The sequence below is a fragment of the Ranitomeya variabilis genome, chromosome 2 (assembly GCF_051348905.1).
Source record: "Ranitomeya variabilis isolate aRanVar5 chromosome 2, aRanVar5.hap1, whole genome shotgun sequence".
NCBI classification, from domain to species: Eukaryota; Metazoa; Chordata; class Amphibia; order Anura; family Dendrobatidae; genus Ranitomeya; species Ranitomeya variabilis.
Window position 1 is genome coordinate 714,147,242 of NC_135233.1, and position 72,089 is coordinate 714,219,330.

General features: G+C 46.9%; 1 protein-coding gene across 1 annotated transcript; it reads left to right on the plus strand.

Moving 5' to 3' along the window:
• The first annotated feature begins 21,062 nt into the window (after window positions 1–21,062).
• Window positions 21,063–52,352, plus strand: LOC143809853 (uncharacterized). The gene is made up of 4 exons (XM_077292837.1): window positions 21,063–21,100; window positions 51,204–51,614; window positions 51,717–51,748; window positions 52,026–52,352. Exons 2-4 carry the CDS (start codon window positions 51,204–51,206, stop codon window positions 52,087–52,089), a joined length of 507 nt encoding a protein of 168 aa, XP_077148952.1. The 5' UTR covers window positions 21,063–21,100; the 3' UTR covers window positions 52,090–52,352.
• The last annotated feature ends 19,737 nt before the right edge of the window (window positions 52,353–72,089 follow it).

The window sequence follows — 72,089 nt, forward strand, 5'->3', positions numbered from 1 at the left end:
GCCAAAACCTTATTGATTTCCCGTAGGTCGTGCACCATGCGATATTTCACCATAGTTTCTTTGGAGGAAACTTTCTTTTTAACAGGATATAAGGGTGTATTGGCGGGTGACCTGATTTCTACCAAAACACCTTGTAACACATAATCCTGAATTTGTTGAGAAATCGCCAGTTCTTGCTGGGCGCTGATGGGGTATTGCCTAAGCTGAGGTAAAATGGTTCCCGGGGCAGTTTCTAACAGTATAGGAGCTACTGATAAGAATCCTACATCAGTGTCTCCTTTTGCCCATAGGCTGTCAGGAACCCGAGACAAGTCAATTTTTGCTTGTTGAGTGTAAATTTCGGGAAAATCCTCCATTGCCTGTATTCTAACATATTGTTCCAGAGTTTCTGCATCTTCAGGGATGGTCAGCATAACTGTGCCATTTTCTCTAAAATGGATGTTTGCGTGCATTTTACTTAAGACATCAGTACCCAGCAAGCAGGTAGGTGCACCTTTAGCAAATAAAAATTTGGATACAAAGGTTTTAGGGCCAAAGCTCACATTTAAAGGTTTTGTAAAGGGCAACGCCTGAATTTTACCATCATACCCTTCTGCATATGTTACCTTTGAGGATATATTGTCAGGATATGGTAAAAAGTCTTGATTTAAAATGGAGGATGTTGCTCCCGTATCTATCAGAAAAGGTACATTTTTACCCTCAACCTCAACTTGTATTATTGATCTTCTAGAAGGAAGAGAGACCTGCATAACCTTCAGTCATTCTGAGCTGTCTGTTTGATCAGGCGCTGGGTTATTTATCCTATTTTTGGGTACAAAGGTTCCTGAATCTATATCTGTTTTTCTCTTCCTACATTCCCTTTGGAAATGTCCTGGCTTCTTACAGTAATGACAAGTAAACTTTTGATTAGCAGAGCCAGTATTAGCCTGTGCAATTCTTACTGGCTTAGAATTTTCTCTTAAGTCCATTTCTATCCCTACAGCTTTCTGTCTAGCCAGGTGTGGGTCTTCCAAGGTTCTCCAATCAGGGGTTGCGGCCTTAAGCTTTTCCTTCACTTTTGGAGACAATCCATCTATAAAGCTTTTTGTAACTAACCTCATCATTCCTGAAGCGGTTAGATCCATGCCTTCATCTCTGAAATTATTTTCTACACTTAGATAATATTCGTCTACTGATTGTCCAGATTTCTGAGCCACCACTCCCGTTGTTCCTCTCTGCCTCTGTTTTTCCCTCATGAAAACCATTAAGTGATCTACAAATTGCGTACCTGATTCTATCGTTTGTAAGGCACCATCTCCTGCCTGGGGCCTATGTACCTTTAGATTTGCTAATAGCTCCTGGAAGAGTCCAGGAGTCATTTTCATTCTTCATAATTCTTCTCCATCTGCCCAAACTCCAGCATGAGTCTGCATAATTTGCTGTATATATTGTGCAAATCTAACTGGACACTGGGTGGGATCTGGTGCGTTATGCAAGAGAGACATGCCTTCAGCGGGGGACCAAGGGAAATATTGTCGAGTTTGGTGATATCTAGTTCCCATTACTCCGTCAGCACCAGGTTCCCTAAAGGGTCTTGGTACTACCCTAACAGGGGCAAGTACAGCGCCATGTCTAGGTGTACCACAGGCTAGGCAATCATTTCTCCAGTCTGGATTTTGTTGTCCACAGTGCGGACATACCCATCCTCCTGGTCCGGCTAAACTTTGAGGTGGTGTTTGGAGAAAAGATGGGGCATGTGGGTTAAGGTATGGGGGTGGGGTGTTCTTATATTCCACATTTTGTTTTTCTCCATAGCCTGCGGGTCTAATACACCACTTTTTATTCTGTTGATTATATGTCCATCCCTCTTTTTCTGCTACCCTAGAGACATCAATCAACGCTTGGATCTGATCTATCCATTTCTTGTCTCTGATTATGCCTTTTTTTTTTCCTGAATTCCTTCCCATTTTTTTCTACTAAAGGCTTCTGCCTTAGTAACTCCAAACTTACTAAAAATCTTTCTCAGCCCCTTAGTGGCATCTTCACCACTTCTCTCCTTTATGATAGTATAGATATCTAATTCTTCTGGTTCCGACTTTGTTTGCTTATTCCCCATTTTCTTATCCTGAGCTTTTTTCTTTTCTTGCCCTAGGTGGCGTTTGGGTATGAGAATACCTCGTTACCTTCTTCCTAAGGAGCTAGGATGTTTAACGGCTTCTGCGTACCGTGTTGATGTAAGAAAATCCTGATTCCTACACCTATAGCAAACAACACAAATGCAACCAGACAGAGGATCAAAATACAACGTATCTTGTCCCAGGCTAATTTATCTGTCCTGGGCTCATACTATCATACACTTATCCGTCACCAGGTTTTCGTCAAAGACAGGATCAGAGATTGAACATAGGCGCGGAGGTCTCCCCGAAAGTACGCAACCACGTTGCCCAGTGGGACAGTCACTTCTTCTGTTTCAACACCCTGGGCGGCTTATAGGGCTATTCCCAACTTCCACACACCTTCTATTCACATTCACTCTCATTCAATGCCGTACTCCGTGAGGTGGTCAATTCCTAAGTAGTTCAAGAACCCGAGCTATAGGTATCCTCCTCTACTAGAACTACCCGCTAAAGGACACGACACAGAAAATCTTACGGACAGTGCAGGGCAGATATAAGAGATCTAACAGTGTCTCTTACCTGGCCAGGTTTTTATTCATCTGCCGTCCATTATCCCAGATTCTCTTTTCGTTCGTATTCTGCCGGTGTTCTTGAAGGAGTACACAGACCTCGGGTCCCTGTTCAGGCGCCAGGAAATGTCGGGACCACACTCAGTCGGAGCAGCCTTTGGAAGTGGGGAATCACCAGAAATAATACACAAGACACGTCTCGTATAGTATATCACTGGGAAGCCTTTGAAGCACGCCTGCCTTCAAGGTGCTATCCCCTCTTTATATAGTTGTACAGGTAGTTTCAGTGGTTATACAAGTTTTGCTTGTTTAAACAAAGAGAGAAAAGAGAAGACAAAAAAAACAGTTTCGGCTATGTGATAGTTTCACAACAAACAAAACAGTACAGTTTCGCCTAAGTGGCAGTTTCACAAACAAAAAATAGGATTTCATACTATAGCTAAAATGTCCTTGAATGGACAGGTCAATATTGATCACAAATTCTTTTTGGTTCATTGAGATAACCATTTTTGTTCCGCTCTTCACAGTTGCAACTTGGAAAGTTCTAACCCAACAGAGGAGTTAAAGGGTAAATCTCCGGGAGCTCCTAAGTCTCTGCTAAATGGAGTGGCAAATTTAAAGTTTTACTCTAAAAGTCTGTTTTTAGCTGATAGTTTCATTACACTTAGTTTTTAAGATTTACAGATAGGTGCTGTTAGTAAAGTGAAACACCTCATCAGTTACTCGCCTGCTCCAGCCATGCATTTCTGCCACTGCTTCTGTCTTATGACAAACTGGAGAGGTAACATCATGACTATAGTGCACATGACTACAGCAGTCAATCACTGAGCTCAGTGGCTCATACCATCTACATCATCAAAGCCTCTGAGCCCAGTGATTGCCTGCTGTGATCACAGGTGCTGTAGTACTAACGTCACTGCTGAAACCTATCATCAAAGACAGGATTATCTTCAGAAAGAAATTGTGGGAGCTGAAGGACCTAATAAAATATTACTAGAGAACTGGTTTAAGGACTATAAAGGAAGTATATCTGGTGATAATGAGGAAAATGAATCTATGGATATCCTCAATCGGAATGATTCATGTCAATAGACTAATATGAAGGATATGAGTGATGTATTGTATAGAGTTGAGCAACTTTTGCTTTTTTAGGATCGAGTCGGGTTTCGCGAAACCCGACTTTGGCAAAAGTCGGGTCGGATGAAATCGTCCGATTATTGTGAAAAGTCGGGGATCCGACTGAAACACGAAACCCAATGCAAGTCAATGGGGAATCAAAGTCGGCAGTGAGTGGAGGACAGGAAAACACCTACAGTGCCCATTTTAATGCCAAAAACATCAATTCTTGTTACTGAAGCTTGTCAATCTTAATTTACCTTATAACAATAGTTAGGGATTGGAAATTGGGGGTCATTTGGCTAAGTTTTTCGTGGGCCCAGGAAACGCGGACTACATCACGGCGGTGGAGCAGGGAGAGGTAAGTATTTCAACATTGCAAGTGCTGTGATCCTGATCAAGCAGGGGGGGCCCACTCGTTCGCATTGGCACTGGCACAGGGCCCCTCAAAGTACGGCGGTGTGTTTGCAGGGCGGGGGCGCCTCCCACCGGCAGAGACACTTTTGCGTACTCTGAGGGGCCCTGTGCCAGTGACGTCGCCAACGAGTATGCCCCCCCACCTGATGAAGGAACCAGCACTTTCATCTGCACCTTCCTCTTTGTCACCGTGTAAGGTGGTATAGTATGCGGGAAGGGGAACCTGACTTTCAGCAGGGTCAGATTGTGGCTGTGTAGCGTGCAAGGGGAATGTAGTGGTCTAGGTCAATGTACCACAAGACTCAACTAGCACTTACTGGGCAATGGGCAGGATGAGGAGGAAACACAGATATAGGCCCAAATAATAAAGTGGGCTAAATGCAGTTCAAAATTGGTAACAGGACTAACCAGGCGGCATTGCTTTGTTCAGTGGAGTAGAAAACCCAGGAGCGGCAGACACCGTTTTAAGGGCCCAACCACACTACTAGGCCCAATGCAGTTTAATATTAAAAATATAGGCTGAAAGCCCGAAGATTGAAGCTCAAGAAAAAAAACCTGGAGAACACCAAGGAGCGGCAGACACCGTTAGTAGGCCCAACCCAAGTAGTAGCCCCAATGCAGTTTTCAAATTCCTATAGCCTGAAAACCTGACAATTGAAGCTCAGCTTTTTTCTGAGGACAGCTGTATTGAGTGGTGCAGACAGACACAGGTAGTAGGTCTTAAACCAAAAAGTTGTCTCAATGCAGTTTAAAAAAGGTTAGAGGGGTACACAGGCAGCATTGGTGTGGTGAGCGGAGGACGATTGGAAGGAGTGGCGCAGACTTACTAGGCCTGAAATAAAAAAGCAGGCTCTATGCAGGTTTAAATAGGTTACAGGGGTACACAGGCAGCATTGGTGTGGTCAGCGGAGGACGATTGGAAGGAGTGGCGCAGACTTACTAGGCCTAAAATAAAAAAAGTAGGCTCTATGCAGTTTTAAATAGGTTACAGGGGTACACAGGCAGCATTGGTGTGGTCAGCGGAGGACGATTGCAAGGAGGGACCGCAGACAGACTTACTAGGCCTAAAATAAAAAAGCAGGCTCTATGCAGGTTTAAATAGGTTACAGGGGTACACAGGCAGCATTGGTGTGGTCAGCGGAGGACGATTGCACCGAGGGGCAGCCACAGTTAGTAGGGCCAAAAAAGTAATAGGCAAAATGCAGTTAAAAATAGGTTACAGGAGTACGCAGGCGGTCTAGCTTTGTTAAGTGGAGGACAACTGTAAGGAGTGTCTGACACAGTTAGTAGGCCAAAATAATAAAGTGAGGTTAATGTCTTGCAAAAAAAATTTTCACAAATAAACAGGTGGCATACCTAGGTACAGGGGTGGGCTCCTCTGCTGACATGCAGACAGTGGTAGTTGGCGCAAAGTATTAACTGGTGTAAATGTAGGACAGGGCCCCTGAATATTTTTACTAGCAACAATCATGTCAACAAATTGGTATTGGCAGTGCCATTGAAGGATTTAACAGCACAGACTAAACAGTGGTGTAGCATTGAGAGGTAATTTTGCAAGTGGTAGAGCACTGTTTGAGCTGGGGGGAACACTCTCTCGTGGGCGGTGGTACTGGCCCAGGGCCCCTCATGTTACGACGGTGTGTCTGACATTGGGTGTGCACCATCACCGCCAGAGACACGTCATTGTACTATGAGGGACCCTGTGCCAGTGCCGTCACCCAAAAGTGGGCACACCCACCTGTCCAGGCAAACGGCACTCGCACGGGTGCTTGCGCAAAGTGGTGACCACGGCCCCGTGGGGGGAGTCAGGCCATTTAGGGAGGTAAAAAAATGGCCTATGATGGACATACTGCAGCTGCAAATGGAGGAATTGGATCAGTCGCTAACAGGAGTCCAAAAGCAAAACCTTTTTACAGGAAAGCTACGTGTCAGCAGGGGAAGGTGGGGCAAAATAATTAGAAATCCATGATTGGTTCATTTTAATGAAGGTTAGATCATCAACATTTTGGGTAGCCAGACGAGTCCTTTTTTCTGTCAGTATTGAACCAGCAGCACTGAATACTCTTTCTGATAGCACACTAGCAGCTGGGCAAGCGAGCTCCTGTAATGCATATTCTGCCAATTCAGGCCAGGTGTCTATTTTAGATGCCCAGTAATCAAAGGGGACTGACGTGTGAGGGAGAATATCGATAAGGGAGGAAAAATAGTTAGTAACCATACTGGACAAATGTTGTCTCCTGTCACTTTGAATCGATGCAGCAGTACCTGTCGTGTCTGCGGTCATTGCGAAATCACTCCACAACCTGGTCATAAAACCCCTCTGTCCAACACCACTTCTGATTTGTGCCCCTCTAACACCTCTTGCATGTTGCCCCCTGTAACTCGTGTGAGAACCATCACTGCCGCTGTGTGCTGGGAATGCCTGAACCAAACGGTCTACAAGAGTTGCTTGTTTGGTAGCCAATACTTGCTCAAGGTTCTCATGTGGCATGATATTTTGCAATTTCCCTTTATAGCGTGGATCCAGGAGGCAGGCCAACCAGTAATCGTCATCGGTCATCATTTTGATAATGCGGGGGTCCCTTTTTAGGATACGCAAGGCATAATCAGCCATGTGGGCCAATGTTCCAGGTGTTAAATCAATGCTTGTGCTGGGTTGAGGAGCACTTTCTGCCAAATCCACATCACTTGTCTCTTGCAAAAAACCTGCACCTGACCTTGCACCGCCAACAGTTTCTATTCCCCCTTGAGAAGCTTCTTCCTCCCATAAATAATCATCCCCATCTTCCTCCTCCTCCTCTTCCTCCGCAACCTCGTCCCCGAGACTTCCCTGAGCAGACAATGGCTGACTGTCATCAAGGCTTCCCTCCTCCTCGGCTGCAGATGCCTGCTCCTTAATGTGCATCAAACTTTGCATCAGCAGACGCATTAGAGGGATGCTCATGCTTATGATGGCGTCGTCCGCACTGACCAGCCGTGTGCATTCCTCAAAACACTGAAGGACTTGACACAGGTCTTGGAGCTTCGACCACTGCACACCAGACAACTCCATGTCTGCCATCCAACTGTCTGCCCATGTATGTGTATCTGCCCACAAATACATGACAGCACGCCTCTGTTCACACAGCCTGTGAAGCATGTGCAGTGTAGAGTTCCATCTTGTTGCAACGTCAATTATTAGGTGGTGCTGGGGAAGCTTCAACGATCGCTGATGGTTCTACATACGGCTGGAGTGTACAGGCGAACGTGAGAGCAAAGTCATCACACCTTGAGGAGCAGGGTTGGTAACCCCGGATAACTTTTCAGGAAGCACTGCACCACCAGGTTCAAGATGTGAGCCAGGCAAGGTATGTGTTTCAGTTCTGAAAGGGCTATGGCAGCCATAAAATTCCTCCCGTTATCACTGACTACCTTGCCTGCCTCAAGATGTACACTACCCAGCCATGACTGAGTTTCTTGCTGCAAGAACCCGGCCAGAACTTCCACGGTGTGTCTGTTGTTGCCCAAGCACTTCATTTCCAACACAGCCTGCTGACGCTTACCACTAGCCGTTCCATAATGGGACACCTCGTGTGCAACACTGGCAGCTGCGGATGGAGTGGTCGGCAGCTGCGGATGGAGTGGTCGTGGGACTGCGCTCTGTGGATGAGCTTACGCTTCGGCTGGAAGAGGAGGAGGAGGATAAGGAGTGGCGAACGCCTATAGCCAACTGTTTCCTAGACCGTGAGCTAGGCAGAACTGTACCACTGTGGCTGTCCCCTGTGGACCCTGCATCCACCACATTAACCCAGTGTGCCGTGATGGACACGTAACGTCCCTGACCATGCCTACTGGTCCATGCATCAGTTGTGAGGTGCACCTTTCTACTGACTGATTGCCTCAGTGCATGGAGAATGCGGTCTTTGACATGCTGATGGAGGGCTGGGATGGCTTTTCTCGAAAAGAAGTGTCGACTGGGTAGCTCATAGCGTGGTACTGCGTAGGCCATCAAGGCTTTGAAAGCTTCGCTTTCAACCAACAGGTAGGGCATCATCTCTAACGATATAAGTCTAGCAATGTGGGCATTCAAACCCTGTGTACGCGGATGAGAGGGTGAGTCCTTTCTTTTCCTAATGAGAGTCTCTTGGAGGGTGAGCTGGACTGGCGAGGTGCATATGGTGGGACTTGCGGTGGTGGTGTTGGTGGACATGGTGGATTGAGAGAGGGTTGGTGATGGTATTCTCAATGTAGGCCTACATGCTGTGTTTCCTACCAATAAACTTGTGATTCCTTGACTGCTTTGCCCTAGCGACGACACCTCCACATTTGCTGCTGTTGTTGTTCTAACCGGTGGGCTTACAGTGGGGGAAGCGATGTAGCGTTGCTGACTACCTGGATTCTGAGCAGGTGCACCAACGGTAGGGGACGTTTGGGAGTTATTCCAGGCTTGCAAGTGCATGCTGGTTACATGTCTGAGCATGCACGTTGTATTTAAATTGTGGGAATTCTTCCCTCTGCTAAATGTTTTTGAGCATTTCTTACAGATAACTTTGCACTCATCATTCGGATCTTGGGTAAAAAAATGCCACACTAGACTCTTCCTACTATGGAATACCTTTTCAGGCATTGCACGCTGTGTTACTTTCACCGGATGGCCACGCTGTCCTAAAACTGGTTTTGCCAAACTTTTTTGGCCAGAGACGGGCCTGCCAGATGAAAGCAAATGTGATATAGATGGCTGCTGCTGATCCTCCTCCTCCGCTTCTGAGCTACTGCCAGCGGCACCCTCTTCCCCCAATGGCTGCCAATCTGGGTCAACAACTGGGTCATCTATCACCTCCTGTTCAATCTCATGTTCAGCTATCTCTGTGTCACCGTGTAAGGTGCTGTAACGTTCGGGAATGGGCACCATCGTCTCATCAGGGTTAGTTTCTGGCTCAGAATACTGCGAGGGCAATGTAGTGATGTGAACAGCATGACAATCTAGCTGTTGCTGTACATCAGTGCACTCCATGTCCGAATCATCTTCTAGTGGGCTGTTAAATATTTCCCTTTCTAACCCAAGCACGGTATGTGTAAAGAGCTCAATGGAGTAACCTGTTGTGTCGCCTGATGCATTCTTCACTGCTGTTTTGGGGGAAGGACACAAGGAATCAACTTGTTCCTGACCGGGAGCATCCACCAACGACTGGCTACTTTTCAATTTTGAACTATCCAAAGAGGAGGCGAAAGAGCTAGAGGCAGAGTCAGCAAGGAAAGCCAAAACTTGTTCCTGCTGCTCTGGCTTTAACAGCGGTTTCCCTACTCCCAGAAAAGGTAGCGTTCGAGGCCTTGTGTAGCCGGACGATGACACTGGCTCAACAACTCGAGACTTAGGTGCTATTTTGATTTTCCCTCTACCACCCGATGCTCCACCAGCACCACCACCACCACCACCATCAGCATTACCAGATGGCAATGACAGCCCACGGCCACGACCTCTTCCACCAGCCTTCCTCATTCTTGGAAAAATGTAACCAAACTAACAACCGTTATATGGTACTGAAAAACAAGTAGAAGGTGAGTGCTGAATAAATCTGGCCCACTGTATTACAGTATAGTTTCTGTGGCAAAAAATGACTGACTGAGATACCACAGACAGGACTGGCACAGATGCACAGATTTGGCAATATTAATCTCCCTTTTTTTTGTTTTTGGGAGACTAGTGAATAAATCTGGCCCACTGTATTACAGTATAGTTTCTGTGGCAGAAAATGACTGACAGAGATACCACAGACAAGACTGGCACAGAAGCACAGATTTGGCAATATCAATCTCCCTTTTTTTTGGGGGGGAGAGTAGTGAATAAATCAGGCCCACTGTATTACAGTATAGTTTCTGTGGCAGAAAATGACAGACTGAGATACCACAGACAGGACTGGCACAGATGCACAGATTTGGCAATATCAATCTCCCTTTTTTTTGGGAGACTAGTGAATAAATCAGGCCCACTGTATTACAGTATAGTTTCTATGTCAGAAAATGACTGACAGAGATACCACAGACAGGACTGGTGCAGATGCACTGATTGGCAATATTAATCTCCCTTTTTATGTGTGGGAGACTAGTGAATAAATCAGGCCCACTGTATTACAGTATAGTTTCTGTGGCAGAAAATGACAGACTGAGATACCACAGACAGGACTGGCACAGATGCACAGATTTGGCAATATTAATCTCCCTTTTTTTTGTTTTTGGGAGACTAGTGAATAAATCAGGCCCACTGTATTACAGTATAGTTTCTGTGGCAGAAAATGACAGACTGAGATACCACAGACAGGACTGGCACAGATGCACAGATTTGGCAATATTAATCTCCCTTTTTTTTGTTTTTGGGAAACTAGTGAATAAATCTGGCCCACTGTATTACAGTATAGTTTCTGTGGCAGAAAATGACTGACAGAGATACCACAGACAGGTCTGGCACAGATGCACAGATTTGGCAATAATAAACTCCCTTTTTTTTTGGGGGGAGACTATTGAATAAATCAGGCCCACTGTAAAACAGTATAGTTTCTGTGGCAGAAAATGACTGACAGAGATACCACAGACAGGACTGGCGCAGATGCACAGATTTGGCAATAATAAACTCCCTTTTTTGTTTTTGGGAAACTAGTGAATAAATATGGCCCACTGGATTACAGTATAGTTTCTGTGGCAGAAATGACTGACAGAGATACCACAGACAGGACTGGCGCAGATGCGCTGATTGGCAATATAAATCTCCCTTTTTAGGTGTGGGACAGTGCAGAAAAATACAGGCCCACTGGTTTGCACTACACAGTTTCAGGGGCAGAAAGTGGCTGGAAGATATATATTTAAAAAAAAAGGGACTGTACTACAATTACTATCTCCCTACAATAATCTCAGAAAAGTATGGCAGGCAGCAATAAAAAGGACTGCTGCACACAAAAGTGTGGACAAACAAACAAGATAGCTGTGCAGAAAGGAAGGAGCAACAGGATTTGTGCTTTTAAAAAAGCAGTTGGTTTGCACAGCGGCGTACAAACAGCAATGCAGCTATCAGGGAGCCTTCTAGGGCAGCCCAATAAGCTACAGAGCTGATGAAGAAAAATCTAGCCTCCACTGTCCCTGCAAAGAAAAGGTGGTGTTGGACAGTGGGAATCGCTACAGCACAAGCGGTTTGGGGGTTAATGTACCCTGCCTAACGCTATCCCTGCTTCTGACGAAGCGGCAGCAACCTCTCCCTATGCTCAGATCGGCAGCAGTAAGATGGCGGTCAGCGGGAACACCCCTTTATAGCCCCTGTGATGCCGCAGAAAGCAAGCCAATCACTGCCATGCCCTTCTCTAAGATGGTGGGGACCGAGACCTATGTCATCACGCTGCCCACACTCTGCGTCCACCTTCATTGGCTGAGAAAAGGCGCTGAAAGCATCATACGAAACGCGACTTTGGCGCGAAGATCACCGACCGCGTGGCCGACCCCACACTAGGATCGGGTCGGGTTTCACGAAACCTGACTTTGCCAAAAGTCGGCGATTTATGAAAATGACCGATCCGTTTTGCTCAACCCTAGAATTGTAGTCTCAACATATTTGACCTTAAACATTACTCAATGTGGGTTTTATGTACTCTGGCCATGAATAGGGTGACCTCGTTATCTGCTGTGAATATTTTAACCTACTTTTAAAGGATCAGTGAAAACAATGAAATAGAGTAATGGAAAAAAAAAAGTTAATAAATTCGTAATCTTGTACAAGTGATGTGATAACTAAAAAGGAGGTATACGAATAGTGCATGTGCACTACAATGCTTTGCTCTCCCCTTGGCAGGACAGAGAAGTGTGCCTGTGCAGGAGCCTAATGTCGAGGGCACTGCATGGATGACTAAGAATGCGTCATCCACACAAAGCAAGAAGAGAGGAGAAGCCGGATCAAAAACAGCGATGCACATTGGACTAGATTGCCCACTAGGTGAGTATAATAAAAGCTACTTTTTTTTATTGAGAGCACACTGGAGACATTCTAGAATGCTCTCCCTTAGGGCTTCCAGGTGCTGGTCCTGCCTTATAGGGGAAATGCCTGGTGACAGGTTCCCTGTAATTGCAAATTTATGAAGAAATGGGACTCTTAAAGTTGAATTCCGAAAGAAGTCCAAATAATTTTTACACTCTTTTTTTTAATTTTTAACATTTATAAATACACTGAGTCACTTCTGTCTAGAGATGGATATAGATATTAGTGCATGTTTTTAATGTCTTTTTAATCTTTTTTATATGATTCATTTACACATTCAAATAGTTTTATAGTATCCATTTGTCTGTTGTGTGAGGTACTTGTACTGATCAATCTTTTTATTTCCAATTCAATGCATCCAATAAGGAATACGAAATGCATTACACAGGCAGTTGTCTAAATAGTTTAATATGCTTAATTCAGTTATGGGGCCTGTTATCTGTAGTTGACCTGGTAATACAACATCAATGATTTATGCCACCAACATTTACTCATCCCAAGGGCAATCTCAGTAAAGCATCATTATTTCTTTATTAAATAGTACTTTTGCCTTCTTGCACTTGACAAACAAATCTAATGGCATGAAAGAATTCAATTTCAGAGCCGAATGATAATTTGTCAGGCATTGTTAAATTGCATAATTCAAAGTTAATTATTTTGGAGATATTAGGCTGTACTTTGGTTTAATTCAACAGTAGATTCTAAACAATTTAACATTCCTGATAATGACAACAAGATACGTTTGTTAGCATAGCCAAGCATGTAAGTGGAATAAAAAACATACTCAGTTGTGACAAAGTCACTAGTAATGTAATAGAGAGGAGATATATGTCACTGCGCTTAATGGCATCAGTGATATGAAACCAGAGTATTTTCCTCCAGCCCCCTACGTGTTGTGAGGGTTAAGTTAAAGAAGTAATGGGCTGGTTTCATATGGACATTCATAGAGCGGGTGGTTGAGTTTCCACTTTATCTCCACCTGCAGAGCTGACAGGAGCTGACAGGAGCGGTGTGATGTCATAATCATGTGGTCAGTCACATGATGGAGAGAGTCACATGGTCTTAGGGTTTAAATAACTGGGCTCTAGAGGCAGTCTGTGTTCAGCAAGACTGGAGAGATGATTCTCCAGTGGTTTGTGTCTTGTGGATGAAAGACTGAACCTTTGTTGCTCCAGAGTGGGGTGCCACCTAGTGTTGAGCGATACAACGCCGGAACATAATTTTAAAATCCTGAAGGACCTGAAATTATGTCACGGCTTGCTGTGATTGGTTGCGTCCCGGCCACATGGGCGGCGCGCGACCAATCACAAGCCGGGACTTCGCGTAAGGAAGTTAAAGCGCGAATTTTAAGCAAACAACGCTGCCGGTTCCCTCGGTAAGGTGCAGGCTGCGTCGGAGAGGTGAGTATAGCAATATTTTTTATTTTAATTCTTTATTTTACACATTAATGTTGTTTCGATACCGATACCCGATACCACAAAAGTATCGGATCTCGGTATCGGAATTCCGATACAGCAAATATCGGCCGATACCCGATACTTGCGGTATCGGAATGCTCAACACTAGTGCCACCCGCAATGCATTGACTCTGTTACAGCATTTTATTTTCTCTGTTGCTTTACTGATTTTGCCCCATGGGCTTTGTTTACTTTTCACTTCTAGTTGGTTTATGCTGCAATATAATAAACCAACTGAAGACTTAAAGAGACAGTGTTCCTGTTTTCCCTACCTCCATGTACTGCCAAGTGAGTTGACTTACCACACAGTACTTAAAGTGAACCTGTCAGCAGGATTGTGCTGAGTAACCTATAGACAGTGTCAGGTTGGTGCCATTATATTGATTAACCCCTTTCTGCCATTGGACGGAATAGTACGTCCTATGGCGGCACCCCTCCGCTTTGATGGGGGCTCCGGTGGTGAGCCCGCATCAAAGCAAGGATATGTCAGCTGTTTTGAACAGCTGTCATGTGCCCTCAATAGGCACAAACTCTTAACAAGTGCTTCCAGCCATCCAGCCGGAAATGCTCGCATCGTGATCCCCATCACGTGATTGGGGGTCATCGGTGCGTCGGCATGACAACCAGAGGTCTCCTTGAGACCTCTATGGTTGTTAATGCCGGATTGTTGTGAGCACCACCCTGTGGTCGGCGCTCATAGCAATGCAGTAATTCTACTACATAGAGGTGATCTGAGCATCGCTCCTATATAGCAGAGCCAATCAAGTTGTAGCAGCTTGTAGCCTCTAATGGAGACTATTGAAGCAAGCCAAAATTAAAAAAATGTGTTAAAAAATATGAAAAAAATTTAAAAAAATATAAAAGTTTAAATCACTTCCCCTTCGCCCCATTCAAAATGAAACAAAAAAACCTAGACATATTTGGTATCACCGGGTTCAGAATTGCCCGATCAATTAATAAAAACAAGGGTTAACCTGATCTCTAAACGGCATAGTGATAAAAAAGTAAAAACGCCAGAATTATGGGGTTTTTTGTCACTGCGACATTGTATTAAAATCAAAAGATTGTATCTGCACCAAAATGGTATAATTAAAAGCATCAGATCGGCGCGCAAAAAATAACCTCACCCAAACCCAAATCACGAAAAATGGAGACGCTCTTTTCTTTTTTTTTTAGCAAAGTTTGGAATTTTTTTTCACCACTTAGATAAAAAAGAACCTAGACATGTTTGATGTCTATGAACTTGTAATGACATGGAGAATCATAATCACTGGTCAAAAAAGCCAAGTGAAAAACAAGTGTGTGATTGCACTTTTTTTTGCAATTTCGTCGCACTTGGAATTTTTTCCCCATTTTCTAGTACACGACATGCTAAAACCAATGGTGTAGTTCAAAGGTACAACTCATTCCGCAAAAAAAAAAGCCATCACATGACCATATTGACAGAAAAATAAAAAAGTTATGGCTCTGGGAAGGAGGGGAGTGAAAAACAAAAACGTAAAAACCGGAAAAAGCTCCGGGGGTTAAGGGGTTAAAATGCTACATTGGTTAATTAAATCTGTCTTGTGATTGTTGTTTAATCTTTATTTGTAGCTTTCAGTTAATGATATTCTCGTGCTCCGGGGCGGCCTGTGGGGAGAGCTTTATATGGTGCTCTGCATGCATCTGTATGGCTTATGACAGGTCACTGATCCTTCAATGACTTGCCCCTATTTTACATACTGAATATAACATTGTGGAGCTACAAAAAAAATATTACATTCATCAAAATGGAGCCAGCGGCGATGCTTGCACAGTATCATATATTGCAAAATGCCTATAATATCGACGGGTTAAAAAAAAAAAAAAATTAAAATGGCTACGGCTCATGCATGATATCATCTATCGCTGACCAATAGATGATACTGCACATGCGCCGCTGCCATTTTGGAGAAGTGATAGATGCTACCGCGCATGCACCGCCACCATTTTGATTAAGTTAATTTTTTTATTAACCAAACAATATTATATGCATTTTGTAATACATGATAGCACAGGCGCTGTCTGATTAATAATCCCATCAGTGACAGCAGGCGTAGGCAGATAGGAGTAGTAATCTCTCATCACCGACGCCTGCAACCGGTGGTACATTTTTCACTGCGGTCACAGCTGCTGGCTCACGATGTCATCTGATAATAATAATCTTACCGCCGAACAGAGCCTGTGTTTGTGGCAAACAATAGATGTTCGGGTCCACCATTCATCTGAATGAGGTACGGATTCAGGTACCGTTTGGGTAACCGAACCAAAATTTTCTTTAGATGTTCGGCCAAACCCACCAGACCCGAACACGTGTTCCCCCATCACTAAATATAACCCTTAGGGTGTGCTCACACCAACGTATGTTCTCTGTTGCGAGATAATCGGGCTGGTTATGCCACTGACATTCGGCTCAAACTCTGTCACATGAGAGAATTGCAGCACAGGTGCAGAGAAGATGGAAAACTTAATTTCTCCATCTTCTCCATTGACTCTGTGTAAGTACATTGGAGTGCAGTCTGATGCTTCACATGCGCCAAAGGCTTGTATGCATGCACGTAATCCGAATATTGGATGCACTCACAGCATGCTGCGATTGTTTTCTCAAGCTGAATTAGAATGAGATAATAATAGCTGATCTGCAGTGCCCCATAGGATGACATTGGGCCAAGTGCTATTCCATGAAGCATCATATAGCACTCGGCTGTGTTATACACTCATGTCAGTGAACCCTTAAATGCAGTGTAAAAGAAGCATTGTTATAGATAGGTGATTAGTATTCCAAAATAAGATCATGTATACATCAAACGATCCACCATAGTGAAAGGTATTCAAGCTGTTTAATAATGTGTTACTTTTATTTGGTTCTTGGCAAAAAATGGGGTATTTTTATAAAATGGAATAGTAAAACACTTTAGGACTTAAAAATAACTTCACAGCATGATTGAGTAATGTAAAGTCATGGTCATGTCGAGTAGGGGTTAAAGCCAGCCAGAGGCGTAGCTAAGGGTTCAGGCTAGGGGGGGCGAAAAACATCTGAGTGGGCCCCTTAACCTGAGTAACGTTTGTTTACATTATTAGGCTATGCGCACATGTTCAGGATTTCTTGCAGAAATTTCCTGAGCAAAACTGGACATTTTCTGCAAGAAATCCGCATGTGTTTTTTGCGCGTTTTTAGTGCTTTTTTTGTAGATTTTTCCGGAGGTTCCTAATGCAATAATATAGTGGGAAATCCGCAAAAAATCCACAAAATTAATGAACATGCGAAAAAAAAGCATCATGTGCACAAAAATTGCGGAATGCATTCTAAATGATGGGATGCATAATGTATGCGGTTTTTTTGCGTTTTTATAGTGCAAAAAAGGCGAAAAATCTGCAACGTGTGCACACAGCCTTATGGTGGTTTTAAACACTCTTGTGGGCATCTCAGTTACGTGTGTGCCGCACGTATTACACACACGGACATGGATATGTCTGGTACCGTTTTTTCTGGTATTGGAAGTAAACGGACGTGTGAAAGAGGCCTTATTGAGGCTGCACAGTTAGAACATGGCCAGGAGTAAGCAAATCGCATACTTGTCGATATGGGTAATGGCGAATCCTTAGTATGTGAGTTGTGAAGGGTCACAATTTTGCAGCCGCATAGGAGTACCTGCAAACTTGCAGCATGAGATCAGACAATCCCTTTAAATAAAGTGCAGCTAGAGCCATGGTTATTGTATGAGGGCTTGCTATACCAAGGCTGTGTTTCCATGGTCATGAAACCTTCCGGATTTGCTGCGGATTGGACGCTGTGTACAGCCGCAGCATCCAATCCACAGCGTCCAGATGTTACAGCGTAGTGGATGGGATTTTATGAAATCCCGTCTCCACTATGCGTACAAACACGCAGGTGGCGGACCTGCGTAACCGTACATGCAGCGCGTTTTTATAGACTGCAGCATGTCTGTTTATCTTGTGAAGACGCTCCATCTCCACAAGATGAATAACACAGCCTATGAATACGATGCGGTGATGCCGCCTGTGTTCAATGAACACAGGCGGAATCACCGCGCATACAACAGGGGGCAGCGCTTTTGGTGGAGCGGGGTATTGGCTGCATCCAAAGCGCAGGGAATCCTGAATGTGGAGACATAGCCTAACAGCTGTAAATATAATAAGCCTCCTACCTCCACCCAGACAACTATTAGATAATAATACTCCATGAAAAGAAATACAGCAGGCAGGCCCCTACAGCACCACCCACCCCCACTACCCTAACTCAACTCCCCCTCTCCCCCTAACATTTACCTCACTCCCACAGTAGCATTACTAACATCATGTGCAGTGTCATTTGTGCTTTCATTTATTTAAAAGAAGTCGAACATTGCACTGTTTCACAGTCAGCAGCCCTTACATTTATGAAAATGTCCGTCCTCATGACTCCTGCTTCTCTCTCCCGTCCGTCAGTTTGTCCAGTGTCCAGGTAGCCGGCCAGGCACTATCTTGGGCTCCTGGCACAATAAGAGATGCTGCTGAGTGCTGACTAGGACCTGAGAACAGCGGACCAATAGGAGCAGCAGACCTGGGGTGGAGGCGGAGCTATCTGCAGCGCTGCCAGCCTGTCAGATACTATCAGGTTAGCAGCGCTCCAGCTCCAGCCCGCACCGTGCGCTCGCAGTGAGACTCTGCTATTGGCTGCTGTGCAGCATGCAGAGTCTCCAGCTGAGCGGAGACCAGGCAGCAGTGCGTCGCCATGTCTGGCCTGCAGAGAGCCGCAGCCGCTTACACTGAAGCGGCCGCGGCTCTGGATGGATGGGTGGGCCCCAGCCCCTCCTGCATCATGTTACAAGGTACGGGGCCATGCCGCAGCCTGCGCTCCTGCCTCCTCCTGTACTCTGAAACATCAGAGAGCCGCGGCCGCTTATTGCTTAATGACTAAAGCGACCGCGGCTCTGAGTGGGCCCCTCCATGTGAAAGGGCCCGGGGCGATGGCCCCCTTTGCCCCCCCAGTAGCTACGCTACTGAAGCCAGCACACACACACCTTCACAGGATGAATGCAGTGAGGGAAATCTGCGTGTATACGTGAGGTAAGTATAGCGCTAGCGATAAGTTATGTTATCACTCCCGAAGGAGCATAATAACATCTAAGAGGGCCAACTAGTCTGGGGACACTAACGTCCCACCGACTAGTCATAGCCCTCATTTACATATCATAAACTCCCATAACCTGGAGGAAGTGATTTACATAAAGTGACAAAAGATGATTTGTCAACAACAAGGTATCAGATATGAGACACACAGGTAGGACTTTTTTCAGCTGTCAATAGCCTGTATGCCCATATTAATAGTTTAGATAGTTCAAATGTTCCCTTTAATACAAAAAAAATTGATTTTCACTATTTTTAAATCTTAGAAATCAAAGATTTACATACTGAGCATTTTTTTGTTTAACCCCTTCACGCCTACCCTATCATCGCTTTTCTAGCAGCGATGTAAGGCAACTTTTTAAAGCAACACTCCTGAAAAAGATTGCAAGAACTGTGCAGTCCAAATATTCAGATTGCTTATGACAGCCTTGGGCATTGACAATGAGCAGATACTAATAAAAATGGTCTCCAATAAACCTTCTACTATTGAGTCACCAGTTTTCAGCAGATCATCATTATAGCTATCTGTATTTGATTTTAGTTTTCATATTAGTTATTTTAGGTTTATTTTGTTCAAGGCTTTGGAGACAATTACTAGTTCGGTCTCAAGCTTACAATAATCTTCCCAAAACAAATTATTATTGCAACTTGAGGGCACACTGCATTTATTTCTTATATTATAGCCTACATAACAGAGCAATAAGCAAAGGTGTACACTGTGCACCAATGTTTTCAATTATTTTGGAATTTTAGTATATTATCTATATATATGAGGCATCGTGATTACTCGCTAATCCCGCCCCCTGTACAGTAGCTCCGCCACACCACATCACCACACATAATCCAGCCCCCACCCCATTACCACACACAATCCCGCCCAAACCACATTACCACACACAATCCGCACCACATCACCACACACAATCCCGCCCCTTCAACACATAACCACACATAATCCCGCCCCAACACATCACAACACATAATCCTGCCCCCCACACCATCACCACACAAAATCCTGCCCCCCACCACACCACCACACATAATCCCGCCACCCCACCACATTACTACACATAATGCTGCCCCCCACCACATTACCACAGATAATCCCGCCCCCCCACCACATCACCACACATAATCCCGCCCCCCACCCCATTACCACACATAATCCCGCCCCCCACCCAATTACCACACATAATCCCGCCCCCCACCCCATTACCACACATAATCCCGCTCCCCACCACATTACTACAGATAATCCTGCCCCCCACCACATTACCACACATAATCCCACCCCCCACCACATTACCACAGATAATCCCGCCCCTCCACCACATTACCACACATAATTGCGCCCCCCACCACATTACCACGCATAATCCCGCCCCCCCCACCACATCACCACACATAATCCCACCCCCCACCCCATCACCACACATAATCCTGCCCCCCCACCCCATCACCACACATAATCCTGCCCCCCACCACATCACCACACATAATTGCACCCCCACCACATTACCACACATAATCCCACCCCCCACCACATTACTACACATAATCCCACCCCCCACCACATCACCACACATAATCCCACCCCCCACCACATTACTACACATAATCCCACTTCCCACCACATCACCACACATAATCCCGCCCCCACCACATTACTACAGATAATCCCGCCCCCCACCCCATTACCACACATAATCGCGCCCCCATCACATCACCACACTATTGTTATTAACTTCATTTTAAGTTAATTTACCACCTGCGTAAGCGCTGTTGAATGTTGTCATTATTTACTTTAGTTTAATCCCCAGCAGCATTAATTAGATAGCAATGAGCGTGCCGAGCATTAGCTGGCTGGAAACATCTAGTCATACTATAATGGATAATAGATTGTGGTTATTCACTATTTTTGTTCTAGTAAATATAAGTAAGTCTGTACACTCTGCTGTGTTAATCTTGTAGTAATTTATAGTAAAGTATAATTTAAATTTTTTTTTAATATGCAGATCTGCCTTTCATTGATATTATATTGCTCTGAACCTGATATGAATTTAGACACATTGCCGTATTTTACTCGAGGTGAAGGAACTGATGAGACAAGCACATTTATGTATGTATGTTTTGTTCTATGTCAGCCTTTTCCAAAGCCTTTCCTCCATAACTCACATATCACATTTACTCAGCTCAGCACATAGCATGTTTTTTTCTCTACAACGCTTTGTTCACTACCATTGTGCTGACTGTCGCTCTTGTCTACCCGTTTCCTGCACACCTGATAGGAATCTCTGCCAGGTAACTTTGAGAAAAATGTGTGAATCAGCAAGCAGATGCTGTTTCTACCATTGTATCCTTCTGCTTAACCATTACATTGCCATAATTATCCTTACACCATGGTCTCCATTACTTTATAAAATAATATGTGATTTTGGACACATTGCTTAAACTTCATACTACAGTGTTTTATGTAAAAGATAAAGTCTGAATCCATACATGTAGTAACTTCCTTCCCTAAAAATGCTGTTTTACAGGTCTAGCTGCTAGGACATGCATTCACTGGGCAACTATATTTCTTTGGTTCTTTCAATGTTCACTTTTATTGCATGTATTAATTGCATGTTTTTATATATTTTAACTGTTTATTAGTGTTGAGCATTCCGATACCGCAAGTATCGGGTATCGGCCGATACTAGCGGTATCGGAATTCCGATACCGGGATTCCGATACTTGGCGCGTATCGGATACCGGAATCGGAAGTTCAATGATTCAAAATTCAGAAATTCAGCCAATGAGAAAGATTCCAAGTGTGGGCACATCCTGTTTAGCATGGAGGGCATGAAACTACTGGCAAGGCTGTGATTGGCTGCTGAAATGATGTCATGATGCAGTTTAACCCCTTAATCCCGTTTGACGTACTATCCCGTCAAGGTGACCTGGGACTTAATTCCGGGTGACGGGATAGTACGTCATACGCGATCGGCCGCGCTCACGGGGGGAGCGCGGCCGATCGCGGCCGGGTGTCAGCTGCCTATCGCAGCTGACATCCGGCACTATGTGCCAGGAGCGGTCACGGACCGCCCCCGGCACATTAACCCCCGGCACACCGCGATCAAACATGATCGCGATGTGCCGGCGGTGCAGGGAAGCATCGCGCAGGGAGGGGGCTCCCTGCGGGCTTCCCTGAGACCCCCGGAGCAACGCGATGTGATCGCGTTGCTGCGAGGGTCTCCTACCTCCTTCCTGGCTGCAGGTCCCGGATCCAAGATGGCCGCGGCATCCGGGTCCTGCAGGGAAGGAGGTGGCTTACCGAGTGTCTGCTCAGTGCAGGCACTTGGTAAGCCTGCAGCCCTGCACAGCAGATCGCAGATCTGGCAGAGTGCTGTGCACACTGCCAGATCAATGATCTGTGATGTCCCCCCCTGGGACAAAGTAAAAAAGTTAAAAAAAACATTTTCCACATGTGTAAAAAAAAAAGAAAAAAATTCCTAAATAAATAATAAAAAAAAAATATATATTATTCCCATAAATACATTTCTTTATCTAAATAAAAAAAACAAAACAATAAAAGTACACATATTTAGTATCGCCGTGTCCGTAACGACCCAACCTATAAAACTGCCCCACTAGTTAACCCCTTCAGTAAACACCGTAAGAAAAAAAAAAAAAAAAACGAGGCAAAAAACAACGCTTTATTACCATACCGGCGAACAAAAAGTGGAATAACACGCGATCAAAAAGACTGATATAAATATCCATGGTACCGCTGAAAACGTCATCTTGTCCCGCAAAAAACAAGCCGCCATACAGCATCATCAGCAAAAAAATAAAAAAGTTATAGTCCTGAGAATAAAGCGATACCAAAATAATTATTTTTTCTATAAAATAGTTTTTATCATATAAAAGCGCCAAAACATAAAAAAATGATATAAATGAGGTATCGCTGTAATCGTACTGACCCGTCGAATAAAACCGCTTTATCAATTTTACCAAACGCAGAACGGTATAAACGCCTCTCCCAAAAGAAATTCATGAATAGCAGGTTTTTGGTAATTCTGCCTCACAAAAATCGGAATAAAAAGCGATCAAAAGCGGTCACGTGTCCGAAAATGTTACCAATAAAAACGTCAACTCGTCCCGCAAAAAACAAGACCTCACATGACTCTGTGGAGCAAAATGTGGAAAAATTATAGGTCTCAAAATGTGGAGACGCAAAAACTTTTTTGCTATAAAAAGCGTCGCTGGTTTCACACTTGCGTTTGTCTGCAGCGTTTTTTGCACAAAAAAACGCATGCGTTTTTTCCCTATATTTAACATTGAAAACGCATGCGTTTTTTGTACGCGTTTGGTCGCGTTTTCAAACGCATGCGTTTTTTTTCTGCATGCGTTCATTTTCAGAAATACAACCTGCAGTATTTTCTTGCGTTTTTAAGCACATGCGTTTGTTTGCGTTAAAAACGCATGCATTTTTATCGAAAAAAAAAACAGAAAACACACTGAAAAGCCACCCACCACCATCAAGGTGATAAAGGGATCCAAACCCTAACCCTAACTCTACCCCTAACCGTTTAATGAACATTTTCTGACAGTCATAGTGCCACGTATTTAAGTGCCACGTATTTAAGTGCCACGTATTTCAGTACCACGTATTTCAGTGCCACGTATTTCAGTGCCACGTATTTCAGTGCCACGTATCACGTATTTCAGTGCCACGTGTTTCAGTGCCACGTATTTAAGTGCCACGTATCACGTATTTCAGTGCCACGTATCACGTATTTCAGTGCCACGTATCACGTATTTCAGTGTCACATATTTTAGTACCACGTATTTCAGTGCCACGTATTTCAGTGCCACGTATTTCAGTGCCACGTATCACGTATTTCAGTGCCACGTGTTTCAGTGCCACGTATTTAAGTGCCACGTATCACGTATTTAAGTGCCACGTATTTCAGTGCCACATATTTCAGTCACGTTTAGGGTTAGGGTTAGGGGTAGGGTTAGGGTTAGGGCTAGGGTTGGAGGTAAAGTTAGGGTTGGGGCTAAAGTTAGGGTTAGGGTTTGGATTACATTTACGGTTTGGATTAGGGTTGGGACTAGAATTATGGGTGTGTCAGGGCTAGGGGTGTGGTTAGGGTTACCGTTGGGATTAGGGTTAGGGGTGTGTTTGGGTTAGGGTTTCAGGTAGAATTGGGGAGTTTCCACTGTCCAGGCACATCAGGGGCTCTCCAAGCGCGACATGGCGTCCAATCTCAATTCCAGCCAATTCTGCGTTGAAAAAGTAAAACAGTGCTCCTTCCCTTCCGAGCTCTCCCGTGCGCCCAAAAAGGGGTTTACCCCAACATATGTGTTATCAGCGTACTCGGGACAAATTGAACAACAACTTCTGGGGTCCAAGTTCTCTTGTTATCCTTAGGAAAATAAAAATTTGGGGGGCTAAAAATCATTTTTGTGGGAAAAAAAAGATGTTTTATTTTCACGGCTCTGCGTTATAAACTGTAGTGAAACACTTGGGGGTTCAAAGTTCTCACAACACATCTAGATAAGTTCCTTGGGAGGTCTAGTTTCCAATATGGGGTCACTTGTGGGGGGTTTGTACTGTTTGGGTACATCAGGGGCTCTGCAAATGCAACGTGACGCCTGCAGACCAATCCATTTAAGGCTGCATTCCAAATGGCGCTCCTTCCCTTCCGAGCTCTGTCATGCACCCAAACAGTGGTTCCCCCCCACATATGGGGTATCAGCGTACTCAGGACAAATTGGACAACAACTTTTGGGGTCTAATTTATCCTGTTACCCTTGTGAAAATACAAAACTGGGGGCTAAAAAATCATTTTTGTGAAAAAAAAAAAGGAATTTTTATTTTCACGGCTTTGCGCTATAAACTTTAGTGAAACACTTGGGGGTTCAAAGTTCTCAAAACACATCTAGATAAGTTCCTTGGGAGGTCTAGTTTCCAATATGGGGTCACTTGTGGGGGGTTTGTACTGTTTGGGTACATCAGGGGCTCTGCAAATGCAACGTGACGGCTGCTGACCAATCCATTTAAGTCTGCATTCCAAATGGCGCTCCTTCCCTTCCGAGCTCTGTCATGCGCCCAAACAGTGGTTCCCCCCCACATATGGGGTATCAGCGTACTCAGGACAAATTGAAAAACAAATTTTGGGGTCCAATTTATTCTGTTACCCTTGTAAAAATACAAAGCTGGGGGCTAAAAAATCATTTTTGAGAAAAAAAAAAAAATTATTTTCACGGCTCTGCGTTATAATCTGTAGTGAAACACTTGGGGGTTCAAAGCTCTCAAAACACATCTAGATAAGTTCCTTAGGGGGTCTACTTTCCAAAATGGTGTCAATTGTGGGGGGTTTCAATGTTTAGGCACATCAGGGGCTCTCCAAACGCAACATGGCGTCCCATCTCAATTCCAGTCAATTTTGCATTGAAAAGTCAAATGGCGCTCCTTCCCTTCCAAGCTCTGCCATGCGCCCAAACAATGGTTTACACCCACATATGGGGTATCAGCGTACTCAGGACAAATTGCACAACATTTTTTGATGTCCAATTTCTTCTCTTACCCTTGGGAAAATAAAAAATTGGGGGCAAAAAGATCATTTTTGTGAAAAAATATGATTTTTTATTTTTACGGCTCTGCATTATAAACTTCTGTGAAGCACTTGGTGGGTCAAAGTGCTCACCACACATCTAGATAAGTTCCTTAGGGGGTCTACTTTCCAAAATGGTGTCACTTGTAGGGAGTTTCAATGTTTAGGCACATCAGGGGCTCTCCAAACGCAACATGGCGTCCCATCTCAATTCCAGTCAATTTTGCATTGAAAAGTCAAATGGCGCTCCTTCCCTTCCAAGCTCTGCCATGCGCCCAAACAATGGTTTACACCCACATATGGGGTATCAGCGTACTCAGGACAAATTGCACAACATTTTTTGTGGTCCAATTTCTTCTCTTACCCTTGAGAAAATAAAAAATTGGGGGCAAAAAGATCATTTTTGTGAAAAAATATGATTTTTTATTTTTACGGCTCTGCATTATAAACTTCTGTGAAGCACTTGGTGGGTCAAAGTGCTCACCACACATCAAGATAAGTTCCTTAGGGGGTCTACTTTCCAAAATGGTGTCACTTGTAGGGGGTTTCAGTGTTTAGGCACATCAGGGGCTCTCCAAACGCAACATGGCGTCCCATCTCAATTCCAGTCAATTTTGCATTGAAAAGTCAAATGGCGCTCCTTTCCTTCCGAGCTCTGCCATACGCCTAAACAGTGGTTTACCCCCACATATGGGGTATCAGCGTACTCAGGACAAATTGCACAACATTTTTTGCGGTCCAATTTCTTCTCTTACCCTTGGGAAAATAAAAAATTGGGGGCGAAAAGATCATTTTTGTGAAAAAATATGATTTTTTATTTTTACGGCTCTGCATTATAAACTTCTGTGAAGCACTTGGTGGGTCAAAGTGCTCACCACACATCAAGATAAGTTCCTTAGGGGGTCTACTTTCCAAAATGGTGTCACTTGTAGGGGGTTTCAGTGTTTAGGCACATCAGGGGCTCTCCAAACGCAACATGGCGTCCCATCTCAATTCCAGTCAATTTTGCATTGAAAAGTCAAATGGCGCTCCTTTCCTTCCGAGCTCTGCCATACGCCCAAACAGTGGTTTACCCCCACATATGGGGTATCAGCGTACTCAAGACAAATTGTACAACAACTTTGGGGGTCCATTTTCTCCTGTTACCCTTGGTAAAATAAAACAAATTGGAGCTGAAATAAATTTTGTGTGAAAAAAAGTTAAATGTTCATTTTTATTTAAACATTCCAAAAATTCCTGTGAAACACCTGAAGGGTTAATAAACTTCTTGAATGTGGTTTTGAGCACCTTGAGGGGTGCAGTTTTTAGAATGGTGTCACACTTGGGTATTTTCTATCATATAGACCCCTCAAAATGACTTCAAATAAGATGTGGTCCCTAAAAAAAAATGGGGTTGTAAAAATGAGAAATTGCTGGTCAACTTTTAACCCTTATAACTCCGTCACAAAAAAAAATTTTGGTTCCAAAATTGTACTGATGTAAAGTAGACATGTGGGAAATGTTACTTATTAAGTATTTTGCATGACATATGTCTGTGATTTAAGGGCATAAAAATTCAAAGTTGGAAAATTGCAAAATTTTCAAAATTTTCGCCAAATTTCCATTTTTTTCACAAATAAACGCAAGTTATATCGAATAAATTTTACGACTAACATGAAGTACAATATGTCACGAGAAAACAATGTCAGAATCGCCAAGATCCGTCAAAGCGTTCCAGAGTTATAGCCTCATAAAGGGACAGTGGTCAGAATTGTAAAACTTGGCCCGGTCATTAACGTGCAAACCACCCTCGGGGCTTAAGGGGTTAAAAGTCGCTGGCGCCATTTTGCGATCACTCTGCTGTGAATTCAGTTAGTGACAGGACGCTGTTTGCTGACTGAGGGACAGTTTAGAGATAGCGATTTGCTTCTTTGTGCTTTCCAAAGGCTAATTTAGCAACCGCTGTGTTCACCTACTATTCACCTTGCTTTTGCCTTGTAGCGCTGTTTTCACAGCGATCTGCAAGGTCTCTCTGTGTGTGTGTGTGAGTGCAGCCCACTCTCTAGTCTGAGTGCAGCCACATAGGCCATCCATAGCTGGTTGTATTCAGTTCAGGGAGGGTGGTTCATTGCCTCATACTGTCCTTTTTTTTTTTTTTTTTGAAGTAGTGCAGGCTGCTGCACATTTTTTCCAAAAATTCCTATTAGTGTCTTTCCACCCGTCTCCAGCTAATTTGTGGAAAAACACTACATAGGATAAAGTAGAGGAGGGTTTTTGGGCCTTGCAGCGCCGTTTACGGCTGTCTGCACGGTCTCCGTGTGACTGCAGCTCGCCCTGTAATCTGTGAGCAGCTATAGCCTGGTTGTCTCCAGCTCAGGGTTTTTCACTGCGTCATACCGCCAAATCAATTTTCTTTTTTTTCAAAGTAGTGTAGTCTGCTGCTAATTTATTTTAAAAAATCCTATTAGTGTCTTTCCACCCGTCTCCAGCTAATTTGTGGAAAAACACTACATAGGATAAAGTAGAGGAGGGTTTTTGGGCCTTGCAGCGCCGTTTACGGCTGTCTGCACGGTCTCCGTGTGACTGCAGCTCGCCCTGTAGTCTGTGAGCAGCCGTAGCCTGGTTGTCTGCAGCTCAGGGTTTTTCACTGCGTCATACCGCCAAATCAATTTTCTTTTTTTTCAAAGTAGTGTAGTCTGCTGCTAATTTATTTTAAAAAATCCTATTAGTGTCTTTCCACCCGTCTCCAGCTAATTTGTGGAAAAACACTACATAGGATAAAGTAGAGGAGGGTTTTTGGGCCTTGCAGCGCCGTTTACGGCTGTCTGCACGGTCTCCGTGTGATTGCAGCTCTATCCGTTGTCAGTTCAGCCCCAAAAAAATAAATAAATAATAAAGTTCACCAAACACACCAGTTACACACCACTTTACATTTGTGTAGGCCACATTAGCTCATATTCAAGTCTAGTCCACACTTTAGAAAATTAGTGTGTCTTATACCTGTTAGGAGGAGTTGCTCAGGAATAAGCACACAAAGCCGTTAGTACTTTTCTGCTTATCTTTATCAGTCAACCAAGATGAAGAAGGCAGTGAGTAAGGCACGTGGGCGTGGGCGTGGGCGCGGAGCAGGGAGGGGACGTGGGGATTCTGTGCCTGCTGCGGGCACCGGTGAGTCATCAGCACCCACTTTCACAAGGGAACAGTCGTTCATGCGCAGCTTTGTCGCCGAGCGCCATACACCGCTGCTGCGTGAAGACCAAATTGAAGCCGTTGTGGGATGGATGGCAGCTAATGCATCAACTTCCATTAGTGCCACATCCTCTCAGACACAGAGCACTGGAGAGCAGCCATCTGTCTCTTCACCACCTGCAAAATTGCCCAGGCAGACAGAGATCCCAGGACAGGAGCAGTCTCTACTTCTGTTCTCTGAATCATCTCTTGGCTTGGAAACAGGGGGCCAGCCAAGCAGCATTGGAGAAATGGAAGAAGAGGCAGGGTGCAGTGATGCCCAACAGCTTTTTCTGTCTTCCTCTGAAGAGGCGGGTGGGCCAGTGGCTCCGGTCACCACCTCGCAGGCCGCATCAGCTGATGATGACACTCAGGTGCCACTTACTGGTGCGTGCTCTGCTGCTGAGACTACCCAGGAGGAGCAGTTGGGGGCAGAGGGTAGTGTAGATGATGAGGTCCTTGACCCATCTTGGCGTCAGGGACAGGAAGGTGGTGGGAGCAGCTCTGAGGAAGAGATTCCCCGTACGGCCCAAAGAGGGAGAGGGAGGGGGAAGACTGCGGATCCTGCAGCCTCCGCTTTGGCACCCGTAAGGAGCATGTCTCTTCCAAAAGTCAAAAGGGGGGCTCCCAAGACTTGCAGTGCCTGGTCCTTTTTTGACACAGTTGCAGATGACATTTGCTATGTCAGATGCAAGGTGTGTCATCAAAAAATCAAAAGAGGTCAAAAAGTCGCCAACCTCAATACCTCCAACATGTGGAAACATGTGCGCAACAGGCACCCGGCGGAGTTAGACAAACACACTGAAGAGCTAGGCCAACCAACAGCGGCAGCTACCACCTCTTCAGCTCGTGTTGCCTCTTCCTCTAGCTCACACGCAGCTGGTTCGGCTTCCTCCCAGGATCGCCGTGGAAGAACCTCTGGCCCTGTTGTCCAGAGACCCGCTGTCATTCCACCCGCAGCACCACTTTCCCAGTCAACCACACACTCCCAGCCCAGTCTACAGCCATCGGTAGTACAGGCATGGGAGAAAAGGCGGCCTTTCTCGTCAAACCACCCACGAGCACAGGCTCTGACTGCAGGCATTGCCAAACTTCTGTCACTGGAAATGCTGTCATTCAGGCTGGTGGAGACTGACAGCTTCCGTGACTTGATGTCATTGGCAGTCCCACAGTACAGTGTGCCCAGCCGCTTTTACTTCAGCAGGCAAGCCGTCCCTGCCCTGCACAAGCATGTGGAGGGACACATAAAACACGCGCTACTGAACGCCGTCAGTAGCAAGGTCCACCTCACCACCGATGCGTGGACCAGTCAACATGGACAGGGGCGATACCTTTCCCTCACTGCCCATTGGGTTAATGTCGTTGAGCCGGGTACAGACCGTGCGAGTGGCGCAGGACGTGTCCTGCCCACTCCAAGGATTGCAGGAATCCATTCTGTACGCATTGACTCCTCCTCTTACACCAGTTCCTCAGAATCATCGCTGCAGGAGCCGTCACAGTCCACCTCCACATGGACCCGTGATGAACGTGTACCTGTTACGACCGACATGAGCACAGCCGTGGCCAAACGTCAACAGGCCGTCTTGAAATTAATTTTTTTGGGGAATCGTAGCCACACAGCGCAGGAGCTCTGGAATGCCATCAAGCAGGAGAGCGATGTGTGGTTTGAGCCAGCGAATCTCCAGCCAGGCATGGTAGTGTGTGATAATGGCCGAAATCTGGTGGCAGCCCTGGGCCTCGGCAACCTCACTCACATCCCATGTCTGGCACATGTGCTCAATTTGGTCGTGCAGAGTTTTTTGAGGGACTATCCGGATCTTGATGCACTGCTGCACAAGGTCCGCCTAGAGTGTGCTCACTTGCGGCGTTCCAGCACGGCAAAAGCGCGCATTGCGGCTCTGCAGCGCCGACACCGCCTGCCGGAACATCGCATCATATGTGACCTACCTACCAGGTGGAATTCCACGTTACATATGTTGGAGCGGTTGTGTGAGCAGCAGCAAGCTGTAATGGAGTACCAGCTGTATCAGGCGCAAAAAAGTCACAGTCAGCGCCGTACAGACTTCACAACCACAGAGTGGGCCACTATGAAGGATGTCTGCCAGGTTTTGCGTCCCTTTGATTATTCCACGCGGATGGCGAGTGCAGATGATGCACTAGTCAGCATGACTGTCCCCCTTATCTGCCTGCTTGAAAAATCACTGCAAGCGCTAAGGGATGATGTTGTGGAAGAGGTGGAGGATGAGGATTCACCACTTCCATCATCTTCTGGACAGTCAGCGCCACGTGGTTCCTCACAAACGCGTAGGCAGGGGACAGTTTGTGAGGAGGATGAGGAGGAGTCAATGGAGGAGGAAGACATCCATCCAGAGGAGGGAGTTCCCGAATTGTCCAGTACTCAGTGTGTACAGCGAGGGTGGGGTGATGACGAGCGGGCAGAGATCACGCCTCCAGCTGGGGACAGCGTTTCTTGGGCAGTTGGCAGTCTGCAGCACATGGTGGATTACATGCTGCAGTGCCTGAGAAACGACCGCCGCATCGACCACATTCTCAACATGTCTGATTATTGGGTGTTCACCCTCCTCGATCCTCGCTACCGGGACAACGTAGAAAGCCTCATCACACCGTTGAACCGGGAGCGAAAAATGCGGGAGTACCAAGACACACTGGTCAGTTCCATCATCTTCTCCATTCCAACTGAGAGAAGTGCTGCTAGTGCATTCCAAAGCAGCTCAGTGCGTCCAGGCAGTGGTGGAGGCTCTGCACAAAGAGGGAGCAGAAGCAGTGCCTCTGCCCAAGGCAAGACCAGTATGGCCGAACTGTGGCACAGTTTTCTGTGCCCGCCACAAAAGTCTACACCATCACAGACGGCTCCAGTCAGCAGGAGGCAACGGTTCCGTCAGATGGTGACAGACTACATGTCTTGCCCTCTTGCTGTACTCCCAGACGGCTCTTCCCCTTTCAAGTTTTGGGTCTCAAAGCTGGATACATGGCCAGAGCTAAGCCAGTATGCATTGGAGGTGCTGTCTTGCCCTGCGGCCAGTGTATTATCGGAACGTGTCTTTAGTGCTGCAGGTGGTGTACTAACTGACCGTCGCATGCGACTATCCTCCGATAACGTTGACCGGCTTACTTTCCTGAAAATGAACAAGGCCTGGATCTCGCAGGAATTTGCCACTCCTCCTCCTGATTAAATAATTAGGTCACTGTATACGTTATCCAGGTCTCCTGTTGTGTTCATCTTTCTACCACCTGAACTTAAATTCCTGGGCTCCAACACCGCCAGTTGAGGCTCAGATGTGCCGTCTGCACAGTCAAAACATACGACCCAGTGTTATTGGGTTTCAGTAACGTCAGCTGATCCCCAGCTGTGTAGCCGGCAATGTGTCATGCGACCGCCACGCTGACACAACAACTGAAATGTAAGGGAATCTGTCCCCCCCCCCCCCAAGGCGTTTGTTACTGAAAGAGCCACCTTGTGCAGCAGTAATGCTGCACAAGGAAAAAGGTAGCTATTTTGGTTTTGCTCCTTGCACACGCAAAACTTAACACTTATAAAATGTGTCCACTGATACCGTAAAACCGTCCCGGAGGTGGGACTTTCCTTCGTAATATGACGCAGCACAGCCGTCATTCCTACCCCCCCGGCGCCGCGCCCCGGCTCCTCAGCGTTGTTTGATTCCGTCCCGGAGCCTGCGCTGTTATGTTATCCCGTGGCCAGGCACACTTAGCGCTGCCCGTCTTCTGGCATCATTTGGTGTCAGGCTGGCTGCGCCTGTGCGGCCACGCTGGCCGAGAGCCCGCCTCGCAGTGTCTTCTGATTTAATCCCACTGGGGGCCTGGGATCTATGGACATGCGCAGTGCATATCTGAACCTCCACCTCTCACTCATCTCCCTATGGCTTCTTCAGACTGTTCGGTGTCAGCTGGTCCCTAATAGCATGCCAGGGCCGTGACACCGCACAGTCTGAAAAAGAAGCCGTAGGGAGGGGAGTGAGAGGCGAGGATATGCACTGCGCATGGCCATGGATCCCAGGCCCCCAGTGGGATTACATCAGAAGACACTGCGAGGCGGGCTCTCGGCCAGCGCGGCCGCACAGGCGCAGCCAGCCTGACACCAAATGATGTCAGAAGATGGGCAGCGCTAAGTGTGCCTGGCCACGGGATAACATAACAGCGCAGGCTCCGGGACGGAATCAAACAACGCTGAGGAGCCGGGGCACGGCGGCGGGGGGGTAGTAATGATGGCTGTGCTGCGTCATATTACGAAGGAAAGTCCCACCTCCGGGACGGTTTCACGGCTTCAGGGGACACATTTTAAAAGTGTTTAGTTCTGTGTTTGCAAGGAGCATGATGAAAAGAGCCACCTTTTCCTTTTGCATCTTTTGTGCTGCACAAGCTGGCTCTTTCAGCTACAAACGCCTTGGGGGGGGGGGTTAAAGGTTCCCTTTCGACTTTCTCAGGCTTCGGCCTACATTGTGTTCCTCTGCTTTTCCACCTGCCCCTGGGCTCCAACACCGCTAGTTGCCGTCCAGAAGTGCTGTACGCACAGTCAACAGTCGCTCCTCTGTTATTGGGGTTCAGTAACGTCAGCTGTTCCCCTGCTGTGTGTGTGGCAATCCCTCCTACCTCCTACAACCTCCTCCAACCTCCTCCTCCTCCACCTGTCCCTGGGCTCCAACACCGCCAGTTGCCGTCCAGAAGTGCTGTACGCACAGTCAACAGTCCCTCCTCTGTTATTGGGGTTCAGTAACGTCAGCTGTTCCCCTGCTGTGTGTGTGGCAATCCCTCCTACCTCCTCCAACCTCCTCCTCCTCCACCTGTCCCTGGGCTCCAACACCGCCAGTTGCCGTCCAGAAGTGCTGTACGCACAGTCAACAGTCCCTCCTCTGTTATTGGGGTTCAGTAACGTCAGCTGTTCCCCTGCTGTGTGTGTGGCAATCCCTCCTACCTCCTCCTACCTCCTCCAACCTCCTCCTCCTCCACCTGTCCCTGGGCTCCAACACCGCCAGTTGCCGTCCAGAAGTGCTGTACGCACAGTCAACAGTCCCTCCTCTGTTATTGGGGTTCAGTAACGTCAGCTGTTCCCCTGCTGTGTGTGTGGCAATCCCTCCTACCTCCTCCAACCTCCTCAAACCTCCTCCTCCTCCACCTGTCCCTGGGCTCCAACACCGCCAGTTGCCGTCCAGAAGTGCTGTACGCACAGTCAACAGTCCCTCCTCTGTTATTGGGGTTCAGTAACGTCAGCTGTTCCCCTGCTGTGTGTGTGGCAATCCCTCCTACCTCCTCCTACCTCCTCCAACCTCCTCCTCCTCCACCTGTCCCTGGGCTCCAACACCGCCAGTTGCCGTCCAGAAGTGCTGTACGCACAGTCAACAGTCCCTCCTCTGTTATTGGGGTTCAGTAACGTCAGCTGTTCCCCTGCTGTGTGTGTGGCAATCCCTCCTACCTCCTCCAACCTCCTCCAACCTCCACCTGTCCCTGGGCTCCAACACCGCCAGTTGCCGTCCAGAAGTGCTGTACGCACAGTCAACAGTCCCTCCTCTGTTATTGGGGTTCAGTAACGTCAGCTGTTCCCCTGCTGTGTGTGTGGCAATCCCTCCTACCTCCTCCAACCTCCTCCAACCTCCTCCTCCTCCACCTGTCCCTGGGCTCCAACACCGCCAGTTGCCGTCCAGAAGTGCTGTACGCACAGTCAACAGTCCCTCCTCTGTTATTGGGGTTCAGTAACGTCAGCTGTTCCCCTGCTGTGTGTGTGGCAATCCCTCCTACCTCCTCCTACCTCCTCCAACCTCCTCCTCCTCCACCTGTCCCTGGGCTCCAACACCGCCAGTTGCCGTCCAGAAGTGCTGTACGCACAGTCAACAGTCCCTCCTCTGTTATTGGGGTTCAGTAACGTCAGCTGTTCCCCTGCTGTGTGTGTGGCAATCCCTCCTACCTCCTCCAACCTCCTCCAACCTCCTCCTCCTCCACCTGTCCCTGGGCTCCAACACCGCCAGTTGCCGTCCAGAAGTGCTGTACGCACAGTCAACAGTCCCTCCTCTGTTATTGGGGTTCAGTAACGTCAGCTGTTCCCCTGCTGTGTGTGTGGCAATCCCTCCTACCTCCTCCAACCTCCTCCAACCTCCACCTGTCCCTGGGCTCCAACACCGCCAGTTGCCGTCCAGAAGTGCTGTACGCACAGTCAACAGTCCCTCCTCTGTTATTGGGGTTCAGTAACGTCAGCTGTTCCCCTGCTGTGTGTGTGGCAATCCCTCCTACCTCCTCCAACCTCCTCCAACCTCCTCCTCCTCCACCTGTCCCTGGGCTCCAACACCGCCAGTTGCCGTCCAGAAGTGCTGTACGCACAGTCAACAGTCCCTCCTCTGTTATTGGGGTTCAGTAACGTCAGCTGTTCCCCTGCTGTGTGTGTGGCAATCCCTCCTACCTCCTCCTACCTCCTCCAACCTCCTCCTCCTCCACCTGTCCCTGGGCTCCAACACCGCCAGTTGCCGTCCAGAAGTGCTGTACGCACAGTCAACAGTCCCTCCTCTGTTATTGGGGTTCAGTAACGTCAGCTGTTCCCCTGCTGTGTGTGTGGCAATCCCTCCTACCTCCTCCTACCTCCTCCAACCTCCTCCTTCTCCACCTGTCCCTGGGCTCCAACACCGCCAGTTGCCGTCCAGAAGTGCTGTACGCACAGTCAACAGTCCCTCCTCTGTTATTGGGGTTCAGTAACGTCAGCTGTTCCCCTGCTGTGTGTGTGGCAATCCCTCCTACCTCCTCCTACCTCCTCCAACCTCCTCCTCCTCCACCTGTCCCTGGGCTCCAACACCGCCAGTTGCCGTCCAGAAGTGCTGTACGCACAGTCAACAGTCCCTCCTCTGTTATTGGGGTTCAGTAACGTCAGCTGTTCCCCTGCTGTGTGTGTGGCAATCCCTCCTACCTCCTCCTACCTCCTCCAACCTCCTCCTCCTCCACCTGTCCCTGGGCTCCAACACCGCCAGTTGCCGTCCAGAAGTGCTGTACGCACAGTCAACAGTCCCTCCTCTGTTATTGGGGTTCAGTAACGTCAGCTGTTCCCCTGCTGTGTGTGTGGCAATCCCTCCTACCTCCTCCTACCTCCTCCAACCTCCTCCTCCTCCACCTGTCCCTGGGCTCCAACACCGCCAGTTGCCGTCCAGAAGTGCTGTACGCACAGTCAACAGTCCCTCCTCTGTTATTGGGGTTCAGTAACGTCAGCTGTTCCCCTGCTGTGTGTGTGGCAATCCCTCCTACCTCCTCCAACCTCCTCCAACCTCCTCCTCCTCCACCTGTCCCTGGGCTCCAACACCGCCAGTTGCCGTCCAGAAGTGCTGTACGCACAGTCAACAGTCCCTCCTCTGTTATTGGGGTTCAGTAACGTCAGCTGTTCCCCTGCTGTGTGTGTGGCAATCCCTCCTACCTCCTCCAACCTCCTCCAACCTCCTCCTCCTCCACCTGTCCCTGGGCTCCAACACCGCTAGTTGCCGTCCAGAAGTGCTGTACGCACAGAGCCAAACACCTCGCCAATGTGTTAGTGGGGTTCAGCACCGCCAGCTGTTCCCCTGCTGTGTATACGGCAACGTGTACTGCGACCGCCACGCAGACACAACAAGTTAAATGTAAGGGAACCTGACCCCCCCCCCCCAGGCGTTTGTTACTGAAGGAGCCACCTTGTGCAGCAGTAATGATGCAAAGGGAAAAAGTGCCTCTTTTCGTGATGCTCCTTGCACATGCTGAACCAAACACTTATGAAATGTGTCCCCACACAGCGTTAAACTGTCCGGTAGGTGGAACTTTCCTTTGTCGTGTGACGCAGCACAGCCATCATTTTTACCCCCTTGGCGCCGTGCGCCCCCTCCTCAGCGTTGTTTGAATCTGTCCCGGAGCCTGCGCTGTTAGGTTAGCCCTTGGCCATGCACACATGTTGCGCTGCCCGTCTTCTGACCTCATTTGGTGTCAGGCTGGCTGCGCCTGTGCGGGTGCGCTGGCCGAGATCCCGCCTCGCAGTGTCGTCTAATGTAATCCCACCGCGGGCCTGTGATCCGTGCCCGTGCGCAGTGCATATCCTCTCCTCTCACTCCCCTCCCTACGGCTTCTTCAGACTGTGCGATGTCAGCTGGTCCCTAATAGCATGCCACGGCCGTGACACCGCACAGTCTGAAAAAGCCGTAGGGAGGGGAGTGAGAGGAGAGGATATGCACTGCGCACGGGCACGGATCACAGGCCCGCGGTGGGATTACATTAGACGACACTGCGAGGCGGGATCTCGGCCAGCGCACCCGCACAGGCGCAGCCAGCCTGACACCAAATGAGGTCAGAAGACGGGCAGCGCAACATGTGTGCATGGCCAAGGGCTATCCTAACAGCGCAGGCTCCGGGACAGATTCAAACAACGCTGAGGAGGCGGCGCACGGCGCCAAGGGGGTAAAAATGATGGCTGTGCTGCGTCACACGACAAAGGAAAGTTCCACCTACCGGACGGTTTAACGCTGTGAGGAGACACATTTCATAAATGTTAGGTTCCGCATGTACAAGGACCATAATTAAAAGAGCTAAGTTTACCTTTTCCAGCATTAGTGCTGTACACAATGGCTCTTTCAGCTACAAACGCCTGGGGGGGGGGGGGGTTAAAGGTTTCCTTTCAACTTGCTCGAGTGCAGGCTTCGGCCTACACTCCGCTCCCCCTGCTCCTCCTGCTGACCCTGGGCTCTAACACCGCCAGTTTTTGCACAGATGTGCTAGCTGCACAGAGAAAAACACCAGCCAATGTGTCAGTGGGGTTCAGCACCGCCAGCTGTTCCCCTGCTGTGTAGCCGGCAACGTGTCCTGCGACCGCCACGCAGACACAAGAACTGAAATTGAAGGGAACCTGTCCCCCCTCCCCCAGGTGTTTCTATGTTTTACAGCTACCTTGAACAGCAGTAATGCTGCATGTGTTCAAGGTGGCTCAGAAACTTATTCTCCTTGCCCATGTTGAAGTGAACACGTCTAAAATGTGTCCTCTGTGACCATTAAAACGTCCCTCAGGTGTGATTTGACTTTGTATTGACACACGCAACAAGCTCCTTGGTAACGCTGCCCGTCTTCTGGCATCATTGTTTGGCTGGCTGCGCCTCTGCGGCCGCCCTGACCCACACAACGCCCCTCGGTGTCTTATTTATTGGGACTGCGAGGGTGTGATTGATGGGCAGGATCAGTGCATCAGTTCGCCTGTCCCTCCTCTCCTTCCGCCTTCTTCGGACTGTGCGGCTTCATGGCCGTGGCATGCGATAAGGGATCAGATGACGCCGCACAGTCTGAAGCGGGTGTAAGGACCCGAGTGTGAGAGGCGAACATATGTGCTGCGCCAGGCCCTGAATCCCAGCCCCGCAGTGTTTTAACAATGTTAAGACACTGCGGGGCTGGGATTCATGGGCATCGCGAACCGCACCGGCCGACATTACATGATGCCAGAAGATGGGCAGCGCTAACGGCGCTAGGCCAGGGGATAACACGACAGCGCAGACTCCTGTACAGCAAATAACAACGCTCGGGAGGCTGCACCCAGCACCAAGGTGGGATTCTTGAAACCTGTGCTGCGTCTCATTACAAAGGGAACTCTCGCCTCCATTACACAGTTTGACTGTATAAAGGGCTAAATGTTATACGTGTTCCATTCAGCGTGTGCAAGGAGAAAAATTACAAGAGCAACCTTTGACTTGCGCAGCACTGCTGCTGCATAAGCTGTGGCTCTTCTACTTTGTAACCCCTGAGGGGGGGTTAAAGGTGACTTTTGAAATCGGTTCAATTAGGCTTCGGCCTACACTCTGCTCCACCTGCAGAGCCCGGGCTCCAACAACGCTAGTTGCTGTCCGGAAGTGCTGGCTGCACAGAGCCAAACACCTCGCCAATGTGTCAGTGGGGTCCAGCACCGCCAGCTGTTCCCCTGCTGTGTAGCCGGCAACGTGTCCTGCAAAAGCCACGCAGACACAACACACCCAAAGCTGCCGCCTGTGCAGGCTTCGGCCTACACTCCCCTCCCCCTGCTCCTCCTCCTCCTGCTCCTCCTCCTGCTGTCCCTGGGCTCTAACACACCGCCAGTTGGGGCCCAGATGTGCTAGCTGCACAGAGAAAAACACCAGCCAATGTGTCAGTGGGGTCCAGCACCGCCAGCTGTTCCCCTGCTGTGCAGCCGGCAACGTGTCCTGCAAAAGCCACGCAGACACAAGAACTGAAATTGAAGGGAACCTGTCCCCCCTCCCCCAGGCGTTTTTACGTTATCCAGCCACCTTGTACAGCGGTAATGCTGCATGTGTGCAAGGTGGCTCAGAAACGTATTCTCCTCGCACATGTGGAACTGAAAACACGTCTGAAATGTGTCCTCTGTGTGACCATTTAACCGTCCCGGTGGTGTGACTTTCCTTTGTAATGACACGCTGCAACCCCCTTGGTAGCGCTGCCCGTCTTCTGGCATCATTGTTTGGCTGGCTGCGCCTCTGCGGCCGCCCTGACCCACACAACGCCCCTCGGTGTCTTATTTATTGGGACTGCGAGGGTGTGATTCATGGGCAGGATCAGTGCATCAGTTCGCCTGTCCCTCCTCTCCTTCCGCCTTCTTCGGACTGTGCGGCTTCATGGCCGTGGCATGCGATAAGGGATCAGATGACGCCGCACAGTCTGAAGCGGGTGTAAGGACCCGAGTGTGAGAGGCGAACATATGTGCTGCGCCAGGCCCTGAATCCCAGCCCCGCAGTGTTTTAACAATGTTAAGACACTGCGGGGCTGGGATTCATGGGCATCGCGAACCGCACCGGCCGACATTACATGATGCCAGAAGATGGGCAGCGCTAACGGCGCTAGGCCAGGGGATAACACGACAGCGCAGACTCCTGTACAGCAAATAACAACGCTCGGGAGGCTGCACCCAGCACCAAGGTGGGATTCTTGACACCTGTGCTGCGTCTCATTACAAAGGGAACTCTCGCCTCCATTACACAGTTTGACTGTATAAAGGGCTAAATGTTATACGTGTTCCATTCAGCGTGTGCAAGGAGAAAAATTACAAGAGCAACCTTTGACTTGCGCAGCACTGCTGCTGCATAAGCTGTGGCTCTTCTACTTTGTAACCCCTGAGGGGGGGTTAAAGGTGACTTTTGAAATCGGTTCAATTAGGCTTCGGCCTACACTCTGCTCCACCTGCAGAGCCCGGGCTCCAACAACGCTAGTTGCTGTCCGGAAGTGCTGGCTGCACAGAGCCAAACACCTCGCCAATGTGTCAGTGGGGTCCAGCACCACCAGCTGTTCCCCTGCTGTGTAGCCGGCAACGTGTCCTGCAAAAGCCACGCAGACACAACACACCCAAAGCTGCCGCCTGTGCAGGCTTCGGCCTACACTCCCCTCCCCCTGCTCCTCCTCCTGCTGTCCCTGGGCTCTAACACACCGCCAGTTGGGGCCCTAGGAAGACAAGCTTGAATAGGTCCCCATCCGGGTTCCAGTACCGTCAGCTGGTTCTCGGCAGTGTCTTTTGCTCTTGTACCTTCTGCTCCCCATCCTGGTTCCAGTACCGTCAGCTGGTTCCGGGCAGAGCCTTTGGCTTAGGTGCCTCCCTCTGGGTATCCGAGTTCCACCAACGTCAGGTGGTCCTTGGTAGTGCTTTCAGGCACGGGTACCTCCTGCTTAGTAACCGGGTTCCAGTAACGTCAGCTGGTCCTCGGTAGTTCCATTGGCTCTTGGACCTTCGGCTACCCATCCGGGTTCCAGTACCGTCAGCTGGTTCTCGGCAGTGTCTTTTGCTCTTGTACCTTCTGCTCCCCATCCTGGTTCCAGTACCGTCAGCTGGTTCCGGGCAGAGCCTTTGGCTTAGGTGCCTCCCTCTGGGTATCCGAGTTCCACCAACGTCAGGTGGTCCTTGGTAGTGCTTTCAGGCACGGGTACCTCCTGCTTAGTAACCGGGTTCCAGTAACGTCAGCTGGTCCTCGGTAGTTCCATTGGCTCTTGGACCTTCGGGTAGCCATCCGAGTTCCAGTTCCATCAGCTGTTTCTCGGCATTTTCTCAGCCTTCTTGTACCTTCTGCTACATTTCCAAGTTCAAGACCCGAAAGACGATGACCCGGAAGACCACCCCTAAGATGATGACGACACCAGAGACGACAACCACCGAGATGACGACGACCCTGGAGACGATGACCCTGAAGACGACCCCGATGACGACGACCCCGATGACGACGACCCCGATGACGACGACCCTGGAGATGACGACCCTGGAGATGACGACGACAACCTGGAAGACCGAGAAGCAGAAGAACAAGAGGCTGCAGAACAAAGAGCAGAAGAACATTAAGCATAAGACTAAATATCAGAGCAAAAGATATTATCTAAATTATAAGCAGAAGAAGACTAAGCAGTGTATGGGGGTGAGTCCGTTCCTCCTCGTGGTGCCCCTGGATAAAGCCTGATGCTGCAGGCCAAACTGAACGCGGACAAATGTAACTGTTTTGTGACAGGCAGAACGGAAGGTGTAATCTTCAAACTTTTATAGATAACAACTACGGGAATGCCTGTCACAAATAAGAATATGATGAAGAAGTTGAATATAAAAAAGATAATAGTTAAATAAAAAGAATATGAACAATGTAAAAAAAATATATATATATATACGTAGAAAAGAAGAAGATGAATAAGGTGAAGAAGTTGATGTCACAGAAGCTGATGATGAGGATAATGAAGAAGAAAGTGTGGGAGAAGTAAAAAATAGGGTGAAGGGCGTGGAAGTAGTGAAACATCAATATCTGACAAAATAAATAAAAAATTAACATAGTCAAATTCTTTCTAACGCCGAACGTCATAAAAAAATTAAAAATACTGCTATTCTATTTGATTGGGATAAACCCCTGTGCCTTTAATGTCTCCGCCACCTCCCCCAATACATCCTACATTATTCTTAGTTGTTTTCCTTCATGTAGAATTAACCTACAAGGAAAGAAAGGGTTTATTTTAATTCCGATATTTTCGTCCCATTGACTTGCATTGGGATCGGGTATCGGTATCGGATTGGATTCCGATACTGTGACGGTATCGGCCGATACTTTCCGATACCGATACTTTCCGATATCGGAAAGTATCGCTCAACACTACTGTTTATAGATTAAACTAAAATTCTTAAGTTAGTGATTTGTAAACTGTACAGTATGAAGCTTTTACTGCATAGTGGTATATGAAGTTATAGCAAAATATTTCAAATTTTGTCTCATCAGTCCATAAGATTAAGTGCATAGTTGAGTTGCTTGGCCTTGTTTCAATTTCAAAAATATAGCTTTTTTGCTGCAATTCTTGCATTAAGACAACTTCTGGACAGACTTGTCCACACAGTTGATGAGTGTATATGAATCCCACTGGTTGGGGTTCCCATCATAAGATGATGAAACTGCTGGATATTTACCCAATTTCTAAGGGAAGTAAGCATGTCCATTTCTTCTGCTGCATTAAGTTTCCTAGGCCGACCACTGTGTTTCAGTGTTGCTCATATCTTGGGGTTTCTTCAAAAAGGCTTGTACAGCACATCATGAAATTCCAGTTTGCTTTAAAATCCGAGACAAATATTGATTTGGTTTAGATTTCTCTTTGGCTGATTCATTTGACTTCAGTGAATTTTCATCAAGAATGTGATTGCTGACTAGTGATGGCCAAACCTGGGGATGTTCGGGTCCGGCGGTTTCTGCCGAACACCTAAAAAAAGTTTGGTTTGGGTACTAGAATGGTACCCGAACCCAGGCCTCATTCAGAATGTGGTGCTCGAACATTGTTTGCCACTCTGTGATCTGCGTGACAGGCAAACAGGGGCTATGATAGGTGGTCATTTCTTTATGGCCGGTCAGAGAGCTGCAGTTCAGGCACTGTCAGGTGACAGCATGAGCCAGCAGCTTTGACCAGCTGTAAAAAAAAGGTTACCACAGGTCACAGGTGTCACTACTCTCATCAGCGTACGCTTACTGTTGCTGATAACAGCGAGAACAGGCACCACTGATGGGAATATTCAGCAATGACTTGGGAGTCTCTTATACTTGTGATAACCAGTGCAGGCAAAACTGACAGCTGCGAGCTGCAAACATCAGCTGTCAGCTTTATCATGGCTGCTTATCAAAAATAGAGGTGTCCCATGCCATTTCTTAAAATTATTTAAATAAATAATTTAAAAAGAGCAGCATATTCCCCCCAATTTTTGACAACCAGCCAAGTTAAAGCAAACAGCTGGGGGCTTGTATTCTCAGACTAGTAAGGGGCCATGGATATTGGTCCCCCAGCCTAAAAATAGCAGCACGCAGATGCCCCAGAAAAGTTGCAACTATTCTGGCACTTTGCCCAGCTCATAGTAACACAGGTAGTTTGCTGAAAGTAAAGGTACCTTCACACTAAACAACTTTCCAACGAGAACGACAACGATCCGTGACGTTGCAGCGTCCTGGATAGCGATATCATTGTGTTTGACACGCAGGAGCGATCTGGATCCCGCTGTGATATCGTTGGTCAGAGCTAGAAGTCCAGAACTTTATTTGGTCATCAGATCGGCGTGTATCGTCGTGTTTGACATAAAAAAGCAACGATGCCAGCAACGATCATAGGGGGCATCGCAGCGTCTCCTTCTAACCAGGTAGGTGTGTTACATTCCAAATGGAGACGCCCTCAGCCACGCCGGCCTGAGAGGGATCTTGCAGCAGGAACAATGGTAAGTGGGTGTCTCCCTGTCAACGCTGATAGACCACTTCAGGATCATCTGTAGCTGCGTTCTGAAATATAAACTGCGACTCTACTCCTTTGCAATCACTTGTGTGTCCTCCGTCATCTACGAGCCTCCCGTGAGCGTCCTGTTTGGAGATCAGAACTCTGCATCGTCTTCGTTCTGTAGCCTCCCGTTAGCGTCCTGTTTGGAGATCCAGAACTCTGCATCATCTTTGTTCTGTAGCCTCCCGTGAGCGTCCTGTTTGGAGATCCAGAACTCTGCATTGTCTTTGTTCTTTATATCTCTTTCTGCTCATCAACGGTAAGTATATCTTTGTGCTGTTATTTCATCTGCCATGCAGTAATGTTAATTTATGTGTATTGTAGAGTGATGTATACTATATATCTGCACAGATCTGTTTGAGCTTGCAAGTTTGTTAACAAATACGCTTTTTTGCTGGTTGGCATCCATTTTTGTTGTGAATTCCGTTCTCGGGCTCCCTCCTGTGGTCATGAGTGGTACTTTGTGAGTTCTGTTCTTGGGCTCCCTCTGGTGGCTTTGAGTGTTATGGCTGGGCTGTAGCTGGACTCCAGCTGCCTCATTTCCTGCTAGGCTTGCTGCCTATTTAACTCCACCTGGACCTTTACTTGTTGCCTGCTGTCGTTGTATTCAGTACTGGTTCAGATCTCTCTGGGACTTCCCTTGTGACCTGTCTCCTCGTGGAGAAGCTAAGTTCATGCTAGTCTATTTTTGCTCATTGCTATTTGAAAATGTTTCTCAGTATATGATGAGTTCAGTCCAGCTTGCTTATATGCTATTTTGATTGTTAGCTGGAAGCTCTGGGGTGCGGAGTTGCGCCCCTCACATCGTGAGTTGGTGTGGGGGTCTTTTTGTATTCTCTGCGTGGATAATTTTTGTAGTATTTTATACTGACCGCACAGATTCCTTGCTATCCTCTGACTATTTAGTTATTAGCGGGCCTCATTTGCTAAAACCTATTTTCATTTCTATGTTTGTGTTTTCCTCTTAACTCACTGTCATTATTTGTGGGGGCTGCTCTCACTTTGGGGAAAATTTCTCTGAGGCAAGTGAGGCTTTGTTTCTCTCTAGGGGTAGCTAGTTTCTCAGGCTGTGCAGAGGCGTCTAGGCCGAGTTAGGAACGCTCCACGGCTGCCTATAGTGTGTGTTGATAGGATCAGGATTGCGGTCAGTAAAGTTCCCACATCCCCAGAGCTTGTCCTATTTTTTGGTTTACCTATCAGGTCAGTTTATGTGTTCTTACCACCAGAACCATAACAGTACAGCAGGCCCGTAAAGTGTTAATGCATCGCAAAAGAGGGATAAGAGAAGCTCTGAGGTTTTTTTTTTTCCTCTGCAGTGTGTTTAGCCTCTCTCCTCCCCTTAATCTCTGGGTGGTTCAGGACTCAGCTGCAGATATGGACATTCAAGGTCTGTCCTCTTGTGTGGATCAGCTCGCTACAAGGATACAAAGCATTCAGGATTATGTAATTCACTGTCCTATGTCAGAACCTAAAATACCAATTCCTGAGCTGTTCTCTGGAGATAGGTCTAGGTTTTTGAATTTCAAAAATAATTGCAAATTGTTTCTTTCTCTGAGACCTCGTTCCTCTGGTGACCCTGCTCAGCAAGTTAAAATTATTATTTCTTTGTTACGTGGTGACCCTCAAGATTGGGCATTCTCCCTGGCGCCAGGAGATCCTGCATTGCTAAATGTGGATGCGTTTTTTCTGGCGCTTGGGTTGCTTTATGAGGAACCTAATCTAGTGGACCAGGCAGAAAAGATTTTGCTGGCTCTCTCTCAGGGTCAGGATGAAGCAGAGGTTTACTGTCAGAAGTTTAGGAAGTGGTATGTGCTCACTCAGTGGAATGAGTGTGCCCTGGCAGCGATTTTCAGAAAGGGTCTTTCTGAAGCCCTTAAGGATGTTATGGTGGGGTTTCCCACGCCTGCGGGTCTGAATGAGTCAATGTCTTTGGCCATTCAGATTGATCGGCGTTTGCGGGAGCGCAAACCTGTGCACCATCTGGCGGTGTTTTCTGAATAGAAGCCTGAGTCTATGCAATGTGACAGGATTCTGACCAGAATTGAACGGCAAAATCACAGACGTCAGAATGGGTTGTGCTTTTACTGTGGTGACTCCACTCATGTTATTTCTGACTGTTCTAAGCGCACAAAAAGGTTCGCTAAGTCTGTCACCATTGGTACTGTACAGCCTAAATTCATTTTGTCTGTTACTTTGATTTGCTCTCTGTCATCCTATTCTGTTATGGCTTTTGTGGATTCAGGCGCTGCCCTGAATTTGATGGATTTGTAATTTGCCAGGTGCTGTGGTTTTATCTTGGAGCCATTGCAATTCCCTATTCCACTAAAGGGAATTGATGCTACGCCATTGGCCAAGAATAAGCCTCAGTACTGGACTCAAGTGACTATGTGCATGACTCCTGCACATCAGGAGGTTATTCGCTTTCTGGTTTTACATAATTTGCATGATGTTGTCGTGTTGGGTCTGCCATGGCTGCAGGTTCATAATCCAGTCCTGGATTGGAAAGCAATGTCTGTGTGAAGTTGGGGTTGTCAAGGGGTACATGGCGATGTTCCTTTGGTGTCAATTGCTTCTTCTACTCCTTCTGAAGTCCCTGAATTTTTGTCGGATTACCAGGATGTATTTGATGAGCCTAAATCCAGTGCCCTACCTCCTCATAGGGATTGTGATTGTGCTATAAATTTGATTCCTGGTAGTAAGTTCCCTAAGGGTCGACTTTTTAATTTATCTGTACCAGAACATACCGCTATGCGGACTTATATAAAGGAGTCTTTGGAGAAAGGGCATATTCGCCCGTCCTCGTCACCTTTGGGTGCAGGGTTCTTTTTTGTGGCCAAGAAGGATGGTTCTCTGAGACCCTGTATAGATTATCGCCTTCTAAATAAAATCACGGTCAAATTTCAGTACCCTTTGCCTCTGCTGTCCGATCTGTTTGCTCGGATTAGGGGGGCTAGTTGGTTCACCAAGATAGATCTTCGAGGAGCTTATAATCTTGTGCGTATAAAGCAGGGCGATGAATGGAAAACAGCATTTAATACGCCCGAAGGTCATTTTGAGTACTTGGTGATGCCTTTTGGGCTTTCTAATGCCCCTTCCGTGTTTCAGTCCTTCATGCACGACCTCTTCCGAGAGTATCTGGATAGATTAATGATTGTGTACCTGGATGATATTTTGGTCTTTTCTGATGATTGGGAGTCTCATGTGAAGCAGGTCAGGATGGTGTTTCAGGTCCTGCGTGCCAATGCCTTGTTTGTGAAGGGCTCTAAATGTCTCTTTGGAGTCCAGAAGGTTTCCTTTTTGGGCTTCATTTTTTCCCCTTCTACTATCGAGATGTATCCAGTTAAAGTCCAGGCCATCTATGACTGTACTCAACCTACATCGGTGAAGAGTCTTCAGAAGTTCTTGGGCTTTGCTAATTTTTACCGTTGCTTCATCACTAATTTTTCTAGTGTGGTTAAACCTTTGACGTATTTGACTAGAAAGGGTGCTGATGTGACGAATTGGTCTTCTGCGGCCGTTGAGGCCTTTCAGGAGCTGAAACGTCAGTTTTCTTCGGCTCCTGTCTTGCGTCAGCCTGATGTCTCTCTTCCCTTTCAGGTCGAGGTTGATGCTTCTGAGATTGGAGCAGGGGCTGTCTTGTCACAGAGAAGCTCTGATGGCTCGGTGATGAGACCATGTGCTTTCTTTTCTAGAAAGTTTTCACCTGCCGAGCGGAATTATGATGTTGGTAATCGGGAGTTGTTGGCAATGAAGTGGGCATTCGAGGAGTGGCGACATTGGCTTGAGGGAGCCAAGCATCGCGTGGTGGTCTTGACGGATCACAATAATTTGATTTATCTCGAGTCTGCCAAGTGGTTAAATCCTAGACAAGCTCGTTGGTCGCTGTTTTTCTCCCGTTTTGATTTCGTGGTTTCGTACCTTCCGGGCTCAAAGAATGTGAAGGCTGATGCCCTTTCTAGGAGTTTTGTGCCTGACTCTCCAGGAGTTTCTGAGCCGGCTGGTATCCTCAGAGAGGGGGTGATTTTGTCTGCCATCTCCCCTGATTTGCGGCGGGTGCTGCAGGAATTTCAGGCCGATAGACCTGACCGTTGTCCACCAGAGAGACTGTTTGTCCGGGATAGATGGACCAGTAGAGTTATTTCCGAGGTTCATTTTTCGGTGTTGGCGGGTCATCCTGGGATTTTTGGTACCAGGGATCTGGTGGCCAGGTCCTTTTGGTGGCCTTCCTTGTCGCAGGATGTGCGTTCCTTTGTGCAGTCCTGTTTGATTTGTGCTCGGGCCAAGCCTTGCTGTTCTCGTGCCAGTGGATTGCTTTTGCCTTTGCCTGTCACGAAGAGGCCTTGGACGCATATTTCCATGGATTTTATTTCGGATCTTCCAGTCTCTCAGAGGATGTCTGTCATCTGGGTGGTTTGTGATCGTTTTTCTAAAATGGTCCATTTGGTGCCCTTGCCTAAGTTGCCCTCCTCCTCTGATTTGGTTCCGCTGTTTTTTCAGAATGTGGTTCGTTTGCATGGTATTCCGGAGAACATTGTGTCTGACAGAGGATCCCAGTTTGTGTCCAGATTTTGGTGGTCCTTTTGTGCTAAGATGGGCATTGATTTGTCTTTTTCTTCGGCCTTCCATCCTCAGACAAATGGCCAAACTGAACGAACTAATCAGACCTTGGAAGCTTATCTGAGATGTTTTGTTTCTGCTGATCAGGATGATTGGGTGACTTTTTTGCCATTGGCTGAGTTCGCCCTCAATAATCGGGCTAGTTCTGCTACTTTGGTTTCGCCTTTTTTTTGTAATTCTGGTTTTCATCCTCGTTTTTCCTCAGGTCAGGTTGAGCCTTCTGACTGTCCTGGGGTGGATTCTGTGGTGGATAGGTTGCAGCAGATTTGGAACCACGTAGTGGACAATTTGACGTTGTCACAGGAGAAGGCTCAGCGCTTTGCTAATCGCCGTCGCTGTGTGGGTCCCCGACTTCTTGTGGGCGATTTGGTATGGTTGTCATCTCGTTACGTTACTATGAAGGTTTCCTCTCCTAAGTTTAAACCTTGTTTCATCGGTCCTTATAAGATTTCAGAAATCCTCAATCCAGTGTCATTTCGTTTGGACCTCCCAGCATCTTTTGCCATTCATAATGTGTTCCATAGGTCATTGTTGCGGAGGTATGTGGTGCTTGTGGTTCCTTCTGTTGATCCTCCTGCTCCGGTGTTGGTCGAGGGAGAATTGGAGTATGTGGTGGAAAAGATCTTGGATTCTCGTATTTCGAGACGGAAGCTTCAGTACTTGGTTAAATGGAAGGGCTATGGTCAGGAGGATAATTCCTGGGTTGTTGCCTCTGATGTCCATGCTGCCGATTTGGTTCGTGCCTTTCATTTGGCTCGTCCTGATCAGCCTGGGGGCTCTGGTGAGGGTTCGGTGACCCCTCCTCAAGGGGGGGGTACTGTTGTGAATTCTGTTCTCGGGCTCCCTCCTGTGGTCATGAGTGGTACTTTGTGAGTTCTGTTCTTGGGCTCCCTCTGGTGGCTTTGAGTGTTACGGCTGGTCTGTAGCTGGACTCCAGCTGCCTCATTTCCTGCTAGGCTTGCTGCCTATTTAACTCCACCTGGACCTTTACTTGTTGCCTGCTGTCGTTGTATTCAGTACTGGTTCAGATCTCTCTGGGACTTCCCTTGTGACCTGTCTCCTCGTGGAGAAGCTAAGTTCATGCTAGTCTATTTTGCTCATTGCTATTTGAAAATGTTTCTCAGTATATGATGAGTTCAGTCCAGCTTGCTTATATGCTATTTTGATTGCTAGCTGGAAGCTCTGGGGTGTGGAGTTGCACCCCTCACATCGTGAGTCGGTGTGGGGGTCTTTTTGTATTCTCTGCGTGGATAATTTTTGTAGTATTTTATACTGACCGCACAGATTCCTTGCTATCCTCTGACTATTTAGTTATTAGCGGGCCTCATTTGCTAAAACCTATTTTCATTTCTATGTTTGTGTTTTCCTCTTAACTCACCGTCATTATTTGTGGGGGCTGCTCTCACTTTGGGGAAAATTTCTCTGAGGCAAGTGAGGCTTTGTTTCTCTCTAGGGGTAGCTAGTTTCTCAGGCTGTGCAGAGGCGTCTAGGCCGAGTTAGGAACGCTCCACGGCTGCCTATAGTGTGTGTTGATAGGATCAGGATTGCGGTCAGTAAAGTTCCCACATCCCCAGAGCTTGTCCTATTTTTTGGTTTACCTATCAGGTCAGTTCATGTGTTCTTACCACCAGAACCATAACACATTTTGAGCTATTGCTTTATGGATAGTGTATTGTACAGTGATGTATACTACATCTCTGCAGAGATCTGTTTGAGCTTGCAAGTTTGTAAACATATATGCTTTTGCGCTGTAGTACTGGCCGTTAGTGGTCATTACTGGGTAACAAGGATTTGGTGATGTGGTGTGTTAGGGTGTTAAGATGTTCACCAACAAAATGGCCACTGCCAAATTTTAATTTGCCATCCACAAAGTAGCCACCATTAGAATTAACACTTTTTCCACCCAAAAAATGGCTGCTAACAATTGGGAAAAGCACACGGCCCGGCCCATCCCATCCACAAAATGGCTGCTAACAATAGGGAAAAGCACACGGCCCGGCCCATCCCATCCACAAAATGGCTGCTAACAATAGGGAAAAGCTCACGTCCCGGCCCATCCCATCCACAAAATGGCTGCTAACAATAGGGAAAAGCACACGGCCTGGCCCATCCCATCCACAAAATGGCTGCTAACAATAGGGAAAAGCACACGGCCCGGCCCATCCCATCCACAAAATGGCTGCTAACAATAGGGAAATGCTCACGGCCCGGCCCATCCCATCCACAAAATGGCTACTAACAATAGGGAAAAGCACACGGCCCGGCCCATCCCATCCACAAAATGGCTGCTAACAATAGGGAAAAGCTCACGGCCCAGCCCATCCCATCCACAAAATGGCTGCTAACAATAGGGAAAAGCACATGGCCCGGCCCGGCCCATCCCATCCACAAAATGGCTGCTAACAATAGGGAAAAGCACACGGCCCGGCCCATCCCATCCACAAAATGGCTGCTAACAATAGGGAAAAGCACACGGCCCGGCCCATCCCATCCACAAAATGGCTGCTAACAATAGGGAAAAGCTCACGGCCCGGCCCATCCCATCCACAAAATGGCTGCTAACAATAGGGAAAAGCACACAGCCTGGCCCATCCCAGCCACAAAATGGCTGCTAACAATAGGGAAAAGCACACGGCCCGGCCCATCCCATCCACAAAATGGCTGCTAACAATAGGGAAAAGCTCACGGCCCAGCCTATCCCATCCACAAAATGGCTGCTAACAATAGGGAAAAGCACATGGCCCGGCCCATCCCATCCACAAAATGGCTGCTAACAATAGGGAAAAGCACACGGCCCGGCCCATCCCATCCACAAAATGGCTGCTAACAATAGGGAAAAGCTCACGGCCCAGCCCATCCCATCCACAAAATGGCTGCTAACAATAGGGAAAAGCACACGGCTCGGCCCATCCCATCCACAAAATGGCTGCTAACAATAGGGAAAAGCTCACAGCCCGGCCCATCCCATCCAGAAAATGGCTGCTAACAATAGGGAAAAGCACACGGCCCGGCCCATCCCATCCACAAAATGACTGCTAACAATAGGGAAAAGCACATGTCCCGGCCCATCCCATCCACAAAATGGCTGCTAACAATAGGGAAAAGCTCACAGCCCGGCCCATCCCATCCACAAAATGGCTGCTAACAATAGGGAAAAGCACACGACCCACCCACTTTCTTGCTTGCTGTAAACTTAACTATTTCTTTCTTTTTTTCAGATGTCTGCAAATGAACAGGAGTTTATTCGGGCACTCATCGAGATGTACCGCTCCCTTCCCTGCTTATGGAAGATCAAGTCTGCGGATTACAGCAACCGCTACAAGAAAAAAGATGCGTACGAGAAGCTGGTGGCCCTCTACAAGGAGCATCATCCCACCGAGACGGTGGATGAAAACATTGTGCGGAAGAAGATCCAGGCTCTCCGTACAGTGTACAAAAAAGAACTGAACAAGGTGGAAAAGTCCATCAAGTCTGGGGCCGGAATCGACGACATTTATGCGCCCAAGTTGTGGTACTATGACCTGATGGCGTTCACTCGTGACCAGGAAATCCCTCGCCCGTGCCATACTGTCACAAGCCTTTGTGCACCATCTGCCGAAGAGATCCTGCCTGAGTCTCCTGACGAGCATGTAAGTACCTCCTAGCTTTCCTGCTTGTAGCATGCCGTATGTTTATGAGACTGCACGGTTTCCAATAATAATAATTCACATTTTTCATGTTTAATCCCCCAGATAATAACAGTTGCCACTTCCTGTTCAGATAAGTATGTCCCAACAGTCCTTCCCTTCCTTTAAATGCTGTCTTATTTCTAAAGTCTATAACATAAATTTACATTTTGTGTCTTCCGCACATTCGTACAGTATAGCTGGCGAAAGTAGTTCAGCCCAGCTCTGTAAGCTGTAACCCCTGTGGTTTGCTACCTAGATAACTGTTCCTCATAGCTTCCCATGGACGGGCATAGAGGTGTTGGGGAGGTGGGGGCTCTCTAGGGCTGATTTATTTGTATGTTATTGATTTTTTTTTTTTTCCTGTACTCGCAGGTGCCTCCGCAACAGCTGGAAACACCGGAAGGGAACGATGACCAGACCCCTCAGTCCTCCATAAGCCCGTGTGTCGAGGAGCAGACACGTCCACAGCGACCATCTCGCAAAAGAAAGGCGACTGCGGGCACACCTGTGGATCTCCTGGCACTGGCCAACAACATAATGACCCAGCATGCCACAACCCAGCTCATCGCATTCCCATCCTTCGTTGCGGAACGGTTAAACAAATTGGACGTTGCCCAGCGAACGCACGCTGAGAGATTAATGTTTGAGGTTTTGCCCGCGGCAGCCGCTGGCAAACTGAGTGACACATCAAAGCTGACCCTCAGCGACCATCAGCACAGTGGCCAGTTTTATTGGGGACACCAGCAGGAGCCCATGCACAACACTCCTGTCCGCAGACCTGGCCCACATCATTTGCAGTTCCGGACACCTCCACCCCCTTCTTTTGGTGACTTTTCACAAGGGCCTCCTACGGCCACACACCAGTACAGCGAGATGGACACCTACTATCAAAATCTGTAGGGTTCTTGGCTTGAAAACAATAGAGACTTCTGTTTCATAAACTCCGTAACCCCCTATGCCTAAGCTGCATCAATAGTATTAATATGTCATGTAAAAAATAATAAAAAAACAATAATTTTTTAAGTTTCTATACTATGTGTCTCTGTGGCTGGGCAATATACTACGTCGCTGGGCAATATACTAAGTGGCTGGGCAATATACTAAGTGGCTGGGCAATATACTACGTGAATGGGCAATATACAACTTAGCTGGGCAATATACTACGCAGCTGGGCAATATACTACGTGACAGGGCAATATACTACGTGACTGGGCAATATACTAAGTGGCTGGGCAATATACTACGTGGGCTGTGCAATATACTACGTGGACATGCATATTCTAGAATACCCGATGCGTTACAATCGGGCCACAATCTAATTATATATATATACACTGTGTTCCAAATTATTATGCACAAAGAGTTTAGGAGTGATAAGGTTAGAATTTTTTTGTTTGTCATTTAAAGTCATTGATGGTGATGTGTGTCAGGGCTCTTTATATCACTGAAAGCAATTGCAGATACCTGTGCAAATTAGTTTGGCAGGTGTGTCCAAATAACGGCAAGACTACTTAAGAAGGCTGTTCCACATTATTAAGCAGTCTACATTTTTTGCCAAAATAGGAAAGAAAAAGGATGTGTCGGCTGCTGAGAAGCAACAAATTGTGGAGTATTTAGGTCAAGGCATGACTACAATCAACATTGCCAAGACACTTCATCGTGATCATAGCACAATCAAGAAGTATGTAGCTGATTCCCAGCACACACGTGTGCGTGCTGATAAGGAAAAATTGAGGACTCTTTCCAACAGGCAATTGCGTAAGGTTAAAAGAGCAGCTGCAAAAATGCCTTGTCATAGCAGCAGACAAGTTTTTGAAGCTGCTGGTGCCTCCAACGTCCCCAGGACAACAAGATGCAGGGTCCTTCAGAGGTTTGCAGCTGTGCATAAGCCATCCTGTCGACCACCTCTATCCACTGCTGTTATGACCCCAATGGCGAGGGTCTCAGAGGAACGTGGAAGTCTGCAGAATACAAAAATCCAGCTCATAGGGCAGTGGTAACTGGGTTGACCATATATCTACTCCTAACGCCAACACTAGAAGTAGCCGGGGATCATTCCTACGTTGATTCTAGATGACACGCGCCAGCCGGAGAATCTAGCTACCCCTAGTAGAGGAAAACAAAGACCTTTCTTGCCTCCAGAGAAGGGGACCCCAAAGCTGGATAGAAGCCCCCCACAAATAATGACGGTGAGGTAAGAGGAAATGACAAACACAGAAATGAACCAGGTTTAGCACAGAGAGGCCCGCTTACTGATAGCAGAATAAAGAAAGGTAACTTATATGGTCAACAAAAACCCTATCAAAATCCACACTGGAAATTCAAGAACCCCCGAACCGTCTAACGGTCCGGGGGGAGAACACCAGCCCCCCTAGAGCTTCCAGCAAAGGTCAGGATATAGATTTGGAACAAGCTGGACAAAAATACAAAACCAAAACAAATAGCAAAAAGCAAAAGGCAGACTTAGCTGATATAACTGGAACCAGGATCAGTAGACAAGAGCACAGCAGACTAGCTCTGATAACTACGTTGCCAGGCATTGAACTGAAGGTCCAGGGAGCTTATATAGCAACACCCCTAACTAACGACCCAGGTGCGGATAAAAGGAATGACAGAAAAACCAGAGTCAAAAAACTAGTAACCACTAGAGGGAGCAAAAAGCAAATTCACAACAGTACCCCCCCCTTAGTGAGGGGTCACCGAACCCTCACCACGACCACCAGGGTGATCAGGATGAGCGGCATGAAAGGCACGAACTAAATCGGCCGCATGAACATCAGAGGCGACCACCCAGGAATTATCCTCCTGACCATAGCCCTTCCACTTGACCAAGTACTGAAGCCTCCGCCTGGAGAGGCGAGAATCCAAGATCTTCTCCACCACGTACTCCAACTCGCCCTCAACCAACACCGGAGCAGGAGGCTCAGCAGAAGGAACTACAGGCACAATGTACCGCCGCAACAAGGACCTATGAAATACATTGTGAATAGCAAACGACACAGGAAGATCCAGACGAAAAGATACAGGATTAAGGATTTCCAATATCTTGTAAGGCCCAATAAAACGAGGTTTAAATTTGGGAGAGGAGACCTTCATAGGAACAAAGCGGGAAGAAAGCCACACCAAATCCCCAACGCGTAGTCGGGGACCCACACCGCGGCGGCGGTTGGCAAAGCGCTGAGCCTTCTCCTGTGACAACTTCAAGTTGTCCACCACATGATTCCAGATCTGCTGCAACCTATCCACCACAGAATCCACCCCAGGACAGTCAGAAGGCTCCACATGACCCGAAGAAAAGCGAGGATGGAAACCAGAGTTGCAGAAAAAAGGCGAAACCAAGGTGGCGGAACTAGCCCGATTATTAAGGGCAAACTCAGCCAACGGCAAGAATGTCACCCAATCGTCCTGATCAGCAGAGACAAAACACCTCAAATAAGCCTCCAAAGTCTGATTGGTTCGCTCCGTCTGTCCATTAGTCTGAGGATGGAAAGCAGACGAAAACGACAAATCAATGCCCATCCTACTACAAAAGGATCGCCAGAACCTGGAAACGAACTGGGATCCTCTGTCTGACACAATATTCTCAGGGATGCCGTGCAAACGAACCACGTTCTGGAAAAACACAGGAACCAGATCGGAAGAGGAAGGCAGCTTAGGCAACGGAACCAAATGGACCATCTTGGAGAAGCGATCACATATCACCCAGATAACGGACATGCCCTGAGATAGCGGAAGATCAGAAATGAAATCCATGGAGATATGTGTCCAAGGTCTCTTCGGGACAGGCAAGGGCAAGAGCAAACCGCTGGCACGAGAACAGCAAGGCTTAGCTCGAGCACAAGTCCCACAGGACTGCACAAATGACCGCACATCCCTTGACAAGGAAGGCCACCAAAAGGACCTGGCCACCAGATCTCTGGTGCCAAAAATTCCCGGGTGACCTGCCAACACCGAGGAATGAACCTCGGAAATGACTCTGCTGGTCCACTTATCCGGGACAAACAGTCTGTCAGGTGGACAAGACTCAGGCCTATCAGCCTGAAATCTCTGCAACACACGTCGCAGATCCGGAGAAATAGCTGACAAGATAACTCCATCTTTAAGAATACCAACAGGATCAGCGACTCCAGGAGCATCAGGCACAAAGCTCCTAGAAAGAGCATCGGCCTTCACATTCTTTGAACCTGGTAAATACGAGACAACAAAATCAAAGCGGGAGAAAAACAATGACCAGCGGCCTGTCTCGGATTAAGGCGTTTAGCAGACTCGAGATACATCAGATTTTTGTGATCAGTCAAGACCACCACACGATGCTTAGCACCCTCGAGCCAATGACGCCACTCCTCAAATGCCCATTTCATGGCCAACAACTCCCGATTGCCCACATCATAATTTCGCTCGGCAGGCGAAAACTTCCTAGAGAAAAAGGCACAAGGTTTCATAACAGAGCAACCAGGGCCTCTCTGCGACAAAACGGCCCCTGCCCCAATCTCCGAAGCATCCACCTCAACCTGAAAGGGAAGTGAGACGTCAGGCTGGCACAAAACAGGCGCCGAAGGAAACCGGCGTTTCAACTCCTGGAAAGCCTCCACGGCAGCAGGAGCCCAGTTAGCTACATCGGAGCCCTTCTTGGTCATATCCGTCAAAGGTTTCACAATGCTAGAAAAATTAGCGATAAAACGACGGTAGAAGTTAGCGAAGCCCAAGAACTTCTGAAGACTCTTAACTGACGAGGGCTGAGTCCAATCAAGAATAGCTCGGACCTTGACTGGGTCCATCTCCACAGCAGAAGGGGAAAAAATGAACCCCAAAAAGGGAACCTTCTGTACACCAAAGAGACACTTTGAGCCCTTGACAAACAAAGAATTTTCACGCAAAATTTTAAAGACCAACCTGACCTGCTCCACATGCGAATCCCAATTATCAGAAAAAACCAAAATATCATCCAGATAAACAATCAAAAATTTATCCAGATACTTCCGGAAAATGTCATGCATAAAGCACTGAAAAACTGAAGGCGCATTGGAGAGCCCAAAAGGCATCACCAAGTACTCAAAATGACCTTCGGGCGTATTGAATGCGGTTTTCCATTCATCACCTTGCTTAATGCGCACAAGGTTGTACGCACCACGAAGGTCTATCTTGGTGAACCACTTGGCACCCTTAATCCGGGCAAACAAGTCAGACAACAGCGGTAAAGGATACTGAAATTTGACAGTGATCTTATTTAAAAGCCGATAATCAATACAAGGTCTCAAAGATCCGTCCTTTTTTGCCACAAAAAAGAATCCCGCACCAAGAGGGGAAGAAGACGGACGAATATGTCCTTTTTCCAGAGACTCCTTGATATATGAACGCATAGCGGTATGTTCAGGTACCGACAGATTAAACAGTCTTCCCTTAGGAAATTTACTGCCTGGGATCAAATCTATAGCACAGTCACAGTCCCTATGAGGAGGCAGTGCACTGGACTCAGACTCACTGAAGACATCCTGATAATCAGACAAATACTCCGGAACTTCCGAAGGCGTAGAAGAAGCAATAGACACAGGCAGGGAATCCTCATGAATACCACGACAGCCCCAACTTGAGACTGACATAGCCTTCCAGTCCAGGACTGGATTATGGGTCTGTAACCATGGCAGCCCCAAAACGACCAAATCATGCATTTTATGTAAAACCAGGAAACGTATTACCTCGCGGTGTTCAGGAGTCATGCACATGGTAACCTGAGTCCAATACTGCGGTTTATTTGCTGCCAATGGTGTAGCATCAATACCCCTAAGAGGAATAGGATTTTCTAATGGTTCAAGAGTAAATCCACAGCGCTTAGCAAATGAGAGATCCATGAGACTCAGGGCAGCACCTGAATCTACAAACGCCATGACAGGAAAGATGACAGTGAGCAAATCAAAGTTACAGACAGAATAAATTTAGGTTGCAAATTACCAACGGTGACAGGACTAACAACCTTAGCTATACGTTTAGAGCATGCTGAGATAACATGTGTAGAATCACCACAGTAGTAGCACAAGCCATTCCGGCGTCTATGAATTTTCCGCTCATTTCTAGTCAGGATTCTATCACATTGCATTAAATCAGGTGTCTGTTCAGACAACACCATGAGGGAATTTGCGGTTTTTCTATCACATTGCACCGAATTAGGTGTCTGTTCAGACAACACCATGAGGGAATTTGCGGTTTTGCGCTCCCGCAACCGCCGGTCAATTTGAATAGCCAGTGCCATAGTATCATTCAGACCTGTGGGAATGGGAAAACCCACCATAACATTCTTAATGGCTTCAGAAAGACCATTTCTAAAATTAGCGGCCAGTGCACACTCGTTCCAATGTGTCAGCACGGACCATTTCCGAAATTTTTGGCAATACACTTCAGCCTCGTCCTGCCCCTGAGACATAGACAGCAAGGCCTTTTCTGCCTGAATCTCAAGATTGGGTTCCTCATAAAGTAAACCGAGCGCCAGAAAAAACGCATCAAGATCAGCCAATGCCGGATCTCCTAGCGCCAGCGAAAAAGCCCAATCCTGAGGGTCGCCCCGTAAGAACGAAATAACAATTTTTACTTGCTGAGCAGAATCTCCTGATGAACAGGGTCTCAGGGACAAAAACAATTTACAATTATTCACGAAATTCCTAAACTTAAACCTGTCTCCGGAAAACAGTTCAGGAATCGGTATTTTAGGTTCTGACCTAGGATTTCTGATAACATAGTCTTGTATGCCCTGCACACGAGTAGCCAGCTGGTCCACACCTGTAATCAAGGTCTGGACATTCATGTCTGCAGCAAGCATAGCCACTCTGAGGTAAAGGGGAAGGAGAAAAAAAAAACTCAGAATCTTCTTTCTTATAATCCCTCTTCTGCAATGCATTAAACATTTAATACTGGCCTGGCAAACTGTTATGACCCCAATGGCGAGGGTCTCAGAGGAACGTGGAAGTCTGCAGAATACAAAAATCCAGCTCATAGGGCAGTGGTAACTGGGTTGACCATATATCTACTCCTAACGCCAACACTAGAAGTAGCCGGGGATCATTCCTACGTTGATTCTAGATGACACGCGCCAGCCGGAGAATCTAGCTACCCCTAGTAGAGGAAAACAAAGACCTTTCTTGCCTCCAGAGAAGGGGACCCCAAAGCTGGATAGAAGCCCCCCACAAATAATGACGGTGAGGTAAGAGGAAATGACAAACACAGAAATGAACCAGGTTTAGCACAGAGAGGCCCGCTTACTGATAGCAGAATAAAGAAAGGTAACTTATATGGTCAACAAAAACCCTATCAAAATCCACACTGGAAATTCAAGAACCCCCGAACCGTCTAACGGTCCGGGGGGAGAACACCAGCCCCCCTAGAGCTTCCAGCAAAGGTCAGGATATAGATTTGGAACAAGCTGGACAAAAATACAAAACCAAAACAAATAGCAAAAAGCAAAAGGCAGACTTAGCTGATATAACTGGAACCAGGATCAGTAGACAAGAGCACAGCAGACTAGCTCTGATAACTACGTTGCCAGGCATTGAACTGAAGGTCCAGGGAGCTTATATAGCAACACCCCTAACTAACGACCCAGGTGCGGATAAAAGGAATGACAGAAAAACCAGAGTCAAAAAACTAGTAACCACTAGAGGGAGCAAAAAGCAAATTCACAACAACTGCAACAAGCAGAAATGGCTCCAGTGGGCCAAATGATACATGAAGACTGACTTCCAAACTGTTTTGTTCACCGATGAGTGCCGTGCAACGCTCGATGGTCCAGATGGATGGAGTGGAGGATGGACACCCCATGAAAACACGGCTAAGGCACCAACAACGAGGAGGTGGAGTAATGTTTTGGGCTGGAATCATGGGGAGAGAGATTGTCGGCCCCTTTATGATCCCTGAAGGGGTAAAGATGAACTCCATAATCTATGTGGAGTTTCTAAAACAACACTTCCTGCCATGGTTCAAGAGGAAGAACCGTGCTTTCCGCAGCAAGATCATTTTCATGCATGATAATGCACCGTCTCATGCTGCAAAAAACACATCTGCATCTCTGGCTGCTATGGGCATAAAAGAGGACAAACTTATGGTGTGGCCACCATCTTCCCCTGACCTCAACCCCATTGAGAACCTCTGGAGCATCATCAAAAGGAGTGTCTATGATGGCGGGAGGCAGTTCACATCTAAGCAACAGCTCTGGGAGGGTATTATGTCCACATGCAAAACAAATGAAGCAGAAACCATCCAAAAACTGACAAATTCAATGGACGAGAGAGTTCAGAAGCTTCTTTTGAACAAGGGGTCCTACGTGCAAATGTAACATCACCTAGAATAAAGTTTTCACTTGAAAACTGTTTGATTTCATTTTGTAATAAGCTGATAATGCTTATAACTTCACAATTGACCATTTTTTTGTTCAAAATAAAAAAAAAGGTTGAAAACTCTGCTGTGCATAATAATTTGGAACATGCATTTTGAGTGTTTATTTTTTTTAAAAAGATACTGTTTTCATAGGCAGTTTTTTCCAAAACATTGCAATTATACTAGAATAGTAGATGACTGGAAAATAAAAATGACTGCAATTCAGATAGGTAATTTAGAGAAAATATGAGGAAATATTATTTGCATAATAATTTGGAACACAGTGTATATAGAGAGAGAGAGATGAGATGAAAATCATGAAATCGCTAAGGCAGAGTATGCTGCGGACTCCCAGGATTCATATGTTTGATACAGAAGAAGAGTATGTGCATAGATAGATATATTTATTGATATGTTTGATACAGAACTAGAGTATGTGCATAGATAGATAGATATATATTTATGTAGACATTGAGACAGAAAAAGGAATTGCATGGGTCATCAACAAAATGGTACACGAGAGCCCATCAACCCAAAAAAACGTATTCCATAATACATGGTACAAGTACACGAGAGCATATCAACCCAAAATAATGTATTCCATAATACATGGTTAAAGTAATGGCTACAGTTACGCTACTGCTGGAGATGCTGCCATGGGACAGCCCCTGGCCCATTGAAAAAGTCACAGTACTTCTCCCTGCAAATCGTCGCATCATCATAGTTCCTTCTGGATCAAAGACTTTCCAAGCCTGAAACCCTGTGCTCGTCTAGACGCCATTCGCCCTAGGTTACATCTCCGTTTGCAGGGTCAACAGAGTCAACATATTGTTGAGGGCTGTATGCACTGGCATCACGGCGACGTAGAAAGTTGTGCAGGATGCAACAGGCAAGCACCACAGAGTCAATAGACGAGAGTTTCATGTTGAGTGCAGTGTGGAAAACCCGAAATCGGTTTGCCATAATACCAAAAGCATTCTCCACAACGCATGTAGCTCTTGAAAGTCTGTAATTAAAAATGTATATAAGGAAAACACCGTGTGCACTGCTATAATATGGTGCAGAGACTAGGTGCCCAAATCCTTATAGTAAACAGTAGAAGAAGTCTCGCACTCAACTTAAGCATAGGTTTTTTTCAGGTTTTATTGGTACTGAAGTAGCACTGGAGAAACGTTTCAGCCTATATTAGGCTTTCATCAGTCACTACAACATTAAAAATTGAAAACAAAAATATAGTATAATACAGTGTACAGATAACACCCAATACGTATAACAAAATAAAGTATATACAATTCATAGAACAGAGCCATATTTGTAAACTATTACAAGATCCATGAGAGTATAACCGAGCACAATATCCCCGCTGGGCATGGCGATCTACCAACCAAATGTGAGAAAGACATAACGTAAGAAAAACATACCGTGCTGTATCTTATCAAGGTGTGTGGACAGTTCCAATAGTCGGGACGCAGATATTGCGTGTTGCCTATAATGGCGTGATAAAGGAAGACAGTCACTCACAGCTGTGTAAGATGTGAGTGTATAGCTGATAGTGCATGGTGGTACTCACAAAAATAGTCGCTTATGGAAGCAAATGTTGCTGTACGGATAGGGACCTGTGATGAACTGTGAACAATGATGGTAATATCAGAGAGGAAGGTAGGTGTGTCTACATAGTATAAGAACATATCAATTCTGGGGACATCCCACCTATCTTGTATTTACCTCAGGTAACGTAGCCCAGATGTAAAGTGATGGCCTCCCAGGGCGACCTATTTGAGATTTGTGCCGGCTGAAAAAGACATGAGGGGGCTGGATGTTACATAAAAGTGGGTTACCGGTTATACAGTCGTAGTGGTCCAAAGGCACATCATACCTGTAGGGGAGCCGCTGTAGGAAAATGCGTTCCTGGCAGACACGGTATCCACCGCTTGTCTGTAACCATGAGGGAGCGGTACTGTTTATATCCCTGGGTATGAGTCATGTGCAAGCGTTGTAACCGGAAGTGACGCTGTATAGGAACGGCCAGACCGGAAGGACATGGCCGTGCGTGTCAGCCAGTGTGGATGCGTTCCACAGTAACAGCGGTAATGTATCTAGCAGAATCGCTAGACATTACGCTGTGGGCAGTGTACAAGCTGCAAGTAGTGATGGCCGCTATGCAGGCATGTGGACAATAGTATTATTATATGTACAGGGCTGGCACCTTGTTGTAGAAAATGAGATGGGCGGACCTGAAGGAGGTGGGAAAAAGGGTGGGGGCGTGCTCCAGTGTGTGTTCTAACTGTGATTGAAAAACACAGGGGGGCACAGTGTGTATCAGAGCAGGTATGGTTATGTGGATAACTATAGGTATCGTAGGGGGTAACATGCAGGCCATAAGAGGCCTCTCTGATATTACCATCATTGTTCACAGTTCATCACAGGTCCCTATCCGTACAGCAACATTTGCTTCCATAAGCGACTATTTTTGTGAGTACCACCATGCACTATCAGCTATACACTCACATCTTACACAGCTGTGCGTGACTGTCTTCCTTTATCACGCCATTATAGGCAACACGCAATATCTGCGTCCCGACTATTGGAACTGTCCACACACCTTGATAAGATACAGCACGGTATGTGTTTCTTACGTTATGTCTTTCTCACATTTGGTTGGTAGATCGCCATGCCCAGCGGGGATATTGTGCTCGGTTATACTCTCATGGATCTTGTAATAGTTTACAAATATGGCTCTGTTCTATGAATTGTATATACTTTATTTTGTTATACGTATTGGGTGTTATCTGTACACTGTATTATACTATATTTTTGTTTTCAATTTTTAATGTTGTAGTGACTGATGAAAGCCTAATATAGGCTGAAACGTTTCTCCAGTGCTACTTCAGTACCAATAAAACCTGAAAAAAACCTATGCTTAAGTTGAGTGCGAGACTTCTTCTACTGTTTACTATAAGGATTTGGGCACCTAGTCTCTGCACCATATTATAGCAGTGCACACGGTGTTTTCCTTATATACACTTTGCCTGTACGTGTTTGCACGCTATAGAGCCATGTCTAATCTCCCCACGTTTTCCTACAACGCAGAGGAAACCGCCAATATTCTCGCCCAATCTAAAATATCCAGTGATTTTCTACTGATCCCACCACGTGAGATTCGTGGTCGTGATCTAGAACGGGAACTGAGATCCCAGACGAACCTTGAGCTTCATTGCGCTACCTTGTCCGAATACATACGGGTACAACGAATCCCGAGGGGGTTACGTGTCCCTCTCCGCCCCACACTGTTTAAAGACTCACCAGATTTTTGCACTAAATTTGAGCACATTCTCAATAAGTGTTCCTTAGATCTAATTACCCTTACAGTGGAACATCTCCAACGCGCCATTGCAGATAGCATTGAGAACATTAAATCTATTGAAATACAGTTATCTGCCACAGGTTCACCAGAGGAGCTATCTTCACTCAAGGCGGAAATCCAGGATCGTATCACCAGACACAAATAGGACATTGAAGCCAGGAAACGAAATAAATTTGCAAGGGACGCGGAGGACTACAAGAACAACAGAGTGTACAGATGGCAGGACAACTCTCGGCGCACAACCATACGTCCAAACCATCCTACATCTTCAGATCTCTCAACCTCTGGGTCGGACCACGAATCTGCACCTACTACCTCAGTATCAACCCTTCCTTTTTTAGGACAACGGCGATACCCCACAAGAAGACAAGACGGGGACAGAAACACAAGAAGAAACCAGGAGACATACAGGACCACTCGATCGAAGTTATGGACAATCTAGTTATAAACATTTCATCTCGAACATTAAGTGTGGCTGAACACTCTCTTTTACAGAAAGGACTCTCATTCTGTCCATCATATCGGTGCCGCACCTTTGAGTTAGATATGGATCTTCAGAGATTCTTTCGCTCGATCAGACTGAAGGCACATTTCTCCACTATCCCTCCAGTCACAGAGATTATCCCCATGGACAGTAATTCCAAATTGTTATCCTCGTCCAGTTTGGGCCTTAGGAATAAAAGCCACTTCAGACCCCCACAAAGTTCCCACGCAGTCGAAACTTTTGTTGGTTTCGTACAAGATGCGTTCACATCTCTCAGGGGGGACATTGAAAGAGGCAACCTGTTCCATCCTCCCAACTTGACGATAGAGGAGAGACATTCTCTCAAAAATTTACAGGGTGACAAGTCTATTATTATGAAACCAGCAGACAAGGGAGGGGCACTGGTGATCATGGACAGGGCTAAATACCTTGCAGAGATAATGAGACAACTGAGTGACAGTTCTATCTACCAGGCACTAGATAGGGATCCTACACATGAGATTCGTCACACGATCGAAACTATCCTTCACAAATATACAAACCTGGGGGTTCTGGATCAGAAAACATGTAGTTTTCTTATGAACCCTAACCCCATTATACCTGTATTTTATACACTCCCTAAGGTTCATAAAAATCTCGAAAACCCACCAGGGAGACCCATAGTGGCCTCCACAGAGTCTATATTGTCACCTTTGGCAAGATACGTCGAACGGATACTCACCCCCCTTATACAGGAGTCAAGATCTTTTTTACTTGACACAGGTTCCTTTTTACGACTGATTGGAGAAATTAACACCATTCCAGTGGACGCCCTCTTGGTGACCCTGGATGTGAGGGATTTATATACCTCAATTCCCCATGAGGAGGGCATCAGCTCTGTCCGCCACTTACTTGAGAACACAAACAGAGACACAGACCAGACATCACTATGTATTGACCTCCTTAAGACCATACTTACCTCAAATTTTTTTCTATTTGAAGATACATTCTATCTTCAAAAACGGGGGACCGCGATGGGCTCACACGCAGCACCTCCGTATGCAAATGCATATATGGTCCACTTTGAGGAGAGTAGTATATATTTGAATCCCCTCTTTAGGGAGAATGCCATCATATGGAAAAGGTATATAGATGATGTTTTTTGTATATGGCGGGGCTCGGAGGAGACCCTCCATACCTTTCTATCTTTTTTGAACACCTCTTGGCCAGGCATCTCGTTCACCATGAACTACCATAGGTGGAACATGAATTTCTTGGACACTCTGGTGATTAAGGACACTAGTGGTCTCCTTAGCACTGATTTATATTCTAAGAGTACAGACCGCAACAGTCTCCTACATTTTCAAAGTCTCCATCCCCCATCAACCAAGAAATCCATACCCAAAGCACAATATCAGAGGGTACAGCGCATAGTCTCCAATAGCGACACCAGGGAATCACGCATACAAGAGATGACAAAGAAATTCAGAGCTAGGGGTTATCCCTCATCCATTCTAGAAACATCCAGAACCGCCACCAGTAGACCAAAAATGGACACCACCTCACGCATCCCCTTTGTACATTCATTCCATCCTTACATGTACAAATTACATAGGGCGATACGTAACAACTGGTCCATTCTCTCCAATGCTTTTCCTAAGGTCAGGGAATTTCAACAACCCTTCCTTCCTTGCTTTAAGAGAGCCCCGAGTTTGAGGGACAATCTTGTCAGGGCGGATATTGGCACAAAATCAGTCATGAGACAAAGCTTCTTAAGCACACCGAGGGAAGGTACCTTTCCCTGTCTAAATTGTGTCCAATGTAATAACGTATTGAAAGGAAACGTAGTCAGACATCCATACTCCGGGAAGGAGTTTAAAATTCGAGGATTTTTCACGTGCTGTTCAGCCTACGTAGTTTACGTAATTAAATGCCCTTGTGGCTTACTGTACGTAGGAGAGACGACACAACCCATTAGAGATCGTGTGTCCAAACACAAATCCACTATACGCTGCAATAATCTCTTACTACCATTACCCTACCACTTCCACACATCGGGACACAGTATCTCACAGCTAAAATTCCAAGTTCTGGAACATGTCCCCACACAACGCAGGGGGGGTAACAGGATACTTATGCTTAAAAAATGAGAGGCATACTGGATCCACTGTTTAGACACACTGTCCCCAAAAGGACTCAACAGGGAATATGAGTTGTCCGCCTTTGTCTGAGGACGCTATTGATCTTGTTACTATTATCTCAATATGTTTTCATAACGTTTTATGACATATGTAACATGACATGTTTGATTGACATCTATTTTTATCTTTTAGAATCGTCTATATTAAGGATGTCTGACACAGCATGAATCTGCACCGGATCAATCACTTGTCACTGTGGCACTATGCACCACGGACCACCTAGAGATCCATCCTGTCTGTTGACACCTGTGTTGTGTATGTTCCATCATCTTCACTTCTATGCTACACCGTGTGCCTCTTATGGCCTGCATGTTACCCCCTACGATACCTATAGTTATCCACATAACCATACCTGCTCTGATACACACTGTGCCCCCCTGTGTTTTTCAATCACAGTTAGAACACACACTGGAGCACGCCCCCACCCTTTTTCCCACCTCCTTCAGGTCCGCCCATCTCATTTTCTACAACAAGGTGCCAGCCCTGTACATATAATAATACTATTGTCCACATGCCTGCATAGCGGCCATCACTACTTGCAGCTTGTACACTGCCCACAGCGTAATGTCTAGCGATTCTGCTAGATACATTACCGCTGTTACTGTGGAACGCATCCACACTGGCTGACACGCACGGCCATGTCCTTCCGGTCTGGCCGTTCCTATACAGCGTCACTTCCGGTTACAACGCTTGCACATGACTCATACCCAGGGATATAAACAGTACCGCTCCCTCATGGTTACAGACAAGCGGTGGATACCGTGTCTGCCAGGAACGCATTTTCCTACAGCGGCTCCCCTACAGGTATGATGTGCCTTTGGACCACTACGACTGTATAACCGGTAACCCACTTTTATGTAACATCCAGCCCCCTCATGTCTTTTTCAGCCGGCACAAATCTCAAATAGGTCGCCCTGGGAGGCCATCACTTTACATCTGGGCTACGTTACCTGAGGTAAATACAAGATAGGTGGGATGTCCCCAGAATTGATATGTTCTTATACTATGTAGACACACCTACCTTCCTCTCTGATATTACCATCATTGTTCACAGTTCATCACAGGTCCCTATCCGTACAGCAACATTTGCTTCCATAAGCGACTATTTTTGTGAGTACCACCATGCACTATCAGCTATACACTCACATCTTACACAGCTGTGAGTGACTGTCTTCCTTTATCACGCCATTATAGGCAACACGCAATATCTGCGTCCCGACTATTGGAACTGTCCACACACCTTGATAAGATACAGCACGGTATGTGTTTCTTACGTTATGTCTTTCTCACATTTGGTTGGTAGATCGCCATGCCCAGCGGGGATATTGTGCTCGGTTATACTCTCATGGATCTTTTAATAGTTTACAAATATGGCTCTGTTCTATGAATTGTATATACTTTATTTTGTTATACGTATTGGGTGTTATCTGTACACTGTATTATACTATATTTTTGTTTTCAATTTTTAATGTTGTAGTGACTGATGAAAGCCTAATATAGGCTGAAACGTTTCTCCAGTGCTACTTCAGTACCAATAAAACCTGAAAAAAACCTATGCTTAAGTTGAGTGCGAGACTTCTTCTACTGTAATTAAAAATGTGTCGCTCCGGTGTCAGAGTTTTCTGGGAGAAGGGCTTCAGAAGGTTGGGATGCAGTGGGAACGCCTCATCTTTGACAAACACAAAGTTCATGTTTCCAGTTGTGTCGCTGTTGGGCGGCAAGGCCAGTTTGTGTTCTTTCAAGCGGTCCCCAAAATCGGTGTGCTCCAAAACTCCGCCATCAGATACTCTCCCGTTCATCCCTACAGCCACACTTATAAATTCATAGTTTGCATTGACGAGGGCCATGAGAATAATGCTGAAATAACCCTTGTAATTGTAGAAAAATGAGCCGGAGTGTGGTGGTTGGGTGATGCGGACATGTTTCCCATCCAAGGCCCCACCGCAATTAGGGAACTGCCATTGCTGCTGAAATCCATGGGAAATATGTTTCCAATCATCCGGGGTCTCCGAGAAAGGCATGTAAGTGCAGTGTAAAGCTGAGATGATTGCTTTACATGTCTCTGGGATGATGACGCTGAGCAGGGATCAGGAAATAGTTGCGCAGTAATGCAAGTCTTGCATAGACCTGCCAGTCGCCAGGAACCGCAGCGTGACAGCCAGTCTCTCATCCACAGGGACAGCAGCTCGCATCCTGGTATTTTGCCGCCTGATAGAAGGTTCCACAGCAGCAAGTAGCACATTAAAGGAATCCTCCGACATTCGCAGGTAGTTCCTGAAATCATGCGGGTTGTTCTCCTGCAGTTCCCTTATTAGGCCCATATGGGACAATTGATTCCTCTTCTGCAGCCACTGTCTGGTCCACATGCGGCGCTGTCGCTTTGTATGAGTGTTCCATGCGTGAGCCTCCAGCTGGCGATGAGCTTCAAACAACAACGCAGCCGCTACAATCACAGGTACATCTGAAATAGACATGGCAACCTGAAAACCCCCCCAAAAAGAATTAGTAGTTATGATTTGCAAAACTGACAGAAGACATCGAATACTATAAGGTAACGTTCACACATCACATATTCACTGCATATTATATGTCCATAAAATAAGCAGGGCTAATAAGCAGCATTGACGCTACAGCCATCCCCCATTGATATACTAACATCACTACAAGCCGCTGGAACGCTGAAACCAGAATGATGAGCGCTGCGGCTTGAAACCGGGAATGCTAAAGAGTGATTTCTGGAGCCGGTGCCACAACCGCGACGCTGTGCATAAACGGAGACGCTATAGCGATGCGGATCACGCGGCATCACGCCTGAGTCAAGGACCTCCTCTGGGCATGGTTAGGCGGTTCAGCGTCTTTGCATGGAAAATGGCGGCGCGACAACGTTCAGCTCCTCTGGGGCGGCCTGAACTTGCATTTTTTGTGCACAAAATGTATGCCCTGGACTATGAGGGCCTGGAGACTGGACCTGCCCACCCGAACCTCCACAAGCAGGAGGTGCTGCGCCGCATTGGGCACATGATGGAGAGGAGGTTCGGCATCTGCCGCAGTGCGCTGCAGCTGCGGAAAAAGTGGGCTGACCTCCGCTACAAGACCCCACAGCTTCTGGCAGAGTTGCGGGCGGAGACAAGGCGTGGTAAGTACCAGTATGAGGGAATCGGGAGACGCACGCTGCCGGGAGGGTTGGAATGTGAAAAATGGTCAGGTCAGGGGTTCCAGAATCTCCACCAAGATATAAAATTTTGGGATGTCCGCAATTGCCGGGAGGGGGGAATCAGGAGACGCGCGTTGCCGTGAGGCGCTTCCTAGTTATGCAATAATACGTGTCCCAGGCCAGGCAGACCATTGAACACCAGAGCCCCCAGACAATGCAGAGTCTAGCATCACTGGGAAGAGTGATCTCTATTTTCTATATATGTACGTACATTTGGCGACTAAAAATTTCATTTGGCTCCTAACTTTTGCCGCCAATGGTGCCTAGGTATTTTTTTTAAATTCTGGTGCCTTGTACTTTTGGTGTCTAAATATTGCGGTTCTTTTATGTTTGTGTAGAGAGACATCGCCGGCAACAGGCACCAGCCGGCACGCCTTCATCCGCCACCAGCGGCGGCCCACAGCCCGGGACATCACGTATGTTAACCATCATTCATTGCAATTTTATTACTGCATACGGGACATTAGAGGGGAGCATTTCATTTGGCTCCTAACTTTTGCCGCCAATGGCGCCTAGGTTTTTTTTTTTAATTCTGGAGCCCTGTACTTTTGGTGTCTAAATATTGCATTTCTCAAATGTTTGTGCAGAGAGACGGCGCCGGCAACAGCTACCAGCACCAGCCGGCACGCCTTCAACCACCACCAGCGGCAGCCCACAGCCCGGGACATCACGTATGTTATCCATCATTCTTTGCAATTTTATTACTGCATACGGGACATTAGAGGGGAGCATTTCATTTGGCTCCGAACTTTTGCCGCCAATGGAGCATATGTTTTTTTTTAAATTCTGGAGCCCTGTACTTTTGGTGTCTAAATATTGCGTTTCTTAAATGTTTGTGTAGAGAGACGGCGCCGGCAACAACCACCAGCACCAGCCGGCATGCCTTCAACCGCCACCAGCAGCAGCCCACAGCCCGGGACATCACGTATGTTAACCATCATTCTTTGCAATTTTATTACTGCATACGGGAAATTAGAGGGGAGCTGAAAAATTGTATACATTACAGACGCAGTAAGGACCAGGCACGCTAGCACCCCACCGCAGGCCACAACACCACCCTTCCGCCACTCATCTTCCTCCCCCGGGTCGGCGGCATTCTCCCCAGAGGCCACCATTCATAAGTGACCAAAACTGCGAGCGCTTCCCCACAGAGTGTTCAATTGTTAACCAGATATGTATATGCTTCCTTTTAGCTGTGGCAGCTGTGGCCCGAGCGAGGGGATGGGAGGTGAGCAGCTCTTCCACCTCTTCCGGGGATGAACAGCCGGCGTCCCTTCTCCGTAAGTATACAGACAGTGGGAGGGGTTATCGGTGGGATGTCACATTTGACAACGACAAGAACGACAAAAAAATAAAACGTTCTCGCCCTCTGGGACAGGACCAAATTGAGTGTATAGTAAATCTCAGGGTATGTTCACACATGCCGTATTTGCAGCGTAATCACCGTCCGTTCTCCGACCTCTTCTATCCACAGAATTGACCACCGTGAGAGAGCTGCTGGCCAAGCAGAAGCGGCTGGAGGGGACAGCAGCACGCCTGCTGGAGCAGGTGAAGCAGCAGGGACGCACGCTGCGACACCTGTTAGCCCACCACCGTGGGAGGATGTATATTTTTTGGGTTAAAAAAAAAAAAAAGTATTACGAGTTGTTTAAAAATAAAGTTTATTATTACCTTTATTTTGTGTGCTGTTTTAATTTACTAGCGGAGCAGGCCAGGGCCAGCCAAGCCAAGGCAGACACAAAAGAGTTGGTTTACCTTTCCATATAGTGTGCGCACAAAATGGCAGCCAGCGCAAAAGAGTTGCTAACCGCATCCTAAAGTGCCTCCATCTTGTGCGTCCGCTTGCCAGATGCACAAGATGGCTGCCAGAGATGTTTTATACATCATTTTACCTTGTAAATAGATAAGCATTGCTGCATAGCCATAACTATACACAGAAGAAACAAACAACTCAAAGATATTTCATACCGTTGATGAGCAAGAAAAGAACCAATGAAGACGCCTGCAGTATGAGTACGGCGTTCCGGACAGAACGCTCACGGGAGAAGAGGATTGTAGCTGGCGGAGGGTTGTTCTGGAAAGGCAGAAGGTTTATATTCCGGGACGCCGGGACGTCACATCCTGGGTGTCTCCATGTGGAGAAACATGCCAATCTGGCTACGCTGCAATTTGTAAGATCGTTACACTCTTGCTGCTTGACATGGAGCTAACAACCAGCGACAACGATAAGTGAGTCGCTGTTATGTCACTGGATCGCTCCTGCATCGTTCGGGAGTTGGTGTGTTTGACGTCTCTACAGCGACCTAAACAGCGACGCTACAGCGATCTAGTTTAGGTCGGATCGTTGTCTATATCGCTGCAGCGTCGCTGAGTGTGACGGTACCTTAAGTGCAAGCATGCTGGTGTTGTAGCTGTTTGCGTTCTGACCTAATGTCAGATATGCCAGATCACCAGTTAGGCCAAATCAGAAGTTCATGCTCTTCGTTTACAAACGTGCTTGGAGAAAAAGGAAACTGCATGCGTGCTGTGAGCAAAGTCACTTTATCTGATATAAGAATCAAGAGGCAGTATTTTATACCATTTACAACAAATGTAACTCATGTAGCCCCCCATGTTATCCCGGGCCATGCTTACCTTTATTTCCCACGTACCCAGAACATACTGTTTGCTGACTATTGAAAACGTGTAAGATAAGAAGTATAAAATCCTTGAATCGTAGATTACAAGACTACTGCGTTATAAGAACAAATTCTAAACACATTCTAGCAACTAAAGGCAAAAGGCAATTAAAGGCAAAACATTAAACCTTCTATTTCAATTTCCCCCTTTTGTA

Excerpts from the sequence above, each read along its gene's own strand:
- LOC143809853 (XM_077292837.1), top strand. The coding sequence starts at position 51,204 with ATGTCTGCAAATGAACAGGAGTTTATTCGGGCACTCATCGAGATGTAC. Across the intron at positions 51,615-51,716 it reads CTGAGTCTCCTGACGAGCAT|ATAATAACAGTTGCCACTTC; the intron begins GTAAGTACCTCC and ends TTAATCCCCCAG. Across the intron at positions 51,749-52,025 it reads GCCACTTCCTGTTCAGATAA|GTGCCTCCGCAACAGCTGGA; the intron begins GTATGTCCCAAC and ends CTGTACTCGCAG.